This window comes from Pseudopipra pipra, chromosome 1, assembly GCF_036250125.1.
Source record: "Pseudopipra pipra isolate bDixPip1 chromosome 1, bDixPip1.hap1, whole genome shotgun sequence".
Classification (NCBI taxonomy): domain Eukaryota; kingdom Metazoa; phylum Chordata; class Aves; order Passeriformes; family Pipridae; genus Pseudopipra; species Pseudopipra pipra.
This window is the reverse complement of record NC_087549.1, coordinates 152,754,646-152,826,734: the sequence shown is the minus strand read 5'-3', so window position 1 is coordinate 152,826,734 and position 72,089 is coordinate 152,754,646. Positions and strand designations below refer to the sequence as shown.

The 72,089-nt window shown below is 40.4% G+C and overlaps 1 long non-coding RNA gene across 2 annotated transcripts; it reads left to right on the top strand.

Annotated features, from left to right (window-relative positions):
- Positions 1-37,223: 37,223 nt before the first annotated feature.
- On the top strand, positions 37,224-42,254 carry LOC135421756 (uncharacterized). Of its 2 annotated transcripts, XR_010434186.1 has the most exons (4): positions 37,224-37,347; positions 40,201-40,284; positions 40,725-40,842; positions 42,132-42,254. It is a non-coding gene; the product is annotated as an uncharacterized LOC135421756 (long non-coding RNA). The 2 variants fall into 2 exon arrangements; XR_010434184.1 differs by lacking the exon at positions 42,132-42,254 and having other exon boundaries at positions 37,225-37,347; positions 40,725-41,000.
- The last annotated feature ends 29,835 nt before the right edge of the window (positions 42,255-72,089 follow it).

The window sequence follows — 72,089 nt, the reverse complement described above, 5'->3', positions numbered from 1 at the left end:
TACTGTCTGCAAAACTTTTTTGATATATGGCTGAGATTCAATGAATTACAATTACTTATCTTCATATGAAGATCTTGCAAACATAAGACCCAGCTCACAAACAACCAACACAAACCTCTTATTCCGGTAAAAATCTGGTTTCCCAGCTAGTTATGATTCTGTTTCTGTATTTGATGGGTTGAAGGGTAATTAGTACGAGGTGGGAGAAGCTTTATTCAAGCACAGTCTGCTTTCTGAACCCTCTTCAAATATCAGTCAGGTGCCCATTTCTGGTAATTTCATTACTTACTGAAATCCTTGTAAAGTCCTCTTTTAAAACATCACAGGGAAACACCTGCTCTGATTAACTTCTACAGTTAATACAGATATTTCTACAGTTTCAGCTCATCTATCCCAAACTCAGCCTTGGGTCAGATTCAGAAAGATATTTATTTTTTTATTGACTTTTTTATTATTTTACTTTTTATTATTTTATTATCAATTTATTTTTATTATTTTAAATTTATTTTTATTTTAATTTTATTCATTTTTATTGTTATGAATTTATTATGTTATTATTTATTTTATTATTTAACAACCACAAAGAGCCCAAGTTTAAAATTAATGAAAAACTTATGCAAACAAAAATAATAATAAAAAAATTTACTTCATCTTTCAAATAACAGTGTCTTAAGTGTCTAAGAAGCATTTAGGAAATGCCCTTAATAAAATGTTATGACTTTTGGTCAGTGCTGGTAAATTCAAAATGAAATCTTTCTATCTTATTCTTTATGTCCTATTTTTTAATCTTATTCCTACCTGGTTGGCACTGACCTCTGGCAATGTAACCTATAAAATAAAGGTGGGGTTTTACTGAACTAATACATCTGTGTGTGTGTAGTGTGAGAGGTGAAATATGGGGTAAAAATTCAAAAAAATTCAAAAAAATTCAAAAAACTTGGCATAAAGTCAAGTTTTTGTCACCAATGTGATGTAATGCCATATTTTCTTTCTCCTAAAAATAGGCAGAATTTGGCAGCCACTGTTTATCCTTTCAGCCAGTCCATTGCTTTCCAGAAAGTGCTGCTCTTGCATAATAGAATTTTTTAAGAATGTAGAGCAACGTTTACACCAGGACACGCAAAAATCCCCCGTGATGTCTGCACTGATGGTTAAAGGGAGAATAGCCAATAAAGCAAATTTAGCTGGTTGGTTAAATAATTCAAAAGCCTGGTTAGATAAAGCAGTGAACATAAGGGCTCCAGATTCCATGGAGTTATGTCATTTGCCCCCACTTTGCATTGTCTTCTGAACAACTAAATGATAGATGTGCTGAAAGAGATATTTATTTGTGCTCTTTTTTCTTCTCATGTCTCAGTATAAGCTGTGGGTTCATTTTATAGGCACAAAACTCTCCTGGGAGTTTCACAGAGTGGGGAATAAAAGAGAAACATGGGAATAAGGGCGATGCCTTTCCAAAAATGATGGAAGAGAACCTTCTATATATAAGTAATGAGCTCAGACCTCTCTACACACCGAAATACAGGGAAATTCAAGCTTTCAGGGAACAAAACATTCCAGCAAATGTGCAATGTCCCCAGGGGTGTTGCAGCAGAGAAGTGGAAAAGGAGCTGATCAAGTTGATGGGAACAAGGCTGGTGGTGCTCTGGCCTTGACTGAGAGCCACTGGGGTCCTCCCAACAACCTGTGCTCTCACTGCTCAGTCTGCAGGAAGAATAAGCATGTTTCTGTGCAAAGATATTAGAGAGAAGACAAATAAATGGTGGAAACCTGTTCAGAGGATGATTCCAGTCTCCTGTCATCACACACAAGGCCTTTCATAAAGCCATTCAAGCTCCACCCTGAAAGTAGTTTACACTTTTCCCTGAAACTTTGCTGCTTTAATCAGTGTGCTGTCCCTGAACTTCAGCACTCCCACGTGCTTAAGATTAGTTTGGCCTTGGCTAAATGACAGACAAAGAGCAGAAAACCGGTAGAGCTCATTCTTGTTGGAAGAACAGAGGGTCTGAAGCAGCAGCCTTAGTTTGTTGTAGTGGTTACTCACAGTCTGGAGTAGTGGCTGTCCTTTACTTCAAGAGGTTCAGAGGGGTGCTTTGAAATCCATTTCATACCCTACGGATTTAAGTGTGCGGGAGTTGTTCCTGCCCTTTTGTAAGGAAGCACTGCTTCAGTGTTACAGCTTTCTTTCTGTTGGGTTCATTTTCCTAATGAAGAGGGAAAAGATGGAACAAATCACACGGTTTAGCTGAGACTTTTCCATGCAGAGTGCGTTAATTCAGGTGTGCTCTGGTGTAATATCTCATTCAAATCACTGCCCCATTTTAACTTGCTGATGTATCCTGCAGGTCACCACACTGAATTTCATTTCTTGGGGCTGTGAACTTCTAAAATGAAGTGTTTCACAACAGCACCTCGGCATTTGCGTTGTAAATATGAACACTGTGAGTGCCTCATAAATCATGTTCATTCCTTTCAGGCTGCAGTGCATGTGACACATTTAAAGTGAAGGTTAAAGTTATCTTTCTTGAGCACTAAGCATACCAGTTGGACAATGAATAGAAAAAGAAATGAAACAGCCTTCACCTGCTTTCAATACAAAACCATCCAACCAAAACTCAGAGGATGCAAAGGAACTAAGCTTGATGGGTTATAGCTCAGTGTTTGTGAAAGTATTATTTTTAAAGCAAAGGAAAGGAGGCTTTCAGACTTTTAATCTGTGGAGTACATCCTGGTATCAGAAAATACAGAGCCTACAGAGAGGAGACACAGGACCAGGTCAAGAAGTAATACTGGAATTAATCCCACTAACACAAAGGCACCATCCTCCCAGGCAGCAATCAGTGGCCTGCAGAACATGTCCCTTAAGCCTCAGCCTGTTTTCTGCCTGAAAAAAAAAATCCTGACAGTTTCCCCCCTGTAATTTTGAGGGATGAAATGCTCACAGGCCTCAGCCAGTCTGAATGTGGCCTGATTTTCGAGTTGAGTATATGTGGATATACAGAAAACATTTCCAGTTGGCTCAGTTGCCCCTTCAGTATATCATATTTTCATCTTCTTTTCCACTTTCTAAGTGCTGTGGACTATGCTGTCTTTTCAGAATTTCCTTTTCTCTTTCTCTGACTAAAATCCAGTGAGTAAAAAAATTAAGTTACAGAATGTAACTGTATTCTATAATAGAATATAGGATATAGTTACAGAATGTAACTATATTCTATGATAGAATATAGAATATATAGTTGGAGTCTTCCCTGAGCATTTGTGAAGAGTTTGCTTCCTGTAGGATCTCATTTATGGCTGAGGCTTCAGACAGTGGTCTGAGGAATACAGAAGAAATCATTCCCTAAATGACCATTATCCTACATTACTCACCCCAGCGAAATTCCCAACACACTTGCCCCTGAGTTGCTGCCTGTTTTATTGAGCTCTCATATAAAGGATTCTTCTTCCTTTTCTGGATTAAAATGAGTTTCACACCAGCCAGGTTTCATTACTTTGTTTATCCTTCCAAAATACTTGTGTATCTCAGACTCACAAAACATGTCTGATTTTGTTTGCAGATGATTTTTACCTCCCATGAAATAACTGAGAGAACATTCAGTTTGATTGCACTCATTTATTTGCCTATTAGTCTGTTTGCAGCTGTAATAAGAAAGCAAATGATTCCACTGTATATTTTATTTATGTGATTTGTCTGAATAGTAAACTGGAGAGCCTGATTCAAATGTTAAAAATTATGGAGTCGTGGCATCCAAAGTCCTAATTGGAAGCATTATATTTGCAAGCTGCAGAGCTTCAGATGAAAAATCTAAACTTCCTTCTCCTCCTGTCGCTGCATTCAAAGTTTGGGGTTGCTCAAATCCAGGCAGAAGACCTTTATCCACCCTTATCCACACTAAGACCTTATCAACCCCAAAACAGTTGTGATCCCTCAAAAACAGAGAACGGAAGAAAAGAATGGGGAGGGTGAAACACTTCTCCCATGAGAAAAGGCTGAGAGACTTGGGGTTGTTCAGCCTGGAGAACAGAAGGCTCTGGGGAGACCTCAGAGCCCCTTCCAGTGCCTAAAGGGGCTCCAAGAGAGCTGGAGAGGGACCTTGGACAAGGGTATGGACAAGGGGTAATGGTTTTAAACTGAAGGAGGGTCGATTTAGGTAAGGAATGAGGGAGATTTATTTTACTGTGAGCACTGGAACACGTTGCCCAGGGAGATTTTGGATGCTCCATCCCTGGAAACACTGAAGGTCATGTTGGATTAGGCTCTGAGCAGGCTGATCCAGTCGAAGTTGTCCCTGCTCATAGCAGGGGAGGTTGGACTAGCTGACCTTTAAACATCCCTTCCAACCCAAAACATTCTATAATTCTAGGATTTTGTGACACTAAATAAACCATCTTTGTGTTGTTCAGTGGTGTCTTTAAGTGAGAGCTTCATTTTGCCCTCTCCAGTGTGGTGTTGCCACCTTACAGTTCGTTGATTTAGGGACCACCCTTGAACCGGACCTAAAATAAGAGCAGTAAAATCCCACTTAAGCATCCTGTGGTTCAGTATCCAGATACTTGTCCTGCATCATGTTACAGCCTTTAATGCAGCATCACTTTCAAGATCTCTCCTTGGAGGTTTCCCAACCAGCTAGTAAAGTGTAATTAAATTTTTCCAGGTATTGTGACCAATGTCATGTAGCAGGTTTTGCAATTATTTTACTTCCAGCCAGAGGAAAAGCCACATTTCCCCTCCTGTGTCCCAGGCTTTTACATGGCTGTTACATTTGTTACCTGCATCAGGGGAATAAGTTATGGAGGAGTTTTTAGGAACAGGTTGTATCCTGCCAGAGTCGGAAGAAAAAAAGAGCCTGGATGATTATTTTGGAAGCAATGTTCTTTTTGTGAGTGTTCCTCAGGATGCAGACATCAGATCCATCCCATAATTGTTTCTGTGTCCTGCTACGTGCAGGATGCTTTAAAAAGTCCTTTATTAGTATAAATGAGGAAAAAAATCCTGGCTCATAGTTCCCTAAAACCTCTGTCTTGATGAGTCAGTGTGTGTTTCTTCCCTCCACCTCCAAGCAATTATTTTGATCTAGGGAACAGCGCTGATGAATCAGATGGTTTCTTGCAGTTATAGAGAAGTAACTTGCAAAGTTTTAAGGAAACAAATGACTTAGACCTGAGTTTCTTATTAAATAGAAGAAAAAGTCTGGTAAACAGTGCATGGCACGAGGTGCTCAGGCCAAAATGAAATGGTTTTGTTTCACTCTCCAAACCTTTTCTCCCCCTCAACACTCGGAAGCTAAACGAAGATGAACGAGAATGAAAATTGCAGTTAAACTGCTGACCTAGATCTCTAATGCCACAGCGAAAGGAAATACCTAATCTGAATATTAAACAGCAATCAATGAAATTAAACTGCTTCCCGGGAGGATTCGTGTCCATCTCAGCTTTGGATTAAAGTCACAGCATCAGTGCTGTGCACAAGAACAGCCCGTGCTCACCTGAGCCACAGGTATTAATTAACAGCTTGGATCAGAGTTTCAGACACTTTGGGGCTCGTTTGTGGTGGAAATTACATTTTTTCCACATGCTTTATTTTCAGACCCAACCTTTTCTTTGTGCTTCTCTGGGTGGGAGATCTCTGAGTTTACAGACTTCCTGTGCAGATGTCTCTGAGATGGAGAGCTCAAAAAATGGATTCAATAAAAGCCCCAACCCTCCAGTCTATTCACTCAGTCTATTTAGACACTTAGTTTAGGACCTGTAATGTCCTGTACTCCTCTGAATATCCTGATTAGATTTCCTCTACCTGAAAGACAGCCTAGGAGACAATCCATATTTATATGTGGACAGATCAATCCCATGTTGCTGTTGCTTTTTTTTTTGTACTCTTTTATTTTTTATTAATTGTTACATATTATTTTATTATTATTAAAGTTATGAGGTGGAAACAAACCTTTGGCTTCCGGGTTTGCACAGCCCTTCAGTACCAAAACAACAAACCTCTGAGCCCAGAGTCCATAGTTTGGAGGCAGTTGTGGCTCTTTGGATTCAGATGAATTAACTGAGGGTAAAGTCTCATCCTGCTTTATTTCAGTAACTCCTCAATGAAAGCTCAAACTAAAGGTCACACAGAGGCCCATCCTGAGCTCCATGTTGCTGAGTTGTGCTGTTGCTGGTGTTCTTCTTAGACTGTGAGGTAGACAAATCTTTCAACACATGGAACTTTCTGCTGGAGATTTTCCTCTTGGCATTGAGGTAGAAGTGGAGAGGAGCCTGCACTGGGCACCATTCACATATTTCATAATAATATACCATAACACCATGACACATTTCATAAATGTAAACTGTGCTTTCACAACAAGAAAAGCAGAAGGTAAAATGAACAGAAAAGGCTCAATCTGCTCTTCTACCATTCCTTCCTTCCCCAGAAGAGTCAGAGAAGTGTTTCAGAGAAGGAAATCGCTGCCTCATTTTCCAAAGAATATTTCTGAAAAATCTCTCTCCCAGGTGCAACGCGCTGCTGACAAGGCAATAAATAAAAAATAGCAAAACAAACAAAAAACCAAAAAATACTGGAGCTCCAGGTCTTTCTGACTGTGTGTTCCTCAAGATAAGCAGGTCTGCAGCTCGTCTGTCGGGCAGCCCGGAGCGGGTGTCACATCGCCCAGTGCTCCACCAGTGACATCTGCTGGTTGTCACCACCCCCGGCATCCCACACTGGGATGCTGGGACCGGACACGGTCCAGGACCAGCGTGGCACCGGGGAACCACCACTGCTGAGAAGAGCAGCCCTGGGAAGGGTTTGCTCAGCTGTGAAACCCTCGGAATCCTTTTGCCCGGCACCATCCCCGGCTTGTGGTCAAATTATGAGTAATTTCATTACTGATTAATACTCCAAAGGGCACAACGCTCATGCCTGTGGGCACAACTGCCTTGGTGAATGTCAAATACAGCTGATTTAGTGCTCTAGTGCCTCTGGAGTAAGTGGAGTTTTGGGATCAGCCCAATCTTTAGCTCCATTGGCTTTTTTTATGTGTTTTCTCAGGTAAAATTATTGTGCAAGTTGGTATTTTTATGACTCTTGCAAAAGGGAAAGCTTTTGACTTCTGGTTTGAGCCAGTGGTAACCACGTGAGCACTGAATGAAACACATCCAACTATTCAACAAGCTGTCACACCAGTTTCCAAAAAGATTCCCATGGCATAACTTCCAGGGAATTAATGCTAAGCTGTAACGGTGGGATCGGCAAACACCTACAGGAACAAAACAATTGCCTTGAAAAAGGGAATTCCTGAGAGTTTCCACATAATGATGTTTTATATTTGGTCTCTGGCACACACACCTATGAGTTCAACTTGTCATCCTTAAACTTCAATCATCATCAGTATTTGGTCGAGTCCCTCCTCCAAAACAAACACGAAATAAATGACAAAGATCAAGCTGAATTCTGAAGCTCAGCCATGGTTCTGCCCTTCAGCATTCACTGTTTGCAAACATTACTCAACATCCAGTCCCTGTTGGAGCTGAACTGCTGGTTGTTTATTTGGAGCCATTGAACCATGTAAGGAAGGCAACACTTTGCAGCCAAGCAGGAAGCCAAAAATAAAACATGCTGTGTTAAACCCTGACAAGTAGTGGTGTTTATGGTATTTCTACCTCTTATTTTTTAACATTTTGTGTCTTGGCCAGATAGAAACGGTGGTTAAGTCACTGGTACAAGACATAATTTTGCAAGCCACAATTTTGCAAGCCACCTTACTGCAAAACTGTTCCACTGCCCAAATCTCACAGTTTGGCTCCTGTTGGTGCAAATCATAGAATCGTGGAATGTCCTGAGCTGGAAGGGACCCACCATCAAGTCTGACTCCTGGCCTTGCACAGGACAGCCCTAAAATTCATACTACGTGCCTGAGAGAGTTGTCCAAACCCTCCTGGAGCTCTGGCAGCCTTGGGGCTGTGCCTACTGCCCTGGGGAGCCTGGTCAGTGCCCAACCACCCTCTGGGGGAAGAACCTTGTCCTGAGATCCAATCTAAACCTCTCTGACACAACTTCATGCTGTTCCCTGGGGTCCTGTAACTGGTCACCAGAGACAGGTTTCTTTATATTTTACAGTTTTGGTTTTCAAGTCAACTGCTTCTGTGAACCCAATCCTGGCTGCCAGAAAGTGCTCTTCCCTAAAAAACATGTATGAGGAATCCTTGCCCATAAATCCAAGTGATTAATGTACATGGGACTATTTCATAAGCAAATGGAAATTATGATCATTGATTCATAGAATCATTGAATGGTTTGGTTTGGTTTGGTTTGGTTTGGTTTGGTTTGGTTTGGTTTGGTTTGGTTTGGTTTGGTTTGGTTTGGAAGGAACCTTGAAGACCATCTTGTTCCACCCCCTGCCATGGGCAGGGACACCTCCCACTAGCCCAGGTGGCTCCAAGCCTCATCCAAGCTGTCCTTGAACACTTCCAGGGATGAGGCAGCCACAGCTTCTCTGGGCAACCTGTGCCAGGGCCTCACCACTCTCACGGTAAATGAGACTCTTTTTTTTCATCTGTTGTAAATAAGAATTATTAGCTTACCAAAGGAGATTACTTGCTTTCCCCCTGCACTGAAAAGATACATTTCTGCATCCTTTTTGCTACTAAACCCCAAAGGAACAGACTTTTCAGCTCTTCCCACTGTGGGAGACCTTCCTGCTCCTGTTATTTCACCTTGGTGATTTCATTGGCACGAAATCACAGTGAAAAGATAATAGATAACATCTATTTCTGGTAACCAACAGGCATCACCGTGGTAATTACAGTGATCACATACCCCCTGTCTGGCTTCTAGACATGCATTTAATTTCCTTAGATTCATGCTCTAAAAACATTTCCCTTGTGGGCTGTGACACAACCTTCGCATTATATCAGACACTTTTAGTTGGACAATTATCCAAATGCTTTTTAAAATGGTAATTATTTCCTAGGGCCACAGCTGCCCTCTCCAGAGCCCAGGGAAGCTGTGGATGAAGCACTGTCAGGTGGATGCAGCACTGTGATTTAGAGGTGGTTAAACTTAAACAGGATGGACATGAGCTACAGTTTTCCTCCGGGCTGGGAGCAGGGAAATCTCCCTGTGGTGAATTCATCCAGCAGTGCAGATATGGCTTCAGGCTTTCTAGGCTGTACCCTAAGGCACTTCCACTGAGAGCTGTGGGAGTTCACCAAATGGTCATTTCTAAAATGTCCTCAGAATAGTCTGATGTGCTGCAGACCTGATTTAAATCCAAATATGTTCCCAGGCTGAATTCTCTTGCTGCCCCTTGGATATAACTTAGTCAGTGGACTTAGAAGATGCTATTGCTTGTTGAGTTCCTATAAATCCACAGTTCACAGGCAACTCACATCTATATTTTAGGTTGTTTTGGAGAATGAGAGAATGGCTCATTTTCCTGAGAATGGAATAGAAAGATAAGTTCTACTAAATGACAATAATTTCACTGGAATTTATCTGTCTACAACTGAGTCAGTCACAGTGAAGACCTTATTAATAGTTAGTGGAGAGAATAAAGGTTATTTGAGCTATGATTATTTGAGATACTTTGGTGGATACTTTGGGAATGACCCTCTGAAAGGGTTTGTTTCTTTCCATTGACTGAAGGCAAATAATTCAGATCACAAATATCTATATTTTGTCCAAACACCACGATTCCTCATTTTCACACTGTGGGATTCTTGAGGAAGAGGTTAAACTTCTCTGAACAGCCAGCTCCTCTAAATAATGACAAAGTTCCTCCCCTGCTCTTAAATACACATATTTATATTGCAAAAACCTTGGTAGCAGGTTTCTTTGCTCACCTCATCTGGTTTTGTTGGCTCTGAAACAGGTTTAGCCAACCCATTGTTTCCTCTTCTGGTGCATCAATCAAAATGTGGGATCACAGGAATGTAGAGCACAAGGTAAAACTGAGGACTTAAAATTCCCAGCTTCATTAAAACACCATCTAATGTGCCATTTTAGAAAGAGGTTTCAGGGTTTAAATATACAGTTTAACTGGAAAAAGCAGACAATATTGCTCTTTGTACTTGACTAAATTTTGAACTCCTTACCTAATAGTTTTTCTAGAGAATGTAAAACAAATCAACACAGAAACCTTTCCTGGCTTGCTGGAAAATTTAGTTGAATTGGGAGCTGTTAGAAAGGGAGAAAAACCTGATCTACTTTAATTTGAAGTCTTTGGAAGTCTCTGGCAAACCTTCAGAATCTTTGAAGTATCATATGAAGGTCAGTGTTTGGTTGGACATAACTAGGAAAGGTTCCTTCTCCAATAGGTCTCAGCTCCTATTTATTTTTGATGAAATAAGGACTTTTTTCCCAAAAATTTCTCTAAAATAAGGACTAAATGCAAATCTTTCCCCATCTAAAGCTCAGTGACACTGAGGGTAGATTTTAGCAATATTTTAACCAATATCCATTTGATCATTTCCCTCTACAATGGACTGTAAACATCTTTAGACTTTTTCCTGAAACATTCTTCCATTCCATTCTCCCCAAAATCAGGCTGACATCTGAAAAATGACTAAGCAGAGTAACTATGACATTACTCAACGTGCCAGAGGAAGAGAAAAAGGTTCATGGCTCTCTAGGGAGGAAATAATATTTATGAGGCAAAATAAAAGACAAAATTAGAAGCACAGGCTGTGTTAAACAGCTCTAGAAATAAAGAGGAGAACATCAGGAGGACTAAACAGGGATGGAAAGCACCATAACTTGTACCTTGGAGAAGGTGGTGGCTTATAATGATAGAACATTAAGACCATCATTCAAATGGACTGTCCCTGTTGCCTCCTTTGGTACATGAGAACCTCCTGCTTGATGAAAAGAAAAAAAAAAAGGACCAAATTTCTTCTAAGGAGGAATTGTCCCTGTGAGATGTAACATTTAAAACACCATTATGGAGTATTTATAACTTGGGCACAGCCTCACACTTCAAAAAACCAGAATGCTGGGATTTGGGCAATTCAAGAGGTGGTTCATATTTTAGGTGTCTCCATGTTAAGTATGCAATCCCAAGCTGTTCTAAGCTCAGGAAGGTTCTCTTTATAGAAAACAGAGAGAAAATAGAAAAAGTTGCCTCCATAAATTGCTTCATTTGGTGACCATTTTATTGCTGTAATGCACAGAGATGAATTCCAGACCTCTGGAGGTGTTGATTTATCTCCAACATTGCTGAGGGAATCCATGCTGACAGGTTCAGAATTCCCCTCTGGAGATGTTGATTTGTCTCCACTGTTGTTAAAGGGATCCATGCTGACCAGTTCAGATTCAGGCATTTGAAAACGAGAGTTTGAAATCAAGTTGCCTGAATCACATTGATGTGATGATGTTATGTTCCAAATGTATTTAGTGGGAAAGGAATCCAGAAAAGTGGCAAACTACGGAAAACTGAAAGCACCAAATTTATCAAAGAAAGCAGGAGTTATATCACTACTGTTAAAATCAAGCTCTATTTTAACTCATTAAATAGGCACATGGAAGCAGGATGATCATTTCTTAAACTATGGATTATCAAGGCTTTGTTTTCATGGTTTCTCATTTCTGGGCTTACAACTCAAGTGATCTCCAGTTTCACAGAATCACAGAGTGGTTTGGTTATAAAGGAATTTAATGATCATCCAGTTCCAAATCCCTGCCATGGTCAGAGACACCTTCCACTATCCCAGGTTGCTCCATGTACTTTTGCATTTTGATGTTACACTCCTGATAATTCCTTGAGAACGGAGTGGAATCATCCCCAGACTGTAATGAATTCACCAAGGCCAGATTTTCCTCAATTTCTCATGAAACTACCAGTGTTAAAAACCCTACCAATGCCACAGTATATCTCATTAATTTGTTTTTCTTTCTTTCTCACAAAGTGCACAAGGAAATTAGGCTTCGCTAATATGATTTCCGCTCGACAGATCCACACTTGTCTGTTATTCATCTTTCTGCAATTATGACGAGAGAGGTTTAATTGTCCTGTTTTATTCCAAAGGGATCCCGGCCCCCGTGGAGCACACATTGTATTTTCAAAAAGCTACTTAGTCACTGAAGGATGAAAATCCTTTTGACTTTCAGCAAGACGTGTGCCCCCTGATCAAAGTGGATGAATTCTGAACACACATCAGGACTGGGAAGATGTGGGAAGAATATGGGAATGGGGGAAATTTTAAGCCTTGGTATCCAGTAAACTTTTCACTCTTGGAATAATTACTGTGTGGAGCCACAGAGGTCCTTCTTTTTGGTTTCCTGGGCTTTCAAAATTTCAAATGCTCAGTTCTTCTGGCAAACAAGACAAGCTGTGCTGGCAGTGCATTAAAATACATGTCAGGGGTGTCATTGCAGGGTCTGAGATCTGGATCATTCGGGACCTTTGAAAGTGTTTTACATGTTTTAATGAAAACTATTGACCTCGAGTCATGAGAGAACTGGTGCTGGAGCAAACTCCTTAAATATTGCACTGGGGATGTTTGCAGGAGCTGTGATCGTGCCTTTGGGCTGTGGTGTAGAAACAACTCAAATCATCACTCCTCACTTGTGTCCTTCTTACTTTAGAGAGAAAGAGCAAGTGTTTTCCCTCTGTGCTTTCCCAGATACACAACAGAAATCTGCAGGTACCTCCCAGCTGCCTTGTCATGTCCCAAAGAAGCATGGCAGGCCAGCCTGAGGGATATTTAAGCCCAGACCAACTATAAAAAGTAACTGACTTTCAATCTTTGGTTTTACTCCAGCTGCATTTTCAGCTTTCATAGCCCTGTGGATCTTTTCCAACTCCATTTTCACGTTGGTTTCTTGGCTCAGGGATGTCTTGACTGTTCTCCTGCATAATTTCAGCACTTGGAGTCAGTCCTCCAGTCCTGTCTAAGTTTTCCTGCTCTATTTGTCATGACCAAACTTATTGACAACCCAGCTAACTCTGCCAGAGGAGGAATGGGTAGAGGACTGAGCCTGTAAGGAAATATCTTTACCTGGCACGTGGGATGTGGCTGCTCCTTCATTACTTTGTATCAGAAACTTCAGTTAAACTGTACAAAACACTTTTATTCTACTTTTATCTCTTTTGTCAGGGATGTAGGATGTCTAGCAAGCAGGTCTTAATAGATTTTTTTCTTATGAACACTACTCTCATTTGGTCTTTTTTTCTTAATTGTCTTAATCACTACTGAATATTCTGTGGTAAGGAGAGACAGTGTCAGGTGACTTTCACTGTAATCAGGCTAAACAATTAATTACAGTTAAATACAGCTAAAGAAGGGCTGCCCAGCCTTGGATAAAATGGCTGTAGGTCTCCAGAGGAGCTGGGCTGATCTTCAAGATCCTTCAAGAACTTGTTGTATGCTTGCTTGGCTTCCAGGTATTTTTTTGAGTAATCAATTGTTTGTGGTGGGAATTGGTTTGTTTGTTTGTTTCTGTTGCTGGGATTTCTGTTTTCTTCTGATTTTCTTTGTTCGTATCTCTAGAGCCTGAAAAGGATTGTTGGGAATGGGAACAAAGGAACCAACATCAAGCAACCTCGTGCAAAATCCCTAAAAATACTCTGGGATCATGATGGACCAAGCACCTGGGAGCAAAAGGGGCAGGGGGATGTCCCACCCAGGACTCTGTGCCCAAGGGGACGTTGGGCAAATGTTAAAGGATGGAAGATCTGTTGGGTTGCCAGTGCTGTCACATGCACTTGTAGCTATCCACAATTTTAATTCCCAACTGAAGGAAACCTTCTCTGCTTCATGGGAAATGAGAGAGGAGAAATGGGCACCTATGGAGAGCAGTTCACACCATCCTATATAAGATGTATTTCTCTCCACTGATTATTGAAGGAGTTTCATTCCACTTCTAGTCTTCTGCTACTTAAAAATCTATCAGTTAAACTCTTTATCAATTAAACAATTTATCAAACTCTGTCTTAAAATTAACTTGCCTGGTTGGTTTCTTCAACCTACTAAAAGGTTGGTCTGGAAGCTGTTCTGTGGTTAAAAATACTTAACTAAGTGTAGCCTAAATTTATCAGTGACCAGTTTAAAGCCATTTGTTCTCATACCAGAAATATCATTCTTGACTCTTCACGATAATTAGGAGAAAATTACCAACAGAATGGATAATTCTCAAGCTGAGAAGTGGGACAACATGAAAGCACCAAGAAATGACTGAATGGAGCGTGTGTGCTAAGAAAGTAGATTTTTTTTTTTGCCTTGAGATTTTCTTTTATTATGCTGAAGCCAATAATAAGACCATGAAAGGCAGAGCTAATCTTCCTCACTCCTTTGAAATTTTAACTTTAGTTTGGGTTTTCCTTTTCAGAGCCCATGGCTTTGTTTTGTTCTGTTATGTCTGATTTGAACAATTGTCGTTCCACACACGGAATAGTTTCTTCTCTGGATTACACAGATCCACGTGGTCATTTTAAAATCTCTTGGAAGGATTTAAACAAGGAAGTACCTCGTTCTTTCTTTATTCTGATGCTTCCACATAAATGTTGTAACAGAGAAAGTTAATTAAAGATGAAGGAATAGCAACACGTCTGACATCTTGCTGCAGCCACTAGTTTATGGGACTTGATTTTCAGCTGATTTAAGTTGTTGCAGCTCTCCTGAAAAAGGAGATATGATAATGTGGGTCAGCAAGACTCCAGGGACACAATCTGCCTTTCAACTTGTTACAGAATGTGCAGTAATTAGTGTCCATGAGAGAAGAATAAAATGTGTGTGCAAAGAATGATAACATTTGATATCATCATCGAGGAGTCATAAAAATTCTCCTTCTCCATTCTTTCCTGTTTTCAGAGTAATGTGCTGAGATTTTATTAAAACCTCCCAATTCTTTATAGTAAGGGGGGAAAAGCCACTGTAGAAAATAAAAACTCTTAGAGCTGATTTTTACGGAAGTCACGTTTATTCTGAAGTAAAATCTACTCCATGCTTGGCATATTCCATAATTTAAAGACAGAGACCTGCTCTAAGCTGATCACTAGAAAAATAAATGTGCAATATGTAGAAGACAAGAATAAAGGTATCCAGTCATTTTAGATTATTGAATTTACCCTTAAATATAACCCGTTAAACTTTGTCTTTCCCGTGGAGCTTGTTATTTTCAAAGCTTCCATCAGATGCTAATTAGGGCTTGTCAATCATTCAGACTCCTGGAAAAATCCAAACAAGACAAAAGAAATAGTTGGAGTCTTGACTTGAACTCTTGAAGGGGTGGACTTTGCCCATCAGAATTCCTGCTGAAGGATTTGTCTGCTGACATTTCCACGATAAGGTGACATTTGTCTTTGGGAGGTGGATTTGGTGTCGTGTATTCTTTGCAGTGTCTCTTTTCCGATGGCACATAAAGGTCATTTCTGCAGAGCAGGGAGCATTTGTAAACTTCCTGAGGAAGAGATTCTGGGCATGAAGCATCCACTGAATAGTAAGCATGTTTCTTGTCTAGAAGCTGCAGGGTTTTTTTCTCACACAATCCTTTTTTTTTCTTTTTCTTTTTTTTTTTTCTTTTTTTTCTTTTTTCTTCTTTTTTTTTCTTTTTTCTTTTCTCTTTTTTCTTTTTTCTTTTTAATTTTTTCTTTTCTTTTCTTTTTTCTTTTCTTTTTCCTTTTTCTATTTTTTCTTTTTTTTTTTTTTTTCCTTTTTTTTCTTTTTTTTTTTTTTTTCTTCTGATGTCCTTCTGTGAATCTGGCAGGAGCAAAATGATACCAACAGAAGCGTTTCTGCATTGTGGTGCTGTAGCGTTTCTTAAAAAAAAAAAAAAGCAAATATGTCTTAACTGGGAAATGAGAGTTTAATTTTGGTTGTGAAAAGCCCTTGATTTGGAAGGTTTGCCCAGAGGAGCTGTGGCTGCCCCATCCCTGGAAGTGTCCAAGGCCAGGTTGGACAGGGCTTGGAACAACCTGGAATAGTCAGAGGTGTCCCTGCCCATGGCAGGGGGGTGGAACTGGGTGATCTTTACATTCCCTTCCAACCAAACCATTCCAAGATTCTAGGATTCCATGATTCCTTTCATTACCCATGAAGCCTTTGCCTTATTGCCACGGTGCAAATGCTCAGTGGGGAGTGTTAGCCAAGGTAAAAGTGAATATATCTCTCCTGCACCCCTCAGATATCTTCTCTTAGGATATGAAGGTTGGGTTTGAGCCTTTGGATTCTGACTCAGCAGGTGAACTTTCCAGCCCCTCTTCTGTTCACATCCAGAGGCACTGGGAGCCAGGACCTGGCTCTTACAGCTGGACCCTTGGACCAAAGTCCCCTGTTCCTGGCAGCAAGAATTAGTGCAGCTCTGCCTTGTTACAGGCATGAAAAATGGAGAGGAGGAGGAGAAATAGAGACAGCAAGACTTTGAATCATCTCTGACTTGATTCATTTGGCCTATACAGACATCCAACCCATTATAGACATGCCTGAGCTTCCCAGCTGGATCCAGCTGTCAGTCTGAAAGGCTGCAGGTCCTGTGTTATGACTGGATGCTTCAGAAATCCTATGGCACTACAAATGATCTTATTAAAATTTGTGTTATAGACAACTCAATTTAATTGCTTCATTTATGTTTCTAAATTCTGATTATATTGCTATGAGTTGAGCATGTAAAATCATATAGATACCAGGGGACTATATAATAAAAGGTCAATACAGAAGGTCAGCAGCATCAATAGATCCTGAAAAGTTATTGAGCTCATCTTAAAGTCTTAACTTGTTTGTGAATTGGATCACGCTGTGAACTCCATTAATTCATTTTATTGACTGGGTTTTTAATCACTGTCATGAGGATGTAAACACCTCACTTACAAGTAGATATCTGCATTTATTGCCTAAATGTAGGTACCCGAATCTGGAGATGAGTCTTCACCAAGGAATATTTCTCCTTTCTTCCTCTCTATTCCTAGATAATGGAATAACCCAAGCCTTGAATAAATTCACACTGAAATAAGTCCTTATGTTACTTTTGCCTTTCCAGGTTCATCTTATAAGGATCTGGCACGTTTAAAGCCTGATCTGATAATTCCAAAAATACTCCTAAAGTTCTGACTTAGAACAGAGCTGGAAAAACATAAAAATATTCCTGGTATACAGATAAAATAGACTAAGAGGCCTGAATTATTTATTCACTTGTGCCTTTGATTGTATTTCCAAAGAAATAATAGAGCAAATGCCAGCCAAGGGCAAGCAGCTTTCTTGGTACACTTTGGGTTCCTGCAGATACCTGATGGCCACAGACAGAAAGGAGCATTAATATCTCAGGTTCTGAACCCCTGGAAGAGGTGTTGGAAATATTTTTCCTGATTAGCACAGCCCTGTCCAGGTAGGATCAAGAATACAAAGTGTTTACAACTCCACATCCCCAAAATACGCACAGTTTTTAGTCATTTTTATGAACTTGTCTTTTGGCAGAGTCCAGGAAACCAGATATTGCAGGAAAAAGAACCATTTGGTATCAGCCTAAGTCCAGATAAATCACAGTTGCTGAGACCGTGCTGGGGAGAATTAAATCACAATTCCACGAGTAAAGCTGAAAATAGCTCCTCACTGGCTGGAAAATCATTCTTGCTCAGAGAAGGCACACAAATTATGGACTCCACAAAAATATCATTTGATCCTTAAATAAATATTCTGCACAGCAGCCATTATCTCTCACCTTCTTCACAACAAAACTGAAGGGGATGAAACTTTTCATGCCAATTCTTCCACATCATTCTTGACATATTTGGGATGAGTTGCTGCAGAAGTCTTAAAGATTCCTAAATGTTTGAATAATATTTTTTTTTTAACATGTAAACGAGCTAAGAGTGACCATTCAAATATCTGCTGTGGAAGGAATCAGGTAGGAGTAATTTGGTTATTATTTCCTGTGCTCCAGTTGGCTCACATGTAATCTGTATTCCTTCTAATAATTAATTTTATGTGTTTTTTTTTAACAGTGTCCCAGTGCAATGTGATTAACAGCAGGTATTTATCTGGCATCAGAGCAGCTTCAGTTTTGCCCAAAAGGCATCATTTAAGAGGCATCAGAACTTTTGTAAACTGCATTTGAGTCAAATTATTAAGCACTGAATGAACAGAAAGAAAAAAATGAGTAGAAGAGCCAGGTAATGAATTTATAGCAATAAAGGTTATTCATCTGTGGAATGAAATATAAACAGGCCACATGAATGGGAGGGTTGGTCATTTTAAAAGGCTTAAATGTGAAATCAATCCATTTTTACACTGAACTATTCTCAACCTGGGTTTTTTTAGCATTAGTCAGTTTTGTTAAGTGATTAAAAAAAATAAAAATTGAAACCCTTCCAACAATTTTTTCAAACTATTTCTATTACTGCTGCCTTGGAAACACATTTAGAGACACACTAATCTTGTAGGATTTATATGAAGAAATACTTTTTTTCACTTATTTCCGTTTTGAAACCAGAAAGATGGAACCAGATGAGCAATTCAAGCTGCAGCAAGTAATCAAAGATGCCAGAAAGTGCTGTAATATGTGAGCATATTATACAATAACACAGAATTTCAAAGTTTTATTATACTGAAAAAAAAAATCAATCTTCTAAAATTAAGTCATTATGAAAAATGAGTCGTCTCTGATTCTCTTTTCCCTCCAAGATGCTGAAATGGTACCTGGTGGTAAAAAGAGACCCTCAGGACAACGTGATGCTCCCACACATCAGGATACAAATCATGATAAGTCTCAAACCTAACTCTGCTGGACTTTCCAAACTCCTTTCTGGAGCGAAGGGAATCACTTTTCCTGTGATGTAATGCCCAGATGTGAACTCCCTGAAATCTTAGATGGGAAATCATCATGGAAATACCCTCCCAATCCCTGGGCTCAGCAGATGGAATGGAAGTTTTCCCTGCTCTGCTCCTGTCTCGTTCATCTCCCACAGTCCTGGTCGCTGCTCTGTCTCCATGTCCATTTACAAGGGAGTTACTAAAGCTTGTAAAATACGTGTGGGTGAAGCCAGGTAACCCCTCTGTTGTGGTCACAGGGGAAGGATGTGCCAGCAGCTCAATTCTATCCATCAGCTGAGTGCATTCAATCCAAAATGTTGCCACTTCCAGCTGCTTTCTCCATGCAGTGGGTGAGGAGCAACGGTCCCACGAAGCATCACCGGCCCAGGGTGCCTCATCTGCTCCAGCACAGGGTCTGGGAGGGATTTTTCGTCCATTTGGATCAGTTTACATGTTCCCCAGAGACCTCTGGCAGAAATGGAGCAATCCCTGGAAATATTCCAACCACTGGCTTAAGTCACTCTGGTAACACCTGGGGATCACTCGCAGTGTTAATGCACTTCAGCTGAAGGATGATAAGCTGAGAGAAGGTAGATTTAGATTGGATTTTAGGAAGAAATTCTTCCCTGTGAGGATGGGGAGGCCCTGGCACAGGTTGCCCAGAGAAGCTGTGGCTGCCTCATCCCTGGAAGTGTCCAAGGCCAGGTTGGATGGGGCTTGGAGCAACCTGGGCTAGTGGAAGGTGTCCCTGCCCATGGCAGGGGGTTGAAATTAGGGGATTTTTAAGGTCCCTTCCATCCCAAACTGTTCTATGATTCTCTGGTAACTCATTACACTGCTGACACTCGATTATGGGGTTTGCATTGAAGCAAAACATTGCCGTGACTGGGGCAGATGGATCTTATGCAAATATAAACCATACCCACACCCCACACATGTGGAGATCTGCAGTCTGAAGTAATGAAGCGTGTGAGGGTCTCGTCTGCAGAGATGTTTTCTGAGGTCAGCAGGAAGCGTGAAAACTAAAGCAGAATAAATATTTGCAGAGAATACTGCACGGAAATGCTTTTATACAAGCAAAGCTTGGAAAAACCCCCCTCCTGTCTAAAAGTATTTCGTGTTTCCACTATTTTCACGTTAAAAAAAACAGCCCCCTGAAGCATCACAGGCTGGGGACAGAGTGGCTGAAAAGTGGCCAGGCAGAAAGGGATTTCCTTGGTCTTTTCTTTCCCTTCCCTTCTTTATCACTTCAGAAGGCTGGATTAAGCCCTAATTTTATTTTGCTTTATTTATACACAGTAATTTCCTTATTTTATTGTCTTTGCCACGGGGACTACAAAGGAACATTTGCTATTGTTTAATGTCTGCTAATTTGAAAAAGTCTTTTTACCTTTAGGCACAGGATTTTTTATATTTGCCACAGCTGCAACAATTCAGTCGTGGGAAACATGGGAAGAAAAAAGTAATTAACACAAAAAGAAAAGGGTAATGATATCAGGAAGGAAAGTGAACACAAGGACATGACAAAAACATGTAGAATAAAAAAAAAATATAGACAACATGCATAAAGAAAGGCAGTTAAAATCATTATAATAAAGATTTCCAAGACAACAGACAAAATGATGTAATTTTTTTTTTTAACTGCAGATTTACAGAGTTCTAAAGGCACGTGAGAGAGAGAGGCACATTTAGATTTTAAAACACAGGCAAGGTTTTGACAATTAGATTTTTGTCCCACTTGGATTAATCATTCACATCTGGTGTAACAAGTACAGGCTGCCCCTCATTAAAAATAAATATCAGCACGTCACTGCTTCGGTGTTCCAGCAAAGTTGGCTTCGTCAATGATCTTTAAAAGGAACATTTTAATTGGAAAAAGGCAACCTGTGTTGGAAATTAGGGCCTGTTTTCATGGGAAGAAAACCAACTGAATTAAAAAGTTTGCAATTTGGGCAGAACCGCGTATTTTTTTTTCCCTCAAAGACTTCAGTTGACTTTGGACAAAGTTGTGTGATTATCTGTCTGTGCTGCTATCAGGGCCTGGAAATGGAATAGTCAGCATATTCCAGCAGAAAGAACCTCAGTTAACTCATGCAAATAGTGTAAAAATCATATTTTATTAATGCGAGTAGGAAGTGAGAAAAAAAGATACGGTTTTGTTGTTTGCCTTTCGTAGCTCTTTAAAGTCACAGCCAGCCCATAAAACCATGCCAAGGTTTTGCTGATGCTTCATTCTTTCAATATTTGGGGATGGCTTTAAAAAATATCTTAGTTGCTGAAAAGGAATAAAGCTCAGCAGATTTTCATCTTCACGGTTCCCAGGTTACGGCAGAAAGGTTGAAGGAGAAGGCGAAAGAAAAGGAAAAAGAAATTCAAATGATTTTTAGCTCTCCTGGCTGTAATAAAATGCTTAAAAATGCTTAAAAATGAAAAAAAAAATATGGCAGAAATATGAGCTGTTTATTGTAACAAAGGAAGGCAGGTGGGAGATAGTTTGGCATTTTTGAACATCACAAGGTAAATGCAAGGAAGGAGAAGAATGTTCTGGTCAGAGGGAGTAAAGGTGGAGAAACACTTGAATATTAGCTTTAACTTGAATGAGAATTATTAGTCATCCAAACACTGGTTTCCAAAAAGAGCCTTGAAATTAGAAATAATAATTGTGTTGTTTTGAAGAAGGAGGTTTTGTGAGAATTTCACTGCAAGGTGAGTGCTGATGCTGAAATCTGTCATAGAGCCCATGCCTTTGCTCCAGGCTGGTGTTCCTAAGGCAAAATGGAAGAGTTCCTATTTTTCCTCTCCCTTTTATCTCTGGATGCTTAAATAAGTACCACAGGGTCTTATTCTGATTATTTTTTAATTTTTATTTAATTGGCACAGCTGAGTGGCTGTTTAGTCATAAGATTAAAGATTATTTTGCTGTGTTTTTTTCATCAGAACAAAGAAACTTGAGATAGATAAATAAATTTAGAAGAGTGAACTCTTTCAGTGGCAACCACTTGTGCTTCTAAGGATACAACCACTTGTGGTTTTAGAGATACAACCACTTGTGCTTTTAAGGACTGTATTTTATCCTGCTGACTCCAGGAAATGAGGAGGATGAAGAAGATTGAAGCAGAATCTACTCAGAAGCCCTCAGTGATAAAATAAAGGGAAGCATGTGGAAGTTGTGAGGAAAGAAAACCATTAATATTTTTTTGGGGAAAAAAAAATTCACTATGAAAATAGTCAGAGACACGGGGAAACAGAAGCTGTGAAGTCTCTGTCACTGGAGAGATTTGAAAATGAGCTGGACAAGGCCCTGGGGGGGCTGAACTAAGTTGGTCCTGCTTTGAGCAGCTTTAGGCCAGAGGTCCATCCTAAACTGGGTTATTCCATCAGTCTGTGACTAGACGTGTAAATTTTATGAGCAATTTAAATTCTTAACCAAAATTTGAAGGCTAATTTTAAGGCCTCTTCGTGAAACTGATAGAAATGTCTAAAAAAAGCTCTACAAAAGGCTGCACAGCAATGAAGGTACCGGGCAAGGTGTGAACTCACTGCACCCACTTTCCTTTCAGTAATAAGGCAAAGTCACCTGTCAGTACAAATATGGGACCAGGGAGATTGTTTCCCCCAGAAAACTCTGTCAACAACTCTTTGTTCTGCGTTTGTTCCACTAATCTTTGTCCTGTGCTGTAAATGTCTCAGATTTCGTTGCTCAGGACTCTGTGACATGGATGAATCTCCTCAGAGACCCCTCATAATTCCTCCCTTTTGCTCCTGACAGATCCAACAGGGAAGGAGGTGGGAGCAGAGCAGCTGTTTGGGCTGACGGCCCCTAATTTGGTAGAATTCCATTTGCTGGGAAAAAGAAAATAAAAGAATAAGTAGAAAGTGGTTTTCCTCACAGAAGCAAAGGTGATGATTTGCTGCTCTCAGTTCATAAATTTAAATTTGTAATTTTTTGGTTTTTTTTTCTGAATTTCTTTTTCAAACAATTAGGGGGCAAATTTGGTCCTAGTCTAAATGGCAAAATAAGGAATATTGTATCTGTGAAACCAGGCATATGGAGAATTTTTTACTATGAGGAAGTATATTATACCCCTTCTCCTTGGCAAACCTATTCCATGGTTCACCACTTTGGGATAGCAGCAGCCTGAGGAAGGGACCAGTAGGGCTTGGTTTAGGCTTAAACTGTACCAAAACCCAATGAGTTAAGCCACTTGCAGCTGATGATTATCCTACTTAATTTAATAATAAAAATAAACCCTTCTTGTTCTCTAAAGTAGGATCATATTTGATAATGATAGTTTTAATTTTAAGGAAGGTGCTCATGCACCTCTCGATTCTGTCAAAGTTTTGGAGACATTCATCATTTTTCTGATGCCTGTCCTTGGCCAGAGGATCTTCATGACTTGTCCCAAATTCCACAGGATGTCTGAAGGAGTGGCTTCAACACCAGATCTTTCAGGGCATCAAAAACACATCTGAATTTTCCTGCAAGAGTCTATTTGCTGTCCAGGTCTCAGTTTTGGTTGTCTAATTAAAACACAGCCCATGTTTATTTTCAGAAGGAGACCTTATCAATCGGTAGAACTTGCCATGAACATTCTTTGTCCATGAGAGGTTGGGATGATCCCAGTGGTGTGTGTACTCCAACCACTGTTTTCTCCTTAACATCAATAAAACAAAACTATTTTAATTAGAACCATGTAAAAATTATCCAACACAATCAGTTTGGTTTAAAAGCAACATGATTTTGCCAAAAAAAGAAATGGTTCTAAGTAAAGTGTCAAGCCTGGCAAAGCTTCATCTTCACAAAAGCTTCACACTTCTGAAGTTCTTCAAATGCACTCTCTGATATTTTCCAACAAGAAAACAACAACAACAGGAAAAAGTCACTATTTGAATTGAAATTAATTTTTAATTACAGTTATTGGAACTAGATGATCTTAAAGGTCCCTTCCAACCCACACCATTCTATGATTCCAAACGCTTTGAAAGTTGGAACTTTTGATGCTAAAAAATATTTTAAAAAGAAAATTCTGTGATTGGTAGAGAATTAATGATTTTTGGAAAGGGCAGGACATGCTGGTGATATATGAATTTTATACTGAGACATCTAAAAGGTAAGAACAACATGTGCAGAATGGGTAGAAGAAGTTAGAGAAATAAAAAATATAAAGTAAGATATGGACCCACCATACCTTTTTTTCTCAGCATACAAGAGTTGCCAAAGAATAAACAATACACAGCTATGCAGAGGTGAGAATTACACGTGGTTATGTAAAGAATGAGAGACTATAAAGTATTTAAATAGTGTTTACAGCTTGAATTCTCTTTCATTGCAAAAACACTGTGAGACATGAACAGACAATTTTGGTTTGATTTTTGTTAACAGGTGGTTAAAACAAAAATCCCTTCAATACTTCACAATAGAGATCTTTCTTTTCCTTCCCAAAGAACTTTTCTCATTTGTTGTTTCTCATCTGTTTTCCAAACTACTTCAAGTTTTGCACTGAATGGACCATCATTCTGTGCAATTATTGCCATGATTTCAACTCCATACATTTAATTGCTTTGAATTTTGCAATGATATAAGACACATAGGGATGCAGTTTTTAGGGCACATGTCTATGGATTATTTCAACAGTAGTCCCAATGAAATTCCAAACAAAATTAGAGCGGTGAAATTTGGTAGAACAAACAGGAAGACTGCAAGTAGAACTTTAACACCATGTAAGGTCTGGCCAAGGACTCTGGAAACAAAGTCACACACTGATTTATCTAAATTTCATAGACAGTGGTATAGAAATGACATGGGCTAAAACAGAAGGAGGCACCCACCCAAAAAGAAGAACTTAGAACTTATTCTTTGATCTTGCAATTCCTGAAAAAACCATTTACCCTGCAGAGTAATGCTTCAGAAACGGGATGGAAAGTGTAATATAATAGGAAGAGGATAAAGAAAGTTATTACAAGTGGATTGTTCTGCCCCTCCAACATGACACACATATTTCTGATGGTCATAGAATCATAGAATGGTTTGGTTGGAAGGGAGATTTAAGCTCATCCAGTTCCAACTCCTCTGCCATGGGCCAGGACACCTTTCACTAGACCAGGTTGCTCAGAGCCCCATCCAGCCTGGCCTTGAACACCTCCCAGGCTGGTGGTTGTCTGTCCTCATAGGTAGAAGACATTGGGTGCCAAGATCTTTTTTAACAGAAGTTGGACATACACAGCAGGAACAAATGGCTGTAGTAGAACAAAAAAAACAAAACAGACCCAAAGACTTGCCACTCCCCTCAGTGATTGTGCCTGAGGTTATTAAACAACGGGCCAGAGCATGTGCTGTGTTTGCCACCCCGTGATGTTTATAAAGGCAAGATAAGGAACACTCCTAGAAGTTATGATTTAGTCAAACACAAAGTAGACTTTAATCACACATGGGTTGCTGCTTCACTCCAGTGTCTGCAGAGCAGCTGGACTTGTGCCTTTAAAGGGAATGCAGCTCCTGCTCCTGCCACTTCAACCCACCCTGGGACGTACCCTGCGTTGGTGACATCTGAGGATGAGCTGGAAAGTGCTTTTCAACCCAGGAACATTTCCCAGCATCTTCACAAAAATAGATTGGGCATTTTAAAGGGTTTCACCTCTGCACTGGTGTGTTCACAGCCAGATGTCCATTGCCAGGCATCCTTGGGCAGTGATGTGATCCAGTCCTGATCCTTTCCCTGTCCCAGGGAATGGCAAACAGCAGGCATTGCTAAGGCTGAGAGCGAGCACTGGGATTCAGGGTTTATCCTCTTTATGGAATATTCAAACAGTACCAATCTAATTTCCTCAGAAAGTAAATTTTGTGGTCTGGAGTGAGCCCAGGGTGCATTTCCCATTCTGCAGCAGTGCCTCCTGCCCACAGCTGGGTACAGATGAGGAGAGTGCACTCCGGGAGGATTAGAGGAGCTAAGATGGATGGGATGGATGCTAAATCCTGCAGCCCACACACTGAAAGACTCACAAGGTCAGTGCTCAGCAAATACAGTTCTCCCTGTGCCTAAAATTCAAGTAAAAATATTTCAGTCATCAAAGCTTCCTAAATCATGAAGCTTGGAAAACCTCGTGCAGGTAGGAGAGGTGGGGAACTGGATCTTCATGGAGCAACAGGTGACAGGAACTAAAGCACAGTCCAATATTAATGCAGCTGTTTTATCCCTGGTTAGGTTTGAACTTATCCTTTGTCAAGCTCTGAAGTGAGCTGGATGCAGCTTGCCTCAGCTTTTCAAAGTTCAGGGACACCCACAACAAATCCTTTGTGGGAACACGGTCATTCCCACTTGGCATGGATGCAACGGGCAATTGCTAAATTCCCTTTTTCTTCTCCTGGAAAAAACAGGAATCCTCTGCACCTCTTAGGTCTCATGGATGTGGTGCCTCTCTGGATTTCTTTCCCTGGGACTCTCTACTGTCCCTGTGACCACCACGGGGTACTTCATGGAGAAAGGGATGGGACCCACGCCCACCTTACAGGGGGGATGCCACGAAATCCATGACTTTACAGGAAACACTGAGATGGAAATATTCCTTCACTGACAACCTGAAACCCCTCACAAAAAGTCCAGGAGAGCTGCTCCCAGTAAGGTTTTGATACATAATGAATTTACTTTTGTGCACCAAACCCTTTTTGTAAAATCATAGAATGGTTTGGGTTGGAAGGGACCTTAAAGACCATCCAGTTCCACCCCCTGCCATGGGCAGGGACACCTTCCACTAGATCAGGTTGCTCCAAGCCCTGGCCTTGGACACTTCCAGGGATGGGGGATATTTTCCTGAGGTGTTTTCTCTGAGGTTACAGGGGCAGAACTTTCCAGCAGCCTGAGCCTTTCCAGGTTGTTCTGCAAACGACTCCCCAGCAAAACCCCAGTGACTGTAAACAGCATGAAAACATCAAAATCCCCTGGTTTAATCAATTCAAAATGAGTTTCCTTTGGCATGAGGGACTATTCCTACACCAGAACCTCCAGCTTTCAGCAGCTTCCTCTGTTAGACTTTCAATTGCCAAAAGAACACAATAAACACGATTTGAGTTCGTTTTCTGTGCTCTACAAGGGCAGAAAAAAGAAAGGAAAAAGGCTTAATTTTGCCAAGGTTAAATGAAGCATACAAGTGAACACAAAGGAATGAGAAAGCAATAAAGAAAAATCAAGTTTGTATCGAGTCTGAATCAGGAGCAAAAATTGAGGAAGTTAATAATAACTGAAAATTGAAAGTTACAATGGAAATTTTTGTTCAGTTTTCATAAAGGCCTACCTGCCTTGAATGGAGTAGGAGTTTACTAAGCAATACACTTTGTGAATCAGAGCTCTGTAGGAAAAATCCGTGATATTTTTGATTTATGGCCCTATAAAAACAGAGACATGTTTTGATTTTTCTTTTCTTTTTCCTTCTGTCTTGTTCAGGATGTATTTTTAAAGGTTAATCTCAATGTATTCGAAGATTTCTAAAGACCTTCAGAGGGGTTTGGAGCAATTGTAGGGATGGGACAAAATCCCATTAGGTGACTTTTTTTATTTTCAGAATCTTCTGTTCATTTAAATCTCTGAAGGTTTAGAAAGGCTTTTTCTCCCATGCTGCACAAATAGTTCAATTACATTAAATTCTGCCATATTAAAGCAAAACCATAGGAGCAGTCTCATAACTTGCCACCCTCTTTGTGTTTAAAAAACAGCTCCAGGAATAAAAAAGGAATGAAAATTGGATTAAGACATGTCCTAAAGAGAGGGAGCACTGGATTTTTAATCACAGCAATTGCTCATGTGTGCATCCATCCTGGTGAGAGAACCTCAGCTGGGATAAACCAGTTCTTAGTCATTTCAGCTGTTTCTGGTAAATTCTGGAGGAGGTGGGTCCTGCCTGGGTAATAAGAGTGAAAGACCCCCCTGTATAACTTGTAATCCCCTACAAACCCAGTCTGTTCTGGATGAAGCTTTAATCTGCCTCTACTCTGCTGCACCAGAATTGTACTTTGAAGTGTCTCAGTGTGAATGTGGTGATGGCTTTTACTCACAAGGTCACTCATAACTCCTGGGGGGAAATATTTTTCATCAGGAAGCCTCATGTTCCAGCCATTCAATAATTCTCTGCTTATGGTCATAGATTTCTGGGAAAACTTGATTGCCTTCCAATCTCAGGCAGATGTGAAGAAAAACTTATATATATAGATGACCTAAACCACAACAATATTTTATTTACGGATTTTTTGTGGTTAAAGATTGTGGAAAATCACTGGATTAGCAGCAGTGTTCATATTTGCCATACAAAGTGGAACATAAAATTAAAGGTTTTATTCCAGAACATAGTGAAAAGTTCTCTGTCACAACTCTCCATTCTTCTGACCCTCCTCATGGATTTGAGTCCTGCTCAACAAGTATCCCCTTCTTAGATGTTTCCAAAAGGTCAGGAGTGTGGCAAAGGCTCTAAGACCTCTGTCCATCATTATGTCCAGTGTGGGCTCACCTGTTTCCTTTCTCTCTCTCTTTCTCTTGTATCCCTTGGAAGGGTTAATTTTCCAAAAGAATTGTTTGCCTTCGATTCTTGGTTCATGATATATTTAGCACAAAAAGCTCATATTTACCTCAGCAATGATATCTTTCATTGCATAAAACTTTGGAAAGATTCCCTAGAGGGAATTTTCTCCAACAATTAGAGCAAGAGAGGAACACAGTGACTCGTAACACTTTGTTTAGAGTTGGAAGGAGAAGGATGCTGGGATGAAACTGTGAGATGCACCAGCCATGGCAGCAGCAGGGAAGGGAATGAAGGAGTGTCTTCCCAAAGAATACATCCCACCTGGCCTTCTGTGGGCTTCTCTTAGGTCATTTTGCACTCTCCTGGCTTCTGCAGCTGACCAGTATTCAGCCACAGTAAAGCAGCTCTACATTTTTGTCCTTGAACAATGGAATTTATCCCCCACTTTACACCCAAATCGAGTCTGCTGACACTGACTGTCAAAAAGTTCCTGAATACTGCACTGAAAGGAGTGAGAAACAGCCCTGGTGTGGATCTCTGAGGCTCCAGGAAGAGCTTGAAAATGGAATCCTGTGCCCAAGTGGAGCACTGTGACCATCCTGAGGTGCAAGAGGAAACCTGGAATTCTCAAAGGAATCATTCTCCAAGCAGCTTCTTTAAGCGGTTACCAACAGATCTCCTGGGAGACGAGAAAGGGAAGGAAAACTGCTCCTCACTTTCTTGTTTTCTGTTCCCAGAACTGTTTGATAGCCTTGAAAAGAGGTGAGTACTCTCAGATCCTGGGCTCACTCTGAGAGCTGCCTGGGCAGTAAGTCCTGATGGTTGGATGGATGTGGAAGCTGTCACATCACAAGAAGCATTTGGATAAAGCTCTCAGGCACATGGTGTGATTCCTGGGCTTGTCCTGTGCAGGGCCATGAGTTGGACTTGATGATTCTTGTGGGCCCCTTCCAACTCAGGGTATTCTATTATTCTACCATAAATCTATGACTTTATCTTTTGCTTGTTAATAGATTTTGGATTCTGTCCTTCCTACGATTCTCTTCAACTGAACACTCCAGAAACTCCAAAAAGGATTGAAAGAAATATCAGAGATAAGCACCCAAACATACAGGTAACCTTAAACACTTGGCAGCTGTGCAGGGTGCAGGGAAAAGAGCAGATGAGTCACTGTTGAGAAGGAGCTTTTTGAGATTTGCTGTTGCTTTATTGTCTGTAAAGTGTGGCCACTTGCAAAAACACTGAGGAGATGATGCACTTCTCCTTCATTAATCCTCTTATCCTGCTGAATCTCATTCTGCTCCAAACTTAACTGTGTTTCTGTTTATAAGATGTGCTGGTTCCTGGTGGCCATTTCCTCAGAGACAGGAGTCTTGTAAGGCTTGGTGTAGCCATACACCTATCCCAGCCAACAACCTCAAATGGTCTCAAAATACCTATTAATGACCCTGTTGCCCACACAGTAAAAACCAGAAACAATGCAGCACCTGAGCCTTTAGCTGAGCAATCAGACAGTAAGAGACCATTGCAAGATGGGAAGGGAAAAGAGAAAAAAATCTTTTAAATGCCCTTCTTCATCTTATACTTTTCACTGGAGACAAACATAAGTGAAAAACACAGTGAATTTCGGAATCTTCAACATCCCACAGGGATGTGGTGACAGAACAAGAGTGAATAGCTTTAAACTGACAAAGGGTGGATTTTAGATGAGCTTTTAGGGAAGATATTCTTCCCTGTGAGGATAGTGAGGCCCTGGTACAGGTTGCCCAGAGAAGCTGTGGCTGCCTCAGCCCTGTAAGTGTCCAAGGCCAGGTTGGACAGGGCTTGGAGCAACCTGGGCTAGTGGAAGGTGTCCCTGCCATGGCAGGGGCTTGGAATTGGATGATCTTTAAGGTCCCTTCCAACCCAAACCATTCTGGGGTTTTATGATTCTATGACTTCTACTTGTCCCTTGAAAAAAACACCATTTAATTACCTCAAGTTTTTCTTTTCTGTAGAACAGGAGGCACAAAGCTCCTGGTGACATTGGAAGAGATGTGGAGACCTTTGTTGAGCAAATCACGGTAAAGGATAAAGGACTTAAAAAACCTCAGTAGCCAGTGAATAAAAAAGAGGAGGATAATCACAGGCAAGCATGTGAAATATTTAATTGCAAGCTGAAGCTCCATTTATTTAGAGACAATGCAGATCTGTGTCATTGAACTTTGTGCAAATTGCCACAGTGTCTTTCCAATGCCCACTGGGCCTCAGTTCAGCAACATGATGGATGGTTCAATTTACTGAGTAAACCAAGAGCTCTCCTTGTATTTTAGATGCTAATCTTCTGATTGAACTCAATTGCCAGGGAGACCTGCCCTACAAAGTTTGCTAATAAGAATTGATCCAGCCATTGATAAGGATTTAAAAGGTTGATGCAGGATATTAACAAGTATTGAATTTAACTGCTCCCCAGCTACTGTTAAAGAAAAGGTGTAAGGCTGTCTCAAACCTGCTGAAAAATTAATAACTATCATCTCTGTATTAAGTGACATTTGTAACATTTCATTAAGGTTAGGGCACAACCTTTTCATGTTCACGAGGTGATCATGGAAATTTGAGGTGTGAGAGAAGAATAAAAAGCGCGTGCCATTGATGTGTACATTGAATCAAACTTTCAACCCCATTACCCTTCTTTTGTGAGGATTTTCTTCACTGAGAGGGTTTTTAAGAAATGGCAGGGGCTGCCCAGGGAGGTGGTGGAGTTCCCACCCCTGGAGGTGTCCAAGGAAGGCCTGACCATGGCACTCAGTGCTCTGGGCTGGGGCACAAGGTGGGGATCAGACACAGGGGGGACTTGATGGTCTCAGAGGTCTTTTCCAACCTCAGTGGTTCTGTGATTCTGAAGGTTTTAAAATAGCAGGTTCAAATGTTGAAAATTCCAACGAAAGGAATACCTTGAAGGCACAACCCCTAAGGGGCTTAGAGAAGATCACAGGTTGAACCCAGCTCTGCCCTGTTGGTGTTACCAGGGCTTAAATTCCTGTAGCTGGGCCTGGTGCCCTCCATAATTAGTGCTTCTTTGGGTTGGGCCTGACATGCACAGAAAGCTCAGGACCTTTCCTTCCTGGGCTTTTGCAGAACAGGGAATCCATCCACACCATTCCCTTGGCACTGTGGAAGGCACACACAGGCACTTGGGTGTTTATGCCAAGAGGTTCAATGGGGCAAATTGTGGACAGATCTGTTGTTCTCAGCAGCCTCCCAAAGGGGTCTGCAGGGAGCTGGAATATTCTCTTTGCAGCTTTAAATCCCTTATTTGCAAGAAAAATGTCCTGATTTCCCAAAAGCTTGAACAATTCCATGTCCACTCTGGGTGATCAGTCTGTGGAAAAACCTCTGGCTTTGTCAGAAGCTGCTTTTTTTTGGAGAGTGGATCAATATTCCCTTTGCCTGAGTCTTCAATAAAAAGATATGCAGTGATTCAATGATTTTTTTATTGGGATGATGATTCCACCACTTCCCTGTGCAGCCTCTTCCACGGCCTGACCACCCTTTCAGTGAAGAAATTTTTCCTGATATCCAGCATAAACCTCTCCTGGCACAACTTGATGCTATTCCCTCTGTCACTTGTTATCTGGGATTACATTTTGCAATCCAGGAGAACTCATTAACACATTTTAATTCTCATTTACTTATTACTCCTAAAGCATTTGAGGAAGGGAACTGAAGAAAACTCACAGGAAGAAAAAAAAAAAAACACCTTTCTTTTGTTGCAAATCAAGACAATTCAGATGTCAGGCTGGTATTTTTAAGAGCTTCTTTAATTAGTCTTACATTAGAAGGCAGTAATTAGTGTATGTGTGAGGGGAGTGTTAATCACTTCATCAAAAATCTATTTGATTTAAATTAGATTCAACATCTACCATTTTTCGAAGCCCAAAAGGAATTTGAAACTGTGGGTGGGCCTTCATATCCCCAGATCAGAAGGTGAGGAACTGGCACACAGACCCTCAATCTGGTGGGCAGCTGCAGAGGCACAGACAACACTTTTATTCCAGAATTTTCTGATACTTATCCCACAGAAATTGGTCTGACATTCAACCAGTAATTCTGGATCCAGCCAAAACAAAGCTGCCCTGAGCACCCAAAAGATCTCAAGGGATGGACACTTCTTGCTGTAATGATGATTTTTCTCTTTATCCTTTATTCAAAGCCCAGTGTTCTCAGAGTCACAGCAGGCAATAATTAAGGCTAAAAAAAATCTTTGTCAGTCAATGTAAGACAATGAAATAACACTGAAGAAAGTGCCTCATCAACAGACATTTATGGATGGTCTGTTAAGAGATTTTCTCCTAAAACTAAAATTGCAACACAAAGAGTAATCAGAACATGCAGGATAAGAGATACTCAATAAATTAATTGATTATAAGCCTGTTTTGTTTGTCAAGATCCTCAGAGTTTTCTCAGGAAATCCATGAAAGTTTCTCAACGCAAAAAGTCAAAAATGGAAAAACAGCTTGCTGAGATTTGCTTGTTGGTTCTTCAGTCTCTACCAAAACAGAACTGCAAAATTAACAGCTTGGAGGCAGCTCTTCCACACAGGGTCAGTGTTTCAAAGGTTGGTTTTCTTGTCTGTTTGAGCTGGTTGCATGAGAATCTGTCGCACATCCCCACCAGCAGGAGTGATCTCAGTGAGCAGACACAAAACTGAAGCTGTTGTCATCTGAACATGTTACAGCAGAAAGAGTCCCCAGCTCTGGCCCCATTAACAAATGCAAGTTAAAAAAACCTGGCAAATTATTCTGATTTGAACCAGGGGATTGACCTTGCTAAAAAAATGGACCCACCAAAGAGGAAGGGGAGAAAAGTCATTTTCAGGCAGATCAGTGGATCTGGTTCACACGTTGCACACAACATCAGTACAGAGGTCTAGATTAGGTAGCAGGAAAAATTTATTCAAGGAAAGGGTTGTAAAGAATTGGGAGAGGCTGCTCAGGGAAGTGGTGGAGTCACCATCCCTGGAAGTGTCCAAAAAAATGTATTCATTTGGCTGTTGAGGACGTGGTTTAGTGGCGAACGTGGTGCTGGTGCTGGTTGATGGTTGGATTTGATGATCTTAAAGGTCTTTTCTAACCTTTACAATTCTATGATTTGATGATTCTGAGGGAGGTCAAGGCACCAGATGTGGCTGAGTTCAGGAGATGACAAGTTTGGTCCTGCTGCCCAGGGGTGATATCTGTGGGTGTGTGGTCAGAGGAACAGAATCAACCCCATGGTGAGAAACCTGCTGAGAAATTTGCCTGGGTTTGTAACAAAGCACCTCTCAAGCTTTATATGTTTATCCAAGAAAGTAATTTAATGCATGGGAGACACCCACAAACTCCTGTATTACATATGGTGACCCACACAAACCATCCAGGTTTTAGAGATTCCCTAATTCCAGATTTGAAAGATTTGTAAACACTGTGCAGAGCCTTTTATCCCATCTAATTTTCACTGGACTAGACATGGATTGGGACTAAAGATAAATGCTGGAAGAGGCATCCCAGGACAGGCACTGTGAACAGTATTTTATTTTATTATTTTATTATTTTATTTTATTTTATTTTATTTTATTTTATTTTATTTTATTTTATTTTATTTTATTTTATTTTATTTTATTTTATTTTATTTTATTTTATTTTATTTTATTTTATTTTATTTTATTTTAATTTAATTTAATTTAATTTAATTTTTTTATTTTATATTTTATTTTATTTTATTTTGTGTAGAATTAGAAACTTTTTTTTTTTGAAGCCTCTCCCAGCAACCACAGATTTAAAGAACCTGGACAGAGAATACCTTTTCTAGCCATAATTTAATTTTGGAGAGCCCCTGACATAGCAGGTTGGATCATGAGATTTCCAAGTTTTTAATGGCAATTTGAGTCATCTCTCCATTTTGACAGGAAACCTACAATATGATCTGGGACCTAGAGACAAAAAGCCCTTTATTCAGCCATAAAATCTGCTTTGCTGCACCTGATATCACCCTCCTGACTCTGTAGGGAGTAACTTTGCTCTCTGTCTTACACCTTGTACCATGGTACAAATTGGAAATGGTGCAGTGATTGAGATTTTATCCTGATGAACTGTCAATGCTTAAAATTGATTATGGTAGGAATTCTTGAGTGAAGTGGTATCAAATCTCAGGAAGCCTGGCGCTGTCCTCTGCTTTTTTGGATCTTCTGGGAGATACTTTCAGAGAGAGGAAAAGAAAAAAAACAACATATCCTTATGGATATAAAACCATTCTTTACCAGTCAAGTCAAATTTTGTGCTTCAAACCCCTGCTGGAAAATAGAAAATTTGGAAAAATTGCAGGAGAACTGAAAAGAAAAATGGGATTTGCCACACATCTCTGACATAATATTCCCTTTTGTTGCATCACATCTGCTGTTTTTAACTCTTTCCCAAGTTTTCTTCTCTTCATTGACGACTTGGACACATCTTTTGGTCTGAAAGGCAGGTCAGACAAGATCAAGAAGAAGGGAACAGCAAGAAAAGCTGGGACAGTTTTTCCACATATGCATTGCATAAAAAATGTGCCCTTTGGGTGACACAGGGGAGAGAATTGCACAAGTTATCCCAATTTTTTGGACTGTCACACTTTCTTCCAAGGAAACAATGGCACAGGGTCTGCTATCACAACATGCTCCAGTAAAAGATAACCACAGTGTTTTTTTATTTATATAAAACAGTTACATTTAAACTTGTTATTTATATAAGAGTTATATTTAAGACAGTTTTTATGTTCCCCCGTTTGAGTGACATAAAAAGACAGATGAAGGTGTCCAGAAAAGACTGAGGTGTGGGAAAACTTTAAGAAGACAGTGGAGATTGGGTGGTGGGTTTTTTTGGAAAAATTTGTATTCTTCATGTCTTGGGTTATTTCTAAATCCTCGTATTTAAAGCATGAAATCACTGGAAAATAAAAAAAAGGAATTTCTCTTCTTATGCAGTGTCATACCTCTGGATGTGACAGCTCCTTGCCATGTAGGTGAAAATCCAACTAGATAAGGGGTTGAAGTGATTTGACCATAATTTCTGGAGAGTTCAGCCTCCTGTTGGAAGCAGATTTAGGGCTTGGGGTCGGGACTTAACATCTGAGTCTTGTTTATGCAACACCCTGGTCGTGTCTCATTGAAAAACTCTCTTAAAGATTAACTTCCCAAACTGTTTTGGAGGTTCAATTGTGCACAGCACCTGACATGGAGGTGTCCTGTGTTTTCCAAGAGCTTCTGGAACAAACAAACCCACACCTTGGTTTTCATTACATCCCTGCCATGACTCCTTAAAGAAAAGATAAAGGAATAAGAGATTAATTTCTCAAAAAATGCTGAGATCTCTTGTGGTAAAACCTCATATTTCACAATTTTACATGTAAACTGACCTGCTACATTTGCAGGGGCATCATCCTTCCCTTGCTTTGGGGCAAAACCCCTCTGCTTTCCCTCATCTTAACACTCCCCTGCTTCGGATTTGTAACTAGTTAAGAGCGTGTTTGCCCCAGGCTTTCACAAGGGTGTAAATGTTAATATACAAAACTGGAAAAAATTAGATAATGGTATTTCCTGCCTGCACAAACACAAATCCTTTGTCAACCCCGAGGTTTTGAGAAGTTTTGTGTGGGTTAGAAGCGTGTAGGAAAAAGGGGAGGTGGGTGGGAAGACCCCCCCACACTCCACTGCTCCCCAGCCAGGTGCCAGTTCTCTTGTTCACCAGCAACAAGGGAATATTTGGGAATGATCACCCCTTGTTCTTGACTCTGCTCCCATCAAAAGCCTCTCCACTAAACTGCCTTCAAACAACACCAAAACTGAAGCATCAAAAGAGGGTTTGACAACGAGGTGGCAGGCAATGGTTCCCTTAACAAAACAATGAAATGAGAGGGGAATAACACACAATTAATCCTTGTTAGAGTTCACTGCTGTAGCTGCAAGGACCAGAACAGGAGATTTTGTTCATATTCAGCACAACCTCGACTCTTGTGAAGAAAATAAAAGCTCACTGCATTTTGCTGTGCCTGGGTTCTCACTGCCCTCTTCCCTGGGGAATTTAAACTGCTGCTGCTCTAAGTGCACACCTCCTGCCAGGGAAGGCTTTAATGCACCAGGATGGGAAATAACCTTTAATGCAATGTCACAGACATCAGTTTTCCACTGGCAGGTTTCTATTTTGAGGTTGCAAATCAAGCTGAACTTGTTGGATTGGTGTTTGCATAATCCAGCTGCTGCCAGAATGGAGAGTGGGACAAGGCAGGAGGTGATTGGGGGGTGACATTCACAGGGTGAAGAAATGGAGGTGAGGCTGCTGTGCCAGAGAAAATTAGGTACTACAGGAATATGTGACTTTAAGAGAGGGATGAATGATTGAAATATCTGGGGTATAATTCAACTGCAAAAGCATAAATGTCTGTGGCAGAGGTGTTATGACTCAGATGTTTCTCTAGGATTCTCTTTGAGCTCCCTAGACCTGTGGTTGGGGTCTAGAGCACAATTCATCCCACCCAAAATAGACCCACAGAGCTGCATCCTTTCCACTGAGGGATACATGGATTCTGGGCTGACTGATCCATGGGTAAATGCCTATTAGAGATGGTGAATGATCCATGAGGTGAATCTAACCACAGTAATCAGCATTTTTTAATTAATTAAAGGGGATGATTAAGCACATTATCTGAACAGATTATCTGAGTACAACCTCTGCTTCTCTCCATTCAGTGCACACAAAAACCAGATTTTGACAAGCATGGACAGCACACAGGTTAAAACACTTATTGTTGGCTTGTGTGTGAATAATTCTTGGGTCTCATCATCAAATGGCTCTCTGAGCAACCTTGTCTAGTGAAAGGTGTCTCTTCCCAAAACAGAGGGGTTGGAACTAGATGATGTTTCAGGTCCCTTCTAGCCCAGGCCATTCTATGATTCCTTGAGTCTATGATCCCACAGAGGGGTGATTTCAGGTGCTCATCTGACACAGCCACCAGAAAGTTTATGTTGGTTCAGACAGTGCAAGTTCACTGGGGAAAAGGAGTTTTGCAGGGAATATCATTCTGAGCTATGGCTCTGTGGCTGAAGTTCACCACAAGTTGTCAGAGGTACATGCTTTTATGATCCTGAAAACAAATCCACACTGCAGAACATGATAAAAATACATATCCTTGCTAAGTTCTTTCTAATGGGAATGACTGATCAACCAAACTGGACAGTCCTGTCCACAAAGGCCATGAACATCCTGTGTCCCTCTTCAGAACAATGAACAACGAACAACAAAGAGTAATTAAAAACTTAAGAACCTTCCTATTTCAGAACAAATATTAAGCTGAGAGATTGTTTTTAATTAGACAGTCTGCTTTCTCTCTCTCTTTTGTCTTTTTATTAATTTTTTTTTTAATTACCAAACATCTTGACTAAGTCCAGTCTCCTGGGAGGAGAGTCTGTTGAAGTGACAGAGCACAGCGTGTGGAGATGCAGGGGAACAAAACCAATCCTCAAAACCTGGTTTTAATGAAGCAAAATATTCCTTCAATGCCAACTGGCTAATTAGTAACAGGGACAATTTCTCCCATGCAATGTAGGTATCAGAAGCAAGGCCAGAGGGCACCTCACATATCCCATATAATAAACATTCTTCCCAGATCACAGTGAAGATGGAAAGGCAAGGAAACTGGAAGGATAATCTTGATAGTTGACTGGTGTGAGCAGGGTGGGTCTGTGATGAAGGACATATTTGCCACATTCCCCAGGGGGAATATCTCCCAGGGCAGGTCTCAAACAGAAGCAACTAATCTGGCAGGAGGTGTCCTGAACCTGCACATCCATGAGCATTCCAAGGTGCATTGGTACCTGCCACGGTTAACTCTGAATGAATGAGACTGGGACACTTCTGGCATCCAGGTGAAAAGGTTTTATTAGGATGAATCAACACAAAATGGCTCCTGCCTTTTATATGGTGAAGTGAGAACCCTCTGGAAGAAGAGGTGGAGTTAGGGAGGAGCAAGGGTGGAGTATGTAAATTAACAGGGTGGTAAAACCATACAGGGAAAGGTGCTGCATTGCACCAAAAATTAACCAATAAGAGGACAGGGTTTAGGGCCATGAGGGAAAGTTCTGGAAAACTAGGGTATAATAATGAGGGGAATATTACAATAAATAAAGAAAACACAATATTAAACACAAAACACACCCTGAAACAGTTCATAAAAGTCCATCTTTGCTTCCATAGCATGTTCCTTCTTGAGAGGCGAAGCTTCCTTCATTTTTCCACCTCCTGCAGATACCAGTTTCCAAATTACCTCCTGTGACCAGTCAGTCAGATCACAGAATCACGGAAACTTGGAATGGTTTGGGTTGGAAGAGACCTTAAAGTTTGACTGTTTCCAACCCTCTACCATGGGCAGGGACCACTTCCACTAGGACAGGTTGCTCCAAGTTCATCCAACCTCTCCTGTTCCAGTCTCTTTCTGTTGTTCACTGCTCACTTTGGGCTTTCATTTTAGGGCTGTAACAGTGTCAGGAGCTTCTTGTAGTCTTGAGGGGATCAGCAAATAGAAATTGTGATCGTGGATTCGTAGAATTGTTGAATGGTTTGGGTTGGAAGGGACCTTAAAGATCAGCTCTTTCCAATCCCCTTCCACTAGCCCAGGTTGCTCCAGGCCCCGTCCACCCTGGCCTTGGACACTTCCAGGGATCCAGGGGCAGCCACAGCTTCTCTGGGCAACCTGTGCCAGGGCCTCACCACCCTGACAGGGAAGGAATTCAGATGGACTGAGCTGTTTGCATGCCATGGAATGCCACTGAAGGACATCTCTGCTACATGTCATGGTTGACTCCCAGCCAGCACCACTCACCGGGGTCCTGCTTTGACCTTTAAAGCAACACCTTTCAGAATAAATATTTCATGCAATAAATGCTTTTCCTCTCTGTGCACCAAGAGCACAGGACCTGATAAAATTCTCAGCTCTCCTGCCAAGATTCGACGTGGCAGATTTGGGCTCTAAATCCCCACCCATGAGCTTTTCCTCCCTGTTCAGCTGCACATTCCCTGCTAACTGCATCCTATATAATCTGGGTAGCATTTGTACAGTCTCATATGCTCAGTCAGCAAAAAGGTTTTAACAAAAGACACAAAGCCTACCTGGTTATAGGTATCCCAAGCATGTTGGGATAAATTTTGATCCAACTTGAAGAAAAAAAGTATTATTTCACTGCTTCAAAGGAAGATGGAAAAGCCTGAACTTATTAATTCACTACTAAGTGAAGATAAACATCAGTGACACTGAAAAGGTATTTGTTTTTTCCAGCATTTATTTTTGAGGATTAAAAAATTTCTAATGGTTAATTTTATTTTTTTAATGAAAATTAAAATTTAACTTAAACCAAGTATTCTTTTTCCCCCAAAATTTCTACAGAGCTAATTTTAGTTATTATTTTTTGAGAAGATGGAGTGAAAGCTGCACACTTGAATGCTGAAATAGAGCTGTTTTTCACAATTTCTGATCCACTGCAGATGGCAAACATTTGTGTTCTGACTTGAAATCAGAAAAGAGTTTTCAAAATCTTCAGTGTAGTAATAGAATCTGTTTTTCACCTGGTGACAGAGTGATGCCTTTGGAATAGAGAGTGCTGAACATACTATTGTGTAGGTTGCAGCTGAAGAAAAATAATTAAAGTAACACTGAAACTGCAGTGTAAGTTATTCAGAAGTCTGAAAACACTGGAACAATTTGCCTGTGCAACCTTAATTTCCCTTTCTATTTGACTGACTAAAATTCCACTCTGTTTTTTTGCCTGTATTAGTAGTTTTTTATTCAACATATTGGTGCTCTTTCAAATGGGCAGCAAAACAACATTAGGTTCTACCTCTCTTTTGTAACAGCTCTCTGCTTGATTTACTGAACACTCCTCAAACCCTCCAGAGTCTGAAAGCAGAAGTGTATTAATTTTTCCAGGTTCTTGTCACTGCAGTAACTTAGAACTGCATAAACACGAATGGGATTATTTTCCACAGCCATGGATCACTGAGCCACTTTCAGGTAGGAAACGGAACCATAGAGAATTTAAGATTAATCAAAAAAATAAGTGAATTCAGTGATTTTTCCAACAGGTAAAATATTAGATGTACTACTGGTAGCTGCAGCCAGTGATTTTAGAGACACCATGAGGGGAGCTGGTCAACCTGGATCCTTGGACAGGAACAGGCAATTTAAAAGATGACTCTTCTGACATATTTTAGATGTTCACTTTGGGATTTATAGAGATTTATAGAGAAGATACCAACATCTGGTCAGACTAATCCAGCTCAGTGAAGGAATAAAGCATCCTGGAGAACAGTGTGTGTGTCTGTACAATCCTGTTTTACCCTCAGTGGGGTCACTGTGGGCACTGAGTATGTTCAAACTCAGGACCTATGTCAGGTCCTGAGCTGAGGATTCAGTTGAGTCTGACTTTCTTATTTCCTTGTTTTCTTCTCCAGATTAATTTGAAACCTTTGATGAAGAAAGAAGACTGATTCCTATCTAGACACTAATCACAGTCTGGTGTCCAGAGTGCTTTTTTAGAAGAGCTGTATCTGAGGCCATGGAAATGAGAAGGTCCTGGGATGCCACTGTCTTATTTTGGCAGTTTTTTCTGAACAAAAAGGATTCCCAGCTCTGGAGAGCACAGTGTGAAAACCATTTGCTTACAGCCTTGTGTGAAGTGCTGATGTCTGGAGAGGGACAAGAGTTTAAACTGTGTCTACTTTGTCCTATCAGCTGCCTCACTACAGCTCTTACATTACTCAGAGGCGTTTTAGTCTCCATCCTGAGGTGACAATTTTTCCTTATGTATTATAGATGGAGTTTTCATGTCCAACAGCAAATCTGGACTGTGTAATGGGAAGATACAGCTCAGGTCTGTACAGATATCAGATTCCCTCTTGCAGTCAGCAGTGCTAAGGAGGGGGATTAAGTCTCTTGTGTTTTTCCTACTGATTCTATTCCTGGTTTTAGACCTGGTGAGGATGATCAGCATAAAGTGCCCAGCCTAAGTTCACATGGCTTTCCTGGGAATAAGTTTCTGTATTTCTTGTTGGGATCCACATTACTCATTTATTCGAGTGGTTCAAGCAGCCAACAAGGGCACAGGAAAGGGCAGATATTCCTACAGGTGGGTGCTGACACGTGTCACAGGACAGATATCCTGAAAGGATGTCTCAGAAGCAGAAATCAGCTTTTTATATTTGGTGGCCTTCAAACGGGTTGACAGCAATATTTAGGGTTCATTCCAAGAGTCACCTCCAACCATTCCTCACCACTGAGCTGTTTTGCCCTTAAATTCACTTTACTTCAGGTTGCCAATCTCATGTGGTGGAAGCATCCTTGGGATTTGTCTCATCTGTCCCAAACTTGCCTCTGCCAGTGAGGAGCTGACATGGATGGTGAGTTGCAGAAGGACTGGAAGTCAGGCATGTGGAAATGTGGGATTGCTGAGGAGTTTTGCAGTGCTGGAGTCCCTCAGGCTGGGATATGGATGGCTGCAGGCACTGAGTGATGTGCAACTACAGTGGAAATGGTGTGTAAATTCAGGCTCCAGACTATGCTTAAGCTTATTTGAGCTCTTTGTACAAAATCAGTGCATATGTATAAATAATTTTATAGATTCAGGACCACCAGTGGTACAGGAACCTTCTGGTTATGGAATTCTGGTGGTGTCTCTCCCTTGGAATGGGGAGACTTATCTCCAGCAATTTATTTTTAACGTGTGCTAAAAATTCATCTGAAAACACAAACACATTTATCAGCCTCCAGAGCTACTTTTTTTCTTTACTGTTTGGTACAGAACTGAGCTCTGCCTTCATATAGAGTATCCCTGGGGTCTGGACACACCCCTGCTTCCACAGGGTCCTCTCTCTGTCCACACCACACTCAGAAGCTGATGGTTCCCTGAGCCCCTGTGGGAGGACAAGCCTCCAGATCCCTGCTGGAGAGCCCTGAGCCAAGGCTGAGTCACGGAACCAAGCCACCAGGATTTTTTCCAATAAAATTCACTATGTGGTTCTGTGAAACTCTTTTTCTGTAACTTTTAACTGCCTAAAAAGAGCTGTTGAGCTTTGTCCCTGCCATGCCTGAGGCTCATTTCCCCATGAACCGGTTTATGGCCTTTCCTTGACCTCTGGTATCTCCTGCCAGCACTGTGTGATGCCATCAATTGATCTCTGGGTAATGGAGCCAGCCAATTCATCTCACTCATTTTCCTTGCCTGAGGTCAGGTGGAGCCTCACAATTCCATGATATTTACCTGACAAACATTTACAGCCTCAAATGTTGGTTATTAGCACAGGGGGTGCTTGGTATTTGTATTAGAGCACTAATTAAATGCTCATTTGTAGTACAGTCGTGTGTATTACCCAGAGCACAGAGTGATTTATGGAAGTGACAGTCTTCAGACAGCAGAAATATTTGCTGGAGGAATATTTCTTCTGATGGTTTTCTTCCTGTTCTTTTTATGGCAAAAAAAAAAATCCTGTTTTTTTAATAGAGAATAATCTTAGTTATCTCTCCATGCTTAAAATCATAAAGAATATTTGTTTTCAAAGGGTAATTGCTCAGAACACTAACACAAAAGCCATTTCAAGGCAGAATGATTTTGTTGGGGTGTATTTGGGTATTCATAACATAACTGGGAGCTAAAAATGTGCCAAGAGAGGAAAAAAATAGGGGAGAAAACCCCTAAGAGAAAGGAAAGACGAGCACTCATGATTCTTTTTTTTCTCTAAGAGAAGTTGAAGAGAGGCAAATATTTAGCAGAGAAGGAGAGAAGAGCCCAGAGTTGCCTGTTCCATTGGCCCAGGAGTGTGTTTTTGCAAGATGATTACTCACAGAGTAAATTCTGGCTCACACTTACCCTTCATTATTTGACTTTCTTCCTCATTTTGACTGAAATATTTGAGTGTGTGTGTTCATCCAACTATTCTCTGGGAAGGTTTTATGATGTAACTCCTGGGAGATACCTGGAGGATGGGCTCTGCTGGGCCTGGAGTTTGAGGGGAAAAGATCTGGGGGTTGATCTGAGTGAGTTACATCAAATCTCTACTTAATAATTATCTCCTTTTTGCCAGATTTAATATAAATATTCTAATAATTGCTTAAATATAGTGCACTATCCTATCTTGTCCTGTACTACTGGTAGTTTTAGCTTTTATACTGTGTAGTAAATAATTCTGATTAAGATCTTTTGTCCGAGTGTTTGTAAAAATAAATGATTCCTTTCATATAAATATTCCCATTTTGCCAATCATTAAAACCTGCAGGACAAGAAAAACCTTCACAGGCTGATGAAGCCTTGCTGGAGGTGTGGTTGTGAGCTGCTGGTTATGGTGAGTTCTGCTCTGTTTGCATTGGCAGCATCCACTTTAATGTCTTTTTTTGGCAGCACCACAATGCATATTTTCTTTGACTCCCTATTCCTGAACAAAAGGTATTGCTGAGTCCACCCCTCCTGCTGTATTTGCAGGAGTGGTGGAGTCTGTGCCTTTTGCTGCTGGGATATATTTTGGACATTCTACAGCACACTTTGCAAACCAGAGACTGATGGAGCATTATATATCCCTAAAACAGGCATTAAAATTTACACCACCAAGGTGGGAGGGAGTGTGACAACACCTGGGGGTGATACCTGGAGTTAAAAAAAAGGGCTATATTGGACATTCAAACTCTAGAGTTAGGCAGCAGCTACTGCAGGGCAAAAGCTTTCAGTTTTTCTGGGGGACAACACTGTAAATATCCTAATTACTTCATGTTTAAGTGTAAAACGCTGTATCAGCTTGGAAAAAAAAATCAAGGATTTAGAAAGGCAACTTATAGTCATCTATTTTAGAGTCAAGTCAGAGTCCTTTGATTCCTGCCCTTATTTGTGTAAAATGCTGAAATGTTTTGTTCTTGGAAATTTGGAAGCTCTTAAATGCAGTTCAGTTAAGTGAAGTCCATCTTGCAAAACAAAGAGATTAATTACTGACCTTGAGCAATTAATTCTCATCCAGAAGAGGATTAATTTATATGTAGGCTGTAATGAAAAAAAGTGCTATTTTCAATAAGCACAGTCAACGAGAGACGTGTCATTTCCTTAGGACTGTGTTATGATACTGGACTGAATTTCTTAATTATATCTAATTGAAAGAACACCTCACCTGTGACTAATAAAATCCAGGGGCAATTTTCTATGTCCTGGTGATTGAATGTGTTTGTGCAAGGAAAACAAAAGTGAGGGAGGTGAATTTACTCAACATCAGTGTGAGTAAATAAAATATTCTTTGTTTATATACCCCATTTTATTTTATAATCAGGACTGAAATTAGGTGTTGAAAGCTTGCAGCCAAGTCTAGACTTTGCCTTGCTTGAAAATAGGTGGGAATAGGTCTGTTATTTGGGGTTTGCATTTAAATTTCTTTTGCAAGAGGTTCACAGCTCCCTCTCTGGAGACTGAAACAGGGACGAAGACAGACCATGGTGAGGAGATTTAGATGTGTTTCTAAGAAGCTAAAATCTTCCTCTAGAAGGGACAAAGCTGGAAGAAAGGCTTTTGGTTTTCCAGAGGTTGGCTGATGGCTGAGAGGAAAATGGGGCTGTAACAGTGTAATGACAGAATCATTTTATCACTGTTATGGTTGGAGAAGACCTTTGAGATCGTCAGGTCCAACCTTCAGCTCAGCACCACCACCACGTTCACCACCAAACCACATCCTCAGTGGCCACAGCCACACTTTTTTTGGACACTTCCAGGCATGGTGACTCCACCACTTCCCTGGGCAGCCTGTTCTACCCTTTCAGCAAAGAAATTTTCCCCGATATCCAACCCAAACCTCCCCTGGTGCAACCTGAGGCCCTTTCCTTCCATCCTGTCACTTGTTACCCAGGAGATGAGATGGTTCCTCCCTCCTGTCAGGGAGTTGCAGAGAGTGAGAAGGTCCCCCCTGAGCCCTTTATTATCCAGGTTGAACAAACCCCATGGCTGTGGGGTTGATCAGCACAGATATTCTTGTCTCTGCAGCATCTCAGCTTTGCTCCATCGTGGCACCACCATCCCCTTTCCCTTGCAACCTTCGTGATGATTTTTCAATTTATCTCTTTGTGCTTTTTTTTTTTTTTCTCCTCTCATATACTTCTTTTAGCTGGAGCAGGGTATCTCCCCATCTGTGCTGACTCAGCAGCACAGCAGCCTTCCTGAAATGCTGATCTGGAGCGAAATAATCCTCCAAACCAAGGTTTTTAGGGTCATCACGTTGAAAGCGCTGATCCGTGGAACAATGGCTGGTTGGAAATCAGGGAGTCTGGAATAGTGTCATGGACCATTCATTAGACTGCAGGGAATGTAAGGAAATAGGCCCCAAAGACTGTGCAATAAATGTTATTATGAGCAAACTCCAGCTGCTGGGAAGGGGGGAACCAGCACCATGGAAAACAGGAAAATTGCTCATGTAATTTTGAGTGCTGCAAACCTGAGAGAAGGACAAATCATGCCAAAAAGGTAATAAAGCTCAGGTAATCCATTATTTATGTGTCCTGAATGCTCTTAAAGAATTACAAAAACCTGCTTGTTTTCAGGGTGTTGTTCTCCCACTAAAATGAGAGGCCCTCCAGGCCCCAGTGAAACCCCACTTTAATAAAGAAATTAATAAGGCTTATTCTTCTTATTCTTATTTTCCTCACTTGTTAAGTGTGCTGGGATATTTAATACCTGAGACAATCCCATAATTATTTTCCTGTTTCCGTGAAGCTAAGAGGAATTATTCCCTCTGGAAATCTGTACTTATTAAGTTTTTTCCATTTGCATGAGTTAACAGGGAAAAATCATATAAACCTTATGGCAACTGGATTCAGGCTTTCAACAAATAAGTGTCTTTTCCTCTCTGCTCTTCATGGAAGGATTTTGCACTGAGCTCATCACTCAACACTTTATTATCCAAAGACAATATTTTGTTTTATGACAGAATATTTGATGGGCATGGTCCTACTATCTCTTAAGTCCTTCCTGACAAAACTTGACTTGAGTTCATAGAATCCCAGAATGGTTTAAGAGGGAAGGGACCTTAAAGATCATCCAGTTCCAACCCCCTGCCATGGGCAGGGACACCTTCCACTAGTCCAAATTGCTCAGAGCTCCATCCAACCTGGCCTTGAACACTTCCAGGAACGTGCCATCCACAGCTTCTCTGGACAACCTTTGCCAGGGCCTCACCACCCTCACAGTCAAGACTTTTTTCCTAATATCTCGTCTGGACTTACCCTGTTTCAGTTTGAAGCCATTCCTCTTTGTCCCCCTGGAGCTGCTGGTGGTTCTCAATTTAAAAAGAAATCATTTCAGGCTTTGTTTTATCCTGCCTTAGCATTGTCAGCTTCTGCCAAAATGCAGAATCCGTGGCCTGGATATGTAAGTGAGAAAAAAAACCACATTTAGATTGCTTATAAGAATAACAATAGTCATTAATATGTAAATTTTTTTTATGCAACAATTGGTAGGCTTTAAGATTGATTTTGCCATGAAGGAAATCTTGACATTATTTCCCAAGGGGCAATGAATTTCTCTTGAACATGTTAAGTGAAGCCAATCGTTGCATCTCAATCAGCTGCAGCAATGCCCAGAGCATTGGGGATGTGCAGTGAATAACCAGCATCCTGCAGTCACTCACAACAAGACAAACATTTAATCATCCCCATCGTGTCTCAAACTGAGAAATAAAGTGTGTAGGCTCATGGAAGAGTCACTTTCTAAGAAAATGTTCCTTAACATTTTCATTTCTAGCCTTGGCAATACCAGCTTTCATTCCTGTTGTTTGTCTTCTGAATGAGCTGTAAATCAAATTTAATCAATCATTCAATCAAAGAGTCTGAAGGCATTAAGGCCTTTCAACACTTAGAGTTTAATGCCAGTCTTGGAAGGATCTGTAGTTTTTTAAGTCACACAAAACCATGAAAAACTCATCTTGTAGTCTCATTCCCTTGTTTTTATCTAAATAAAGAACCTGTGGTCTCTTGGTCGCAGCCAAAAAGGCAACAGGGTCTCCCTGTGAGTCCTGAACACCAGAAGGGAAGTAAAATAGATTAAAATATCCCTGTTCTAAAATCTACTTAATCTTAATCCAACTTCATGCTTTTGAAGACCTGGTTTCAGTGCTTAGTTCCAGCAATAACACACAATTGTAATTTGAACATTAGAACCAAATAAAGGGACTCTGGCCTACTGTTTTCAGGTTTTTTTCCCCTGTTTAAAGGGACTTTCTTTACACAATCCTGCAAATTTTTTCAGATTTTCTCTGGGGGATTATAAAAGTTTTCTTGTGCAAATTCAAAACTAAAAGCCAGATGTGCTAAACCTAGAGGGAAAAGGAGAATTTTGTGCCTCTCACCTCTAATTTCCTCTCATTTCTTTTGTTGTCTTTCTCTCTTTGTTCCTGTTCCCTTCCAACTCTCCACGTTCCCACTCAAAGTTTGTCATTCTCTTGGGATTTGCCTTTGCCTTGCAATTGGTCCTTCCTCCATGCCAGGCTGCATATTCCTTGACAGTGAAACAAAATGAATGGATGAATAAATAAATAAAAATCTAGAGAGGAATAAACTTAAGAAGTTCATCATTTTCCTTTAAGTTAAACTTGTCTCAGATAAAAATAAAACTTTTTGAAGTCCCCAAAAGTTTAAATGCACGTTTTGTTTGAAGTGTTGCAGATGAAGAACATCCCACATCTGCTGGGCTGGGTTACTCCTCTCTCAAAAGGGGCAGGAGGCAACACCTGGATTTATTTGTGCAGGGAGTGCTTTCAAAACTTCTAATTTTTTATTTTTTTTTTCAATGCTTTTAACTGTGCCCACCGAAGAATAAAAATCATGCTTGAAGCCTTGTTTTGAAGCGATTCTTACAACTTCTGGGACATCAAGGAGATTGAAGTGATTTGACTTTGCAGATGTGAGCTGGAAAAAACTTAATAAAGCATTGCTGCTGCAATGTTAAATAGTTTAAACTTAGTCTTCCCTGAGTTGACATCCTTATGGGCCTGGCAAAAAAAAAAAAAAAAAAAAATAGAGAAAGAAGGAAATGCAGGTATGAATTATGGGATAATAGGTCTAAGAAAAACCAGCCTGGTTTTGTGGTGAGCAGGGATGTCCCTCCAACCCAAATGCAGCCTTCTGAAAACTAGGTGTGGATTTTAAAACAGTTTTTAGGGCTGAGTTCAGTCTGAGATTAAGACTGTTGTATTTGGGTGACTACATTTGGGTGACATGGGAACTGGGTGACCATCCTTCCAATGTAGTAAATCTAAGCCAACATATCTCCATGGGGCTAACAGATCCTACAGGAGACACATGAGATATTCACCCACTCACCTAGTATTGCAGGTGGAGGACAGGTGGGTTCCCCACTCTCAGAGTCTAAAATGACGTCATGTGCTTCTGTTTGGCCATGGAAGCCCATCCCTGCTCCTGGATCACCTCCTCCAACCCCACTGAGTAGATGGTGGGAATGTGACTGCATGGAAATAATTAAATAAAATTTGGAGACCCACAATAAAAGCAGCTCTTGTGGGAGACCAGATCACTCATCACTTCTGGAAGAACAGGTCCCGAGCAGGAAGCAGAAGAATGAGTTGGAACATCACCAGACAATAAAAATAGACAGCTACACCTTTCTGGGAAGCAAACAAATTAACATTGTAAAATTCCCTCCCATCTATTAAAACCTGTCTTCTGAACTCTTGGCAATCTTCAGGCTCTCTTGCAGACGCCAAATTAATTTAGATTCATCTTGTGTAGTGGCGTAGGGGAAGAGGTCTTAGACAAGCAATTAAAAACTGCACCTTTTAGAGATTGTGGAATGCTGTGAATATTCAGACTGACCTGCAGACAGAGATCTGTCTGGTTGTGTTGCAGGCAGAAAAGATCATTAGATGGGAGTCAACAACAGGAGCCAAACCCCAGCACACAAAGGACAGAGCCCTGAATACCAAGTGGTCTAAGCACATTTGCTGCTGTTGTAGAGCAACTGGTGTCACATCCCAACACACACATCCATCTTCTCACAGGGACAGCTCTTGTGTTCTGGTTTAAACCAGGGCTTGAAAATAAAATGTACACCTCTGGGAGGAAGCCTCGGCTCACAGAATAATGAGGGTCCTCCTGATATGATTTAAGATTCACGCCTGAGCAGATGGTTTTGTCTCCAGGGTGCCCCTGCAGGATGGGATCAGTGTCTTGCCTTGATTTGAGTTCCTGTTTATGAGCTGGTCTATGAAATGCAGTGGCTGAAAGGAGAGACCTACCTTCCACTCTGAGGCAGCTCTCTGAAGGCTTTGGAAGAAAGAGTGGACATGGACATCTTGAGCTTACTTCTCCTCATGGAAATGTAGAGTCAGAACATGTTGGTAAGAATAAGGATATGCTGGTTTGCTTCCTCCCATCTTATTGAGTGCAAGTACTCCCATTACTGGAGTATCATTCAGTACCAGATTTACATCTACTCTTTTCTGATGATTCCTCTTCTTCAAACATTTGATAGTTTATCCCTTTATTTTGTTGGATTTTTGTTATTGTTGTTGTTGTTTATTTTCTTATACGTCCTTTGATTTTTAAATAATCAAGCTCACAATTTTTAAGATAAAACTTTCATACCAGTGTTCATATCTCAGACCCAAGCACCATAAATGTTTTTTCTTAATTTCCCATTTAAATATGTTTACAGTCTTGCCCATCACCAGCACTGTTGTCCAGATTCATCCCTTAAGGACAGTCTTTTAGGGAAGATGGAAAAAGGATGTTTCAATGCTAAGGCAGATCAGAAGATGGGGTTCACCTCAATGTCTGATGTCTAAGTGCTGGTATTTGACATAAATTGGTTGCTGAGTTTCTCCTCCAGTCAGTGATAGATAAGGGTCTTTCCAAAAGGTCTTTCTGCATCCAAAAAGGAGAATTAAAATGGTTGTTATAAACAACATTCTTTAGTTATCTCTCTCTCCTCCACTCTTCCTCCTGTTATTGACTTAGAGTGAGCGATATATCTGATTAGATATCTGAAATATGCTCCTAATAGGGACATGGTTTAGTGGTGGACTTGGCAATGTTGGGTTTATGGTTGGACTCAATGATCTTAAAAGGTTTTTTCCAACCTAAATGGTCATATCACTGTATGATTTAGTGAATAGCTCAGTTGGAAGGGACCTGCAGTGATTACCTAGTCCAGCTGCCTGATCACTAATCTTCCATTTTCAGAGGGAAGTGGGTAATTTTACATGGCTGGCCCAAGTTTTATGCCTAAATAGAGTCCATAAAGAATAATTCCTCCTTAGTTACCCAAGTTCCCATTTATTTGAATGAATATGAACCAGTTTGCATCCGTTATTCTCAATTAATCTGTGATATCTAAACAGCTAAGGAGAAACTAACAGTGCTGTCAGGCTTAAGAAATATGAACAGTTTATTTTCCTAATACAGAGCCTATTGCATTTATATTTTAGTTTAAGGCACAAATCTATTCTGAAGTTATTTTAAAGTTCACTTGCCTTGGAGCTCGAGAACAGCAGTGAAATAAAGTAATTAAAAAACTGATATAATTGACAGGTCCCTGTTAACTCAGCCCTCCCAAACCTATGCAAAAACAATTACAGTATGCAAATGCTGATGATCCACCTTAATGCTATTCCCTATTAAATGTCAGGGAATGAAAAATGCATTAGATTATCATAGTTTCCTTATTCCTATGATGGTATTGCATTGATATATCAAAGTGTCACTTTTCTGAGGTGAGAAAGCCACTGACCTACTACAGCACTGCAGGTAAAACAGAGGTGGTTTCTCTGGTCAGCTGTGGACAAAGAAATTAATTCAGTAATATTTTGTTATGTCTTTCTGAAATTTTCTGAAATGTTGTCTTCTCTTGCATTTTAAATAAGAGACGGGCATATAAAAAAATTCAAGCCTTTGAAATGTGCAAAATCTGAATATTTTTCATTTTATTGGGATCTGAGAGTGGTCTCAGTTTTGCAAAGAACAAAATGTGTGAATATTTCATATTGATTGTGGTTGACTGACCCAGGCTGATGCCAGTTGCCCATCAAAGCCATTCTATCACTTCCCTGCCCACCTGGACAGAGGACAGAAAATACAACAAAAGGCTCATGGGTGGCAATAAGGGCAGGGAGAGATCAGTCTCTCAGCAATTGCCATCATGGGAAAAACAGACTTAACTTGGGGAAATGAATTTAATTTATTACCAATCAAAACAGAATGGGATGATGAGAAATAAACCCAAATGACTTCCCCCTACCTCTCCCTTCTTCCCAGGCTTGACTTCACTCCCAGTTTCCTCTCCTCCTGAGTAGTGGGACAGGGAATAGGGACTGTGATTCAGTTCATCATACGCTGTCCCCTCAGAGGGAGGACTCCTCACACTCTTCCCCTGCTCCAGCATGGGGTCTCTCCCATAGGAGACAGTCCTTCATGCACTGCTCCAACATAAACCCTCACCATGGACTGCAGTTCTTCATGAATTATTCCAGTGTGGGTCCTTTCCATGGGTTCAGTCCTTCAGGAATATTCTGCTCCAGTGTGTGTCCATCCCATGGATTGCAGTCCTTCAGGAACAGGTTGCTCCAGCATCAGTCCCCCATCCTACCAGAAACCTGCTCCAGAGTGGGCTCCTCCCTCCTTGGGTCCACAGCTTCTGCCAGGACTCTGCTCCAGCGTGGGCTTCCCACAGGGTCACAGCTTTCTTTTGGGCATCCCCCTGCTCCATGTGGGTTCCTCCCTGTGCTGCAGGTGGATCTCAGCTCCATCATGGACCCCCACGTGCTGCAGGGGCACGGTTGCCTCCCCATGGGCTGCACCTCGGGCTGCAGGGGAACCTCAGCTCCGGCACCTGGAACAGCTCCTGCCCCTCCTCCTGCACCACCCTGGATCTGCAGGGCTGTTCCTCTCACATGTCCTCACTCGTCCCTTCTCTTAATTAATGTAATTAACATTACAATACATTCTTTCCCCTTCTTGACTCCCTTAAGAGGTGCTGCCAATGTCACTGATGAGCTGCGCCTTGGCCACTGGTGTTGGCTCCATCGGACATGGGAGAAGCTTCCAACAGCTTCTCACCAAAGCCACCCCTGTGGTCCCCCCACTACCAAAACCTGGTCACCAAACCAACGTATCAGAACAAATTGCTTTCCCAGGCAGTCAGTGTTTTAGGGAAGAGGTAATGGGTAGCTGCCGTCAGATCCTGCACTCGTGAGGAGGAAGGCACAAGTATCCTGTCCCGGTTTTATAATTAAAAAGAAGCATCGTAAAATAATACACAGATCCAGGGCTCCATCAGGACTGGCAAAAATCAAATCCCAAACCTGAAATTTGGCTTAATACAGAATTGAACAGAAATTATATCATTTTTTTTTTTGTAGTGTGTGAGGTTAACAACCTCTAACTAAAAGAAAATTAACAAAACAAAAAACCCAAACCAAAAAAACCCAAACAAACTCAAAACCAATCCATCAGTTTTGTTCGGTCTCCAGCTTTATAAAATTTCTCAAAGAGTGAATGCCCTTTCAAAGATCTGAGCTTGTATAAAACATCTCTGATTTCCTTTTTCTTTAATAAACCAACCTAAATAAACAGAATCTTTTGTGCCTCTCCTAAAAGTTGAAAACCATGTCAAACAACAAACAAGAATATCTTTTGTTTTTTTCAGTTTCATGGTTTATTTCTATGCCTTATTATTTGTTGTTTGACACAGATGATTATAAACAAAGATCTAAAGAGAATTTTAACTCCTAGGGAAAAAAAGAAAATAAGAAAAAAAATATATTTCCTGATCCTGCATGGTTTTTTGTAAAAGGATGATGGATTCTGCCTTGATATTCCTAAGTCAGTAAGGTTTCTAATTATGTTGCAGCAAAGATTTGGAGCTGGACAGTTTAAGGGAGAGAAATGGAGATGGAGGAAAGGCTGAAAGATGAGAGAAAACTTCTTATGTCCCAAATTCATTGGGGTTCTAGACTTGAGAGTTAGTAAAAAAGTGCAAGGCTCTTAACAGTAATGCCTAAATTTGAAGATTAATGTTGGATTTATCCAGTCTGGTTTACAGATTTGTCCATGATTCATCCAGTATTGCAACCTTTTTTTTTTCCTCTTGAGACAAATGCTAGTCAATCATTTCTTATCCTGAGGGACTTGGAAAGAAATATTGTTTTATTACAAGCCTGATGTATTCTCAACAGCTACACAGCTCTAAAATGTGAGATCACTCATGGAAAATAATAAGATATTTGTACCTATTTATTTTTGGGGCCGCTTGCCTGGGTGCCTCTGGTATCCAAGCATGTGGCGTGTTGTTTAACAGACTGTTTCAATCTCCTCCGTGCCAAACTTCCACGAAGAAATCAGTCATACAATTTATTCCAGGGAGTTGGCTCTTCCTCCAAAAGGGGAAAGCAAGTAGGAAGAGGAGAGGGCTAAACTAGAAGGACTCAGTGGAGCTTCTCGAGCTCACACCTGGAAGATGCCAGCTGACCTTCAGCACTGGGTTAGGTGGTGCCACCAGGGCCAGGAGCGACCACCACCCTGGTGGGTTCCCATCCCTGCATGCCCACTCACAGCACCCCAGCAGGATGAGGGGTGTGGATCAGACCTACAATCTGGAAAATTTTGTCATCTAGAGAAGAGGAGACTGAGGGGAGACCCAATCTCAGCCTGCAGCTTCCTCCCGAGGGGAAGGGAAGGGACAGGCACTGCTCTCTTCTCTCTGTGACCAGTGACAGGACACGAGGGAATGACACGAAGTTGTGCCAGGGGAGGGTTAGGTTGGATCTCAGGAAAAGATTCTTCCCCCAGAGGGTGGTTGGGCACTGGAGCAGGCTTCCCAGGGCAGTGGGCATAGCACCAACCTGACAGAGCTCACAAAACATTTGGACAATGCTCTCAGACACATGGTGGGATTTTTGGGCTTGTCCAAGAGCTGGACTTAATGATCCTTCCACCTCAGGGTATTCAACGATTCTGTGATTCCTCTGTGCACATCCAGTAGTTAATGCTGTAACTTTAGCTATATTTTTTCCCAATTCTCCTTTCAAGTCCTTTAAACCTGTGGCAAAAAAACCTCTTGACCTCTTTGAAACAAATTCTGTATATATAGATCTTCACATTCCTTAACATGTGACCTGGATGGATCCATGTATGGATGGATATGTCCAGATCACATATGAATCATTTGGGAAACATTAAAGAAAGAAATATAGATTCAAGGGAGAAAAGCACTGTCTTTTCAGAGAGCCATTTCCCATTCTTTCATTTATTTGCCATGTAAATTGGAGATACACTTGTAGGGCTGTTGACATCTCTCCTTTACTGAGTCTCTTCATTTAATAAAACTCAAACACATCAATTAGAAAGGCTGACATATGAGATTTTTCAGAGTGAGGACTGAATCAGGGCAACTGAGAAATGCTAACATCATTCAAGGAAATTTCTTATTTGAACATATTTCTCAGGGATTCTTTTTTTTTTTCCCCCTGTTCGTTTATTTGCTTTAAACACATACAAAGTTACCAAATCCTGAGCTGAGCCCCAGGGAAAATGGAGAGATAGATAAATAGAATATATTTCCCTGGATCAAGAAAACCTCTGTTTCACCAATCCCTAAATGCAATGGGAAAAAAATGAAGAGAAAAGGGTAATTTGGACACAAATAATAGGCTGGAAAGACAGGGAGATGGATCAGGGTGCTGGGCCTGGACAATACTAAGACTGTGTGAAGTTCTGTGGATTTATTAGAGCTCCAAGGAGTGTCAGTAGTTTGTCAATGTGGAAAATAACTGCACTGCAACCTTTGGCATCTCTTAGAAAGAAATAACTTGCAACTGGCTGAGTGAACAACAAAAATAGGAATTGGTAAAACGAAGTTCTTTCCAAAAAGAACAAGGATGTAACACCTGCCAATTTCCTTGTACTGATTTAATAATGAGATTTTCCTTGCTCATGTAGATAAAATAACTTCGAGAGGAAGATTACAACTTCCTGAGGAAGATGCCAGAGTAAATTAAAAGCTATATAAAGTAATTGGAGGCTTTGAAAAGAATACCCTCAGTGCTTCTCTTTGCCAGGAAGATCCATGAAAAAAAAGAGAGAGAATAACAAATAAAAAAAAAGAGGGAATAAACAGAGGCAGTGGAGAACTTTGATGACTTAGTTTATTTGAATGCTCTTTTTTTGGAACCCTCAGTACAACCTTTTCATTTGGGGTTGCTTATTACACATTTATTATTATTTATTTATTATCTTTTCAGCAGCCTGATAAATATTAGCCACAAATCCTTTAAAAGTTCACATTCCTGTATTATTTGTGTCTCATTTGTAGTTGCAGTTTTCAGGACATGGCTGTTCCTACACTCAGGCTCTTCCCCACAGGCAAGGTGAATATGTCAATCCAATGGGTTGCTCCCACATCCAAGGAATTTTGTGTCCTGATGTACCTTCTTCTCAACCCCCTTTTTCCCCCAAAATTCAACCAAATATCTCAGGTCTTGAATCTCCAATGCTCCTGCCCATGGGATGAGATTCCCCTCAGATAACTCTGGACACCAAAAAGTTGGGAAGTATTTTGGGATGTTCCTCCAGTCAGAGGGGAGGGCAGGAGTGACCTCCATCAGAGGAGATGGAGCATCTCCTTCAGGCTGCCAGACTTTTCTCCTGAAGGGGACACCTGAAATACCAACTTTTAGAGTTAAGTGTCATGAAGATTCTGCTCCAAAGTCCCAACAGGGCTGATCTCAGTGTGGTACCTCAAAAACAGACTCCTCAGAAGTGATGTTGGTGCATGGCCTTCACCTCCACACCAGCACCCTGGTGGCTCAAAAGCAGAGCTGTGGTCCCAGGCACTTAAAGATCTCCAAGTCCAGAAGATCCATTAAATTTGAAGAAGCAAAGGAAAAAATGCTCAGATTTTTCTTTTCTTTCTTTTTTTATTTTATTAATTTTTAATATAAGAATAGCAAACTTGTATTTGTTTGCCATCCCTCCTCAGCTTCACAGGGTTTGAAGGAGTATTGCTCAAATGAAAAAAGAACGTTGACTCTGTTTCAGAGAGATACAACATGGAAGTAACTTCAGTGCCAAAAATGACTTGGGAAATTCCAAGTTTAATAAAAGTTAATTAATAAAATTTAATAAAAATATAAATAAAATTAAAAATAATAAAAATGGGAATAAGCTGCTCTGAAGTCTTGGTGGTGGCATCACGTGTTAGCACTTTTTCTGTGGAAAACCCTGAGTTTAACTGGTTTATCTGATCTTTGGGCATTGTCACCCTCTCTTAAACCTCTGACAGTTAACTAATCAATAATGGTCCATCCTTCTTCAAGACAGATGCCCAGAAGGAGTCAATGCCCAGAGTTGCCTGTCTGTGTCATTTTTAACAAGGACAGAACTGATGTGGGACCTTATGAAGTTTTACAAACAAAAATATTCCAAAACCAGCTTTTTTAAAAAAAAAAAAAAGAAAAAAAAAGAAAAAATTCCCATTGGTCAATGGAGATTATTCATGATCTTTCAGGAAAATAATTTCTCTTTCAGGAAATTCTCCATTTTAGAAAACTAAACAATAGTTAAGAAACTAATTAAAAGATAAAGAAATGCAGCAGGGAGAGAAATTTAATTTTCCGTGTCTTCCAGTCATAAATTTTACATATTATTTACAGAATGTCATGTCCAGCTGGTGAGGAATTGAAGTCTTGACAGGTTTCACACTCAAGAGAGGACAAAACTCGTTTGCCACTGCCTTTGACTATATTGAATTGAGTAAAGAAAACTAAAAGTTTTCCCATTTGAGTACTGACTGCCAAATTAAACCATAATAAAGCAATCCACTATTTGTACATTTTACAGAGATATGAAAAAAATAATCCATAAAGGCAACCAATTATCTGCAGGACAACTTCTTTCTGATTAGGTTTTATCAATTTTCCTGGACATACCAACTCTCCAAATTAAATTATCTTTCTCTTTGGGGATTCGGAGCAAATAATTAAAGCCTGTATGTTTTCAATTAAAATGATTAACATCCAGCCAAAATCCAGAGAAGGCAGATGGAATATTCGAACCAGCCTGAACACTTAGTGGAGGAGAGTTACAGCCTGGTATTTAAGTTGCTCATTCAAAGCCTTGCAAAGGAACTAAAAGCTCCCCAGATGTCTCAGTAGTTGCAAAAAGGATACAAAGTGTTTTCTAGCAGGTTGTCAGGATTGCAGAGCAAGGTGAAACCACACACTGAGCACCTTGGTGCTTTCTGGATTAGTTTCGGGGCTCTCTGATGTCAGTGAGCGTAAGAATTTCAATCATTTTAGCCCCTGTTCTTTTAAAGTAGACATGTCTTCTTGTGTTGCAGCCAATTCCAGTTTCCAAGAACTACTTTGATTTATCCATCAGGGATATTTGTGGGTGAAGTCCATCAGGGAAAGGGATGGTTGCCTCATGTGACTAGACAGCGATTGTCTGCATTGGAATCGTGATTCCACCGCAAGGGAGCCTACAAGAAAGATGGAAAGACACTTTTTACAAGGGCACACAGTGACAGGACAAGGGGGAATGGCTTTAAACTGACAGAGGGCAGGTTTAGATGGGATATTAGGCATAAATTCTTCCCTGTGAGGATGGGGAGGCCCTGGTACAGGTTGTCCAGAGAAGCTGTGGCTGCCCCATCCCTGGAAGTGTCCAAAGTCAGGTTGGATGGGGCTTGGAGCAACCTGGGCTAGTGGGAGGTGTCCCTGCCCTTGGCAGGGGGTTGGAATGAGATGATCTTTAAGCTCCTTTTTAACCCAAACCGTTCTATAATTCCAAGATCCTTTTTACTCAGTCTCAAGTCTCCCAGAGCACGGTGGTACCTCCAGGCCTGTCCTTTAACCCCAAAGCAACAGAATAACCTGAACCATGTCCTGATGGATCCTTTGGTATATTTGATCCATATTTCAACTACATGAAATGAAACAGGTCTTGTTTGACCCACTCCACACACCTCCCTCACCTCTCCATTCCCTCCAGATTACGAGAAGCTCCTGACACTGTTACAGCCCTGAAAGGAAAGCCCAAAGGGAGCAGTGAACAACAGAAAGAGACCGGAATAGGAGAGATTGGAGGGGGCTTGGAGCAACCTGGGATAGTGGAAGGTGTCCCTGTCTGTGGTAGGGTGTTGGAATTAGGTGATTTTTAGGGTCCCTTCCAACCCAAACCATTCTGGGATTCTGTGATTTTACTTTCCCAGTACAGAGAGGAAAGAGGTGATTCTGGACTGTGCTTCACTTAATCTCCTTTACACATCTGCTTCAGGGTAATTCCATAGTTCCCAACTCCATGACTGGATCAGGATGGACTGCACAGAGGGGGAAAGACCAGCTCAGAGGGGGAAGCCAACATTTCAGATTTGCACATTTGTTCACATCTGTCTGACAGAGGGGCTTTTGGAGAAACTCTCCCCACAAACTCCATCTATATCACAAGCTGCCTTTCTGTATTACTGGACATGAGAAATACCTTAACTTTATTTAAAATATTTAATCAATTTCCAGAGTGAAACCAGTTTTCTTTTTCAGTCAAAGTACTTTAAAAAATGGAAGGGGAAAAAAAAAAAGAAAAATGAGATGAAGAGGAAACTTTTTTAAAAAGCCATATTCTTTCTAACTAGACCCATGCAGGTTCCTTTGGAAGACATATGGAAGAAACTACAAAGAAATAAAGAAAAATAGTAGATTTTCACATAGCTCTGTTAAATTCAGCCTTCTGAAAAAGTTGTCTCAGTATATGGTGTCTCAGTGACTAATTTTACATCCAAACTGCCCTGACTAACATTGTCTTTGTTGTCTGATGTGGCGACACCAACTTTTCCCCCTCGAATATCGATCTGACATGAAGAGCAAGTGCAATGTGGACTTTGCTGTTCTATGCAGTCACAGTGACTAATTAAAACTTTCCTGTGCCACATCTGTAGCATTTTTGCTGTTCCTTTCTTCAGAAAATGTGTGCAGCCCAGAAGGGATGAGACCAGTGTGCTCTTGGTGTGTCTGCCTGATTAGGCTGCTGTTTGCCTTTTTCCTTTACTCTGCAATAAATTCTGTCTGTCTGATTTACCACTTCTACTGGGAGAGGCGAATAAAATGTGCATCAACTTTTTACAGTTCAAAAAATGTGTTGCCATTACCCTGTGAAACATTTGGGGCTGTATTAGTTAACTTTAGGAGTTATAATATCTCTAAACTGCTTCCTTTCCAACCAGGAAGACAACACTTAAGGAGAGTCAATATTTTCCTTACCCTAATGATCATATTTCTTCCAACCTTATTATATCATTATTATCCCATTTTAAATGAACTGGATCTAAGAGGAGTAAGTTTAGCCAGAGGTTGGCTCTTTATTCTGCTTGATTAATTTTATGTACCTGCTTATATTTTGCTTCAAATCAGTTGTAACTCACTGACCCAGTGAAGGAAGTCTTGATTTTTTTCCTTTTCACCAATAAAAAGCAAATTGGTTTAAAAGCTCCAGGGATATCACTCAACCCCCCTGAGTTTTTATGTCCTGTTCTAGTGATTGATTAAATATTACAGCCTAATTACAAATATGTAACAGCCCTGAAAAATGCAGGGGCGAGCTCAGATCATTTTAAACAAGACTCACAGAGCATAATAATCATCATTTTTATTTCTGCTTGTGAAGGGCTTTATGATAATTTGGCTTTTGTAGCATTGTTTACATTTGAGGATCGCCTGGATTTGATAATAAAAACTGGAAAACAAGAGCACTGCTGCTGTTTTTAAACCCTCAGAGGCCATTTCATGCCTCTTTGTGTCCTTGTTATCGTAGCAATGACGTTATCAGATTGAAAACATTCAATGGGCTTCTGAAAAGTGCCACCAGCCAAATCCAAATAAAGCCTTTTGCTACACGGTTCAAGTTAAAATTACAGCTGGAAATCCGTGGTTGAGGAGGTTCCTTTTTCCTCTAGTTTGCAGTAAAGAACCTGGGGGGGAAAAGAAGCTAAATGGATTAAAAAATGGTTTGATTTTTTTTCTAGAATAAAAGGTATACAACTATAAAAAATACAAAAAAAAATGCAAGAAAAAAAGACAAACCTCAAAATCTGATGTTTATTTTTATCTCTTTTCTCTCTTTTTATATTTGCATGCACTATATCTAGATATAACTCTATATTGATAAAGAGTTCTCTTGATATATATCAGCTATTCATGTAATTACACAGAAATATAAATAATTTGTTCTTCAAACAAATTTATTTGTTTTTCAAAATTTTCAATTATAACACCGAACGTAAACCATAAATCAAATACTATTTCATTGCCTTTTTAAAAAATATTATTTATTTGCATTATTAAATTATTTATCTGATGTTATTTTACTTCAGAAAATATGCCTGAGTCAAGCAGTTGGATTTTTTAAATAATTTCAGTGTGAGTACCATTTCTTCTGATATCAGAGAAGGTGCTACTGCTGGTGGTGATAACATAATTACTATTTCATATATAGTAATAATTATATATGATAATGATACACTTCTTCTTCTCCTTCTCCTTCTTCTTCTTCTTCTCCTTCTCCTTCTTCTCCCTCTCCTTCTCCTTCTTCTCCCTCTCCTTCTCCTTCTTCTCCTCCTTCTTCTTCTTCTCCTCCTCCTTCTTCTTCTTCTTCTTCTCCTCCTCCTTCTTCTTCTTTTTCTTCTTCTTTTTCTCCTTCTTCTTTTTCTTCTTCTCCTTCTTCTTCTTTTTCTCCTTCTTCTCCTTCTTCTTATTCTTATCATTTATTATACAGAGAAGCCATTAAAAACTCAAGCCATTTGACCGACAGGTCAAAATATTTTCTTAGATATGAGTCCAGAACCGTCTCAGAGATTGAGACACCTCTGTTTTGTCCCTGGCTTTGCTTTTTACCTCTTCATTCACCTTGAGTAAAAAAGCTAAATTCCCCTGTGTCCCTTCATCTTCATATTTTTTTTTCTCAGAACATCTAATTTTCAAGCAATTCATTCTTTGGGACCTGAACTGTGTCATAATTTATGGCTGTACAGCACTTAACACAAGTGACTTCAGTCTGGATTTTCAAGGTGTTCCTGCAGCAGAGCCAAGAAATAACAATGGGATGTAACCTCAATACAGGGAAGAAGCACATTGGCTCGAGGTGACAGCGTAGGGACAGAAAAAGATAATTGTTCCCAGCTTTCTAATCCGGGAGGTGATCAGGATATATTTTTGGGCTGTTCCCATAAACGGTTCAGAACAATATGCAGGTGCCTGCCCTTCACATCAACTCCAAAATACAGACAGGCTGTTACTGTCAGCCAGGGCTTTCTGGAGGACATGGGGTGGTGGAGGATTTGAATAGAAAAGTCATTCTTGGCCTACATGCTGTCCCTGTCTTATTCTCTGCATGATGAAGACATGAAAGAACATTAAATGCCAGTTTTATTAATGAAACATAAAAAAACCCCAACCAACACAAAAAAAAAAAAAACAGCTGAGAAATTCTTGCAAATAATCACAGAATCATTAAGGTTGGGAAAGGCACCTTAAACCGTCAGGTCCAACCATTAACCCAGCACTGCAAAGCCACCACTACACCACGTCCCTAAACACCACATCTACATGTTTTTTAAACAATTCCTGGTATTTCCAGGTAATTCCCTGGGCAGCCTTTTCCTGTTCCACAAACCTCTTCGTTTCTAACAGGTGCAACAAGTTATTCTCCACTACAGCGGGACTCGCCTGGGCAAGAAATTTTCCAGTTTGAGTTCAATTTCAAACAAATCCCACATTCTGTGAATTTTATTTCTGAGAAGTTAATAACATATTTGCTTTAAAAAAAAACTAGGCTAAACAATTTTTTGCAGTCTGGTGACAGCTGACTAACCTGGCTGAGCTGGAGGGTTTTACCCCAAGCAAGGCCTTCAACAAAGCCAGGCCCAGCCTGTCCTCAGGATATTTTAGTGCAAGGGGATGAGGAAAAACGAAATGAGGTTGAAAGGAAAAGTGAAGAAAGGTCACCTGGATCCAGGTTTAGTCCCTTTTAAAATGTGATTTTGTCAAGTTCCTGTGTTTCTGCTCAGAACCCAAGTGGCCACTGTTGTCAGTGAAGATCAAGACCTTAAAATCAATGGAGAGAATTAATGTGGTTTTTTCTTTAGATTGAAATGATGGTTATTTAGATCTTCCTGGTGACATCATTTAGATCTTCATTGTCTATAATGGGAGACCAGAGTCAGCTGGATATGAATATTTATTTATTTATTGTTTATATTTATTTTATTTACATAAAAATATTAATTTTTATAATTATTATATATAAATATACTAGATTCTGAATATAAAATTTTAAATATATATTTACATATATTTAAAAATACATTTATATTTTAACTATAAATATAATATTTATATGTTTTATTATTTGCTTTCATATTAAATTTATTTCTATGTATTTATTTTATATTTATTTAAGTATCTGGATCTGAATTCCTTCAATGGCTCCATCTCAAAGCCAACTGGGGACCTGTGTGAGATTTTCCAAACTTGAAAATATTTTGCTTAATTTTTAATGTGATTTTTATAAAGCATATTCACTTTGTTTTACTTTTCCAGCCTTTCAATTAAACAACCCTATTCCTTCACTTTTGCATTACTCTCCCTATGCTTTATACAGAGATAAAATGGATAATTCAATGAGTCTTTCCCATCTCTCTACTTCAGAACTAGGGATGCGTGTTCTGGAATTCTGGAATTCTGAGTCTCTAATTTCTTCCTGTTAACAGAATTATATTTATTATTTTATTTTATTTTATGCTGTTTTATTTTATTTATTTTATTTTATTTTATTTTTTCTCTTTTCTTTCATTTTTATTTTATTTATTTTTCATTTTATTTTTATTTCCTATTTTTCTTTTTTTGTGTTTTTTATTTTATTTTTTAACTTTTAAATTTTTGTTTTTATTTTATTTCATTTCATTCTCAGAGTAATTTCCATGGCATCATAAGCAGAACACAACAAAATAGCAGGACGTGTCTAAACCACTAAATTATAAATATTGCTGGCTGTGGCAGCGCTTAGAGTAAACTTTTTATACAGAGTAGCACCATAAAAGAATATTTTTTCCCTGCCAATATTACAAAGAAGAAACAAATTCCTAGCTGTGACACATCCCTCTGCGAGATGCTGCTTTGGATTTAATCCCATCAAACCTTCTTGTATTTTGACAGGCCTGACATGGTTAATCACAGGCGTGATTTGAAGAGTTTCAGACCTAAAAAGAAATGCAATTAGAAGCTACTACAGGGTAAGAATCCTCTCCCAGGACGCATCGAGGTGGTGGGGCTGCCATCGAGTTGACGTGCAAAGATCTCACTTTTCTGACAAAAATAAACGTGCGAACTCCCAAATATCATTTCTCAATCGTTTAACCCACGCAGCCCTCTGTGTGCTTTGCCAACAGGGGAAATGCAATAAAAGTGTCACCCAGGGAAAGCAGCAGCTGCCTCTCAGCACGTGCAGTGACAGAATACGGGCCCTGAGTGTTCTGCGGGGAAGCAGCAAGAGATTATTTCCTTCAAACTCATCAAAAGGCTCAATTAAGGTATAATTGAGCCTATTAGTTTCTCCCTTTGGGGGACAGCTCCGCATTTACACTTGGAGACAAAGCACAGATCCCGTGCCTGCCTTTGTTTCCCCCCCCCCCCCACTAAATTACTCACAATAAAATATTTCAGCACATGGGGCAGTTTTTTTTCCCATTGCAATCCCCTGACTGTAAATTTCTGGGCGACAGGGATTCTCAAACCTGACAATAACCACTTCCGTTGAAATGTGAAATATTTGGGTTTGAAATGTGTGAAATGTGGAATATTTGGGTTTGTCACAGAAGTTCCTTTATGTTTTTTTGTCCCTGATGTACCTCGGAGCATTTGGGTTTGAATAATCTCCTCAGCCTCCAAGGAAAATTCAGGAGAAATGATACAGCTTGTCTTGGATCAACATCTAGTTGTAAATTTTCTCAAGCCAAGGGTTTTTAACTCATTGTACAAGCTCCTGTGTTTCTCCTGACTCTCCCCTCCCTCTCTTTCCCATCTTTTCTAGGGCTAGTCTTATATAAATAAAATCAATTGGAAAAACAGCACTGGATAATTTCATTGTCTGCTACTTTTACATCTTCAACAATTCCTGACACTCCTGAAAATTTACTCTTTAGTAGGGAAAAATAATAATGCCTTGTGTTTACTTGCAAGACACCTGGAGAGGTGGAATAACTGGAACTCTAACCTTGGAATAACTATCTTGTTTTTCCTTCACCATCTTCTATGAGCTGTGATCCTATGAAATATTCTGGCATCTTTCTGGATTGTGTTTGGTCTTCAAACAAACCTGTGGAAGAGATGTTTGTGTTTGTATTTAAACAGTGGCCATGTGAAGTATATGAGAATAGGCAAAACCAGATGAATATTTTGAGATAAATTTGCCATTCTGGGCTCAGGTTCTTCAGAAAAAAAAAATAAAATATCTATCTTGTAAATTAAAACATTTGTGTTTCTTCCTCTTTTGTCAGGTGCCACAGTCATGGTTGGCTTGAATCAGAATAGAAACCACAAAAAGCTTTGAAATAATTTGGAAAATGGAAACATTAAGAATAAGGGTTAAAGGATTTTATTTAGAGGCAGTCAGAGACCCATTCTCTTCTTTCCTTCCTCCCACTGCCTCTCATTTTAGGAGATATAAAATGCCACTTTCTGAGGTTTCTGCTTCACTGCAGGTGGGATTTATTTTTTCTAATTTAAACATCTTAAACCTACATATATAAATATAAGCTTTCACCAAAGGTGTCCTCTTAGAACATGAGGAACAGGCAAAATGGATTGAAAACCTGTAGCTGCCTTAAGTTTAGATACAAAATGTTGGGTGAGATGAATCACCCCCTTCCTGCTTTTCCAGCCTTGCCTTACCATATAGACTTTCATGGAGGAACAAGGTAAACCCAGGCTTAGTTTCCAAAATAAAACAAGTGCAGCTACTTTTAACCTAATATAGAGGAATTCTACTTAGAGGAAAACCAGAGAGACTGAAAGAAAAAAAAAAGTAGCAGTGTAGTGCAGTATGTTTAAAATCTGATTTTAAACATGCCCATAGGAAATTCCTTGCATGGAATGGCCATTCACTGGCCAGACCTACAGCCAGGCACTATATACACAGAGAGAGGCAGAGAGCTCTGCATGGAAACATGCATTTATTTATAGTATTTGTTGATGTTAAGGCCCCAAAAGATCATCACAACCCTCCATTTTGATGTAGAGCAGAGAGCACTCACTCACTTAGGGCTGGAGTGGAGTTTATGTTTTTAAAGAGTGATCTGAGCCTACTTGAAATATGGCAAGTACTACAGGAAACCTCAGTTTTACTCTTAACTTTCTATTTCTGCCTCTGTGTTTATATGCTATATCTTTTCAAACTCTGTGAAGTGCAAGCTTTGCAGTTTTGCCTTTGCTTGGCATGAAATCCAGCATCACTCTGGTGCTGCTGAGATTTCTGCTCTTCATCAAAGTCCTCAGCTTTTATGGCTTAATACTCGTGTGTGTAAATTACTACATGCCTGCAAAGCATTTGTCATTAATTTTATCTTGATTTCTTTTCTCATAAAAAACCCAAGAACTCTCCAAATTACATATTAATGGATCAGAACACCTGGAATCTGTAATACTTGTCCCATCGAGTAACAGAGTTTTGGTTGCTCTGTTGCAAGAAATGCCTTCTCATGGAGTTATGTCTGTACCAGTGAATTAAAATATTGCAGGGAACTGGAAGTTTATAGATATATTTAGAAACTTTTGAGATTGTCCCCAGTGTGAGGAACAGCCCTTCTGGGTGAGGAGAGTCCAGCAGTGCTCCCAAAACACCTCCTGGCTCGGAAGTCGCAGCCCCACAGGGGTCATTCCCAACAGACAGTTTGTGTTTGACGTTGTTGTTTTGAGTGTTGAAAGAGCTCAGTTGTAAAGACAAGGGTTTTTATGTCATCCTTGGCCTGAGAAGCAGAAAACAGGCCCAGGACCTGCTTGATTTTCTGGGACAGATGGAGAGAGGTGTAACCAAACCACACAACTTTATGGGGTTTCCAGCATCTGTGCAACCAGAGGGTATTTCAGTCACAAATTTCCTGGCAGGGGTCTTTTTAAACATACTTAAAGTGGGCTCATGTAAGAGGGAGAGACTTTTTGCACAGGTAAATAGTGGTAGAACAAGAGGGGATGGTTGTAAACTAAGATAGGAGAGATTTAAATGAGATATTAGGAAGAAATTCTTCCCTGTGAGGATGGGGAGGCCCTGGCACAGGTTGCCCAGAGAAGCTGTGGCTGCCCCATCCCTGGAAGTGTCCAAGGCCAGGTTGGATGGAACTTGGAGCAACCTGGGCTAGTGAAAGGTGTCCCTGCCCATGGCAGGGGGTGGAACGAGATGATCTTTAATATACTTTCAAACCCAAACCATTCTATGATTCTATGTTGGTAAAGACTTCTCTACATTCAAGTAAATCATAAATCAAATTATTATTTGCATTCTTGGCACAAAGTTTAAAAAATCAACAAGGCAAATGGAGTAAATCTGCCCCATCTGGAAAATACTTACCCCAGTTTTGCAGGGCTATTACCTCTAGAAAAACTGTTATTACAGAATCAGAGAATCAACTGGGTTGGAAAAGATCTCTGAGATCATTGAGCCCAACCTATATTAGTCTTGCTTCTTTATATGTACTGCAGAAGCAGTTTGAAAACTCTCCTGTCTGGTACCCCATGACCATTCCCCGAAGAACTGACCATTCATAGAAATATGTACTGTCAAAAGCAACCCTTCTATTCCCAGTTCAAAGAGGCCAAAAGGGATTCATTATTTGTGCAGTGGAGTCTGGAACCATTGTTGTTAGTTTGATTAATTATTGAAAATTATAAAGCAATTTTAGTGTAATTTATTACTTCCTGATGTTGCTGTCAAGGCACAGTTGCTATAAGGAAATGCACAAGAATCTGCACAGTGGGTTAATGATTAGTCCTGGGTCTCGTTTAAATTTAGATTTTTATTGGTTTTTTATTGCCATGTTCACACCAGCTGTTCTGTGCAGAAGTGGGAAATGAAGCAGTGCCCTCTCAAATCCACACCAAAGCCTTTCCAGCAGGGAGGGATTGAAAAGATGTGTAGTTGTGGTGCTTGGGGTGGTGGTTTAGTGGTGGACCTGGCAGTGCTGGGTTAATGGCTGGACTTGATTATCTTAAAGGTATTTTCCAGCCTAAATCATTCCCTGATCCTTGGATTACTGGTCTTTTCAGGACCTGGTAAACCCAAGACCATTTTCTCCATCATAAGTCTCTCTGATGACTCCTCCTTGGGAGATGTCCCCTGTCTGTGCTGACTCTAAGCTGGCCCTGAACATCCAACCACAGAAATGTGACAATTTAAAATGGTTCCAGTCTGGGTACTTGAATCCTGTCCAGTGTTCACAGGTTTGCAGTCTGTATTTTGTCCTCTCAGCACTTTATGATCTTTTCATTTTTCCTACACAATAGTAAGTCCTCCTGTGGATTGGCAGCTGGGAATATCCATCCTGGCTGTATTTGCAGCCCAAGGCAGAGGACAACACTGCCTGGGCTGTGCAGAAGGAGAGAAGCTCCCTCAGAGATTAAATGAGAAGAGACACCTAATGTAATTCTGGCTTACCTGGAGGAGCCTCTGTCTCTCTTCACTAGAGAGACCAGGAAAAATTACCTACCTTTAAACCCTGATGTTTCAGACTGTGAAAAGTTCTGGAATAAGTATGAAATTTTTTTTATATTAGAAAACTGTATAAATGTATTTCAATTATTTAATCCAGTGTCACAAATCACCACAAGGCAGTCCTATTTTTTTTTCCTAAATGAGAAGGTACATAAAAATTTAAGCGTGTTCTGATTTATTTTTCCTCTTTCTTTCTTTTTTGGCACTGTGTTCTTTCAGATTTCATATCAAACAGCATTAAAATACTACTTGTCATACATATGCATCATGATAATAATAGACTAAGCAGGACTTCTCAAAAGAACCTTGAGAAGTAGGAAGGTTCTGTTTCCAATAATATATATAATAACACTTCTGTAAACTTTCAGCTAGAAATATAACAAAATTAAATGTGAAAAGTAAAGGGGTTTTTTCCCTGAAAAATCCAAACTTATGTTCCTGTATTTTTCCTCTCTTTATCCTGCAGTTCCAGCTCTTGAGTTGCAGAATCTGAGCTCTGCCACCTGAGATACCTGCCAGGTGTACTGGGAGTTCAGTGTCAGATGGACTCCTGCCCAAAACTGGGAGAAAAACGTGTTCTGCCTCCAAGACAAACAAATTCTCACTTGGAGAAGACACACAAAAGCAGAGTTTTCAGCTTTCCTGAGCTCACTCAGGTCAGGTCAGGAACTGGCAGTGAAAAAGGGACACACCTGTGCTGGGAAAGGATGTTGCCATTGTGATGTTCAAAGGCCTGAGATCTGACAGGACAAAAGAGGATTGTCCTTGGCTCACCAGTGTGGAAAAGTGCAGTCAAAGACCCTCCAGTGAGTATGGAAACTTGCTGGATTCTCAGCTGGGTTTAGCTCAGGGCTAATCCACCCCAGGGCCATGGATGAGTGAAGCCGAAGCTCTGAGGGGTGTTCATATTGTCTGACTTTGGGCAACCAAAGGGGACATCTTGTTGATTGAAGAGGCATTATAGGATCGTCCAGAAGACAGTTCACAGTACACAAGGATTTGTTTTGTCCTAAACCAGTATCAGAAAGTGTTTGTTCCTTCCAGATCCAGTGCAGGGAGTCCAGACTTCTGCCCCAAATCAAGTGTACGTGTGATCTCATCCTCTGCCCCAAATCAAGTGTACGTGTCTCTCACAACCTTCAGCCTTTTTTATCAAGTCAGCTCCTGGCCCTGCACAGGACAACTCCAACAGTCCCACCAGGTGTCTGAGAGCATTGTCCAAACCCTCCTGGAGCTCTGGCAGCCTTGGTGCTGTGCCCACTGCCCTGGGGAGCCTGGTCAGCGCCCAAACACCCTCTGGATGAATAATCTTCTCCTAATATCCAAGCAAAACCACCCCTGACACAGCTCCAGCCGTTCCCTCTCCTGGCTACTCTCTTCAGACCCTTGATTTGCTTGTGGCTGCTCAACAGGGCTGGCTCATGCCCTTACCCACTTCTGTCCCTGGATTCTGCTCCTTGGATGTGCATTTGAACCCTGAATACTGAGGTTGCCTCTTGCTGAGGTCTGACCAGCAGCTGGGGACACAAAATTAGAAAACCTCAAGACAAGAGAAGAGCTACCTCTTGCTTTGATGTCTTAAATCAGTTGGGTGGACATTTATTGAAGTGTCCTCCTGAATTAAGGGCCTTTAGATCCCTTGCTATAGTTCTTAAGACATCCAAGTAGATTTCTGAGTTGTTTCTTCTGTCTGTGTGCAGGTGGTGATATCTCAGAGGTTTTTGTCTTACTCAGACTGGGCCATTATTCAGAAGAAACACAAAACCCCACCTCTCATATAAAATCAGTGGTTTTGCCCTTTCATCCCCTCCAGTTTTCAATACCATATTTTTCACCAGAGGCACAAGAGAACAAAGGGGAAAGACATTAATTTTTTTTAACATGAGCAAAGCAACTGATTTTCTCTTACTGTTGTTCTCGGAGATGAATTCACTTTTATTTTTAAAAAATTAATTTGAAAGGGAGAAGCCATCACGAGGCAGAAATGTGAACTAGAGCATCTCAGCCCACAATGGTTAATTTTGCAAATCTAGAAGCTATGAATTATGGACCTATATAAATAAAAATATTAGGCAGCTGTAACCATGAAAACCGTGACCATCCCCACCTGTGATAATAATACAAATGGAAAGTAAATTCTCCTCATCGGCTCCACTAAGAGTTAATCCTCAAGGTGGTCAAATGTTTCAAAAGACTGAACTAAAAATAGCACCGTTCCTGTAAGTTGTTTAAAGTGCTGGAAAAGCTCAGGCTGTAAGACAAGGATAAAGCCTCTCACACATCCACAGATTCACACAAATACAGTAATTTCTTTGAATTAAATGGGAAAAAAAAAAAGCAGAAAGAAAAAGAAAACCACAGCTACAGTGCTGTTTGCTTAGCTGGGTTTATGTTGACAGTGGTTTTGGCTTAAGCCCTGTGGGTACCAAGCTGAACAAAAGCAGTGTTTGTCACACTGTTAATAAAATCATTTTTTGAAAAGGCTTCTTTTTTTTTGACACTTCACTTTCAAAGTTTTTGTCTTGGGTCCTGGCTAAGGAAACCTGCCAGCAGGTATTATACTCTGTCTTTTCCAGAATGTTTTATCCTTTCATTTGAGGAATAATGGGAGGGCTGCACAGACTGCAGGACTGTTGGAGACCTGGGGTTTGCAGCTGGTATTTTCTTCTGGCTTTTCCAGCAGTTGTTTACCATGTAAGGAAGAAACCTGTTATTTTGCCTACAGAAAGCATAAAAGCAAGCAAAAGGAAAGAAATGCAATTAAAAACCTAGAAACACAAACAGAACAGGCAGCAAAGGCTTTAGTGGAGTCATAAAGCAAAAAAGAACCAAAATCCTCAGAACAACAGAAGTTAAAGTCACAGCAAACGGCCTCTTGGCTGCAATAGGAAGGATTTAATCATAAAGGTGAAATCCATCACATCTGACTTCAACTGTCCAGTTTTGAGCACCAGCCATGACAAAACCTGTGCATTTCCAGCACCTGCTTATACTGGAATAATCCCCTTTTAGGAAATGCTTCCACTTCCACAGTGGTCAAGGGGTCAGCCTAAATACTTGAGCATAAGAGAAAAAACTAATCATTAGGCAGCTGAGTTGAACTGAATTTTGGCTTGAATAAAACCACATGGAAGTCATAGGGTACGTTTCAGCGTTCTTCACATAATTATTTGGGTTCTGGGATCCATGAGCTGTTATCAAATGGTTTGCACTCTCCTGAATAAGGGATTTGCCTCACCTCATTTTGGTTGGTCCTAAAAGACTAATCCCAATACATATGTCCCTTTCTTTCTCCCTCTGTGCCTCTCTTATCACACAGCAGCTTAAAAGTTCTGCTCCTCTTGGAAGAACTTTTCATGGGAGGAAATGTCAAGGATTCTTCCAGGTTTTCCTGGAGGAAGAAGCTCCAGTGTCAGCCAAGATTTGTCAAATAGCTCTGTCCTACCAGAGCTTGATCTGGTGGGATGAGGAAGGAACAGGCTGTGCCACTGAGATTGAACTATTTTTTCATCTTTCTTTCCTTTTTTTTTTTTACCTGACACTGCATCTTGGTCTGTCAGCAGAGATATAATTTATTTGTCAGAAGGGTTCTGGTGATGTTAAAATATTAGTTAGAATTTTAGATATTTTGCCTCATTTATGTGACCAGCCTGATGGCACAATTTGTAAGTGTCTTCTCAGAGGTTTCTTGGTTGAAAATACTAAAGCAGCAGCAGTTATGTAATAAATAAGTGGTGTTAGCACTTGAACCCTCATCCAAACACCAGAACTACAATAGCAATCCTTGTCTTTGAGACCAAACAACCCAAAAAAAGGATCCCAAAGTGATTGCATGTTCAGACCTGAGTATCATAAGTGTGCGACACAAGGCAAAAATAAGAAATATCTAGGCTAAGATAGTAAATATAAGAATTCTGGAGAAAAATAGTCTACTTTCTGAGTTCCTGTCCAAAAATGGGATATGGGCTTGCAGCAGAGAACTGAAAAGCATTCCCAGAGATGTCTGTCTCTGTGAAACCACATATCTGCTCTGCAGACTGGGA